Source organism: Nicotiana sylvestris, chromosome 8 (assembly GCF_000393655.2).
Source record: "Nicotiana sylvestris chromosome 8, ASM39365v2, whole genome shotgun sequence".
Taxonomy (NCBI): domain Eukaryota; kingdom Viridiplantae; phylum Streptophyta; class Magnoliopsida; order Solanales; family Solanaceae; genus Nicotiana; species Nicotiana sylvestris.
Genome location: NC_091064.1, coordinates 105,131,324 through 105,203,412, shown reverse-complemented (window position 1 = coordinate 105,203,412; position 72,089 = coordinate 105,131,324). Strand labels below are relative to the sequence as shown.

General features: G+C 39.5%; 1 protein-coding gene, 1 long non-coding RNA gene and 1 other non-coding gene across 3 annotated transcripts; 1 reads left to right on the top strand and 2 right to left on the bottom strand.

Moving 5' to 3' along the window:
- Positions 1-35,761: 35,761 nt before the first annotated feature.
- Positions 35,762-36,247, bottom strand: LOC138875481 (uncharacterized). The gene has a single exon (XM_070154310.1). It carries the CDS (start codon positions 36,245-36,247, stop codon positions 35,762-35,764), a length of 486 nt encoding a protein of 161 aa, XP_070010411.1.
- A 3,361-nt stretch (positions 36,248-39,608) lies between these two features.
- Positions 39,609-40,317, top strand: LOC104240588 (uncharacterized). Its single transcript, XR_011401592.1, has 2 exons — positions 39,609-39,911; positions 40,010-40,317. It is a non-coding gene; the product is annotated as an uncharacterized lncRNA (long non-coding RNA).
- An 8,496-nt stretch (positions 40,318-48,813) lies between these two features.
- Positions 48,814-48,920, bottom strand: LOC138876632 (small nucleolar RNA R71). Its single transcript, XR_011401975.1, has one exon. It is a non-coding gene; the product is annotated as a small nucleolar RNA R71 (small nucleolar RNA).
- Between the last annotated feature and the right edge of the window lie 23,169 nt (positions 48,921-72,089).

Genomic DNA, 72,089 nt, shown 5'->3' with positions numbered 1-72,089 from the left:
CTGAAATCTGTCCAAATTAAAGGAAATTGGGTGTCTAGTGGACCTTAGTCGAAGTGTTCTCAGTTGAGAACACTCGATTAAGGTCCGTTCGACCTCAATTAAAGGTCCGAGTCAGAGTCCAAGTCAGGGTCGTCCAGTTTCTGAGTTCTTAAGGTATTTTCCCTTTTCCTGTTTGTTTCCATTTTTGTGTTTATTTGTTCAGTTTTATTTGTTCAGTTTAGTTTTATTGGTTTTTCAATTTCTTTTGTCGACTGATTCTGCCCATCTTCAATGACTCTTTATTTGGTCAAACTTTTTCTGGTCATGGTTAATGAATGTGATAAAACTATATAGTCGATTTGAATAAGTGTCGTCGATTAGTTAAGTTTTATTATGAATCCCTGTCTCCATCAATACAATTCGAATCACCTGTGTCCATGTTCAATTCTTATTTGGTAGTGATTGTATGTGTTGTAATTCGTGTAGTCGATTGAATAAGTGTCGTCGATTAGTTTTTACATGCTTCAATTCCGATTAAATAACCTGATAATAATGTGATTCGTACTGCTTCAATTCTGACTGAATCATGGTTCTTCTGTTGATGCCATTTGATCTGATTTAAATGCTAGTTTGAACGGTCATTTGAATTCGAATTGAATTGGTTATAGCTGATGGATTAGGTACAAATTGAAAGGGAGTGGGTAGGACAGTAATTTCAGGACTTTAGGGGGTAATTTGGGAATTGAAAACAGAAAGAAATGGGTAGTTTGAGTGTTCTGTCCACTAAGTATTAGAGTACCATTAAACTAATAAATTATTTAGTATTAGTGGGGAACAAAACATAAAAGCATGGGGGATTAATTGAATATTATGGGCTGCCCATACCTTTGGGCACAAAACACTTGATAATGGGCTGTAAGGGAATATCATGGGCAGGGTCAGTTGGTTATAAATAGAGTCACTTAGGAAAGAGTTGGGGGATGTTTTTTTTACACCGGAGAATAGGATAATTTCTGAAAATCTGGGGAGAAACCTTAGATTGGAAAAAATCTGGAGAGAGTTTCGTTTTTTGAATCATTTTCTGAGAACTGGAACTCAAAGAAAGATTTGAGGATCAGTTGTCTTGAGAGCTTTTAAAACTGAATTCTTCTACACTTTAGAACCTTAAGAGCTTGAGAGAGTGCTTTAGACAATCAGCTCACGCTGTTACATTAATTGCAAGAGCAGAAATAGTTCAAATCTCTCTGTTCCTATTCTGTACTTGGGTGTTCAAGACACTTGAAGGAATTTGGTGATTTATTTGAGGGTTGCTGGGTATTATCTGATTGTTGAAAGGTGTTCTATTACTGTCTAGTCTAATTCCTAGTAGATTCAGTGTTTTGGGTTAAGCTTCTTTCTTCCTGGGCTTTGATTGTGGTTTGGTCTTGAGCTTGGCCTTGTTTGTTGTTGCTGCTGTTGTATTGCTGTGGCTGATCTCTTCTTCTTCTTCTTCTTCCATTGTAACTGATTTCCAGGTACACAACTGTAACTCTGGCATTTGTAAGCTGAAAACATGGAGTTCGAATATACGTGAAGAGTTGAAATTTTGTTTTGGTTTCTATATGACTGATGTATTTAAATTAGTCAGTCACTGCTGTTAGTATATAGATCCCTGTTGGTATGTAGTAAGTGGGCTAAAATGGAGTTGTACGAGAATTTTTTTAATATAGTTCATACTGAAACATGTTAGCATATGGTAACTGATCCTTGTAGTTAAAAATGAGCTTGATGGACTGTTAAATTAATTGGGACTGTGACTGTTAGATTACTGGATCATTGGATTCTGTTCGACTAAGTCTGAATGTCAGTTTTTATGCCAATGGCTAATTCTGGAAAGTACCACATCAATTAAAAGGAAAAGGAAAGTGTAGAATGTAAATAGTATCAGAATTCGGTTAAAGCGCCGATTGTAGGCATTAGCTATAGCTAGTTTAGTGCGTGTGTTCAGTTTAAACATTTAAAGCTAGAAATAACTGGAATTAGCATTCTGTTTTGGAACCTGTGATATTGTGTTTGCATTAAGGGCCGTTGTTCAAATTGGTAATAGTAGGCATGTAAATGTCGAACTAGATGTTAGGATGGCAGTGGTATAAGACGTTGGCTGGTCCATTAGTTAAAAACAAAGTTGGGGTGTCAATTGCATGTTTTAGAAATATAAATCATTTTGCGAGTTGTTTACCTGCTTTCAGTGCATTATTGACTCGTTTTAATTACAATAGGTAATGAATTAGTGAATTGGTATTAAACTAATGGCTTAGAAACGTCATTCAGGATCGTTTAAGTTAATATGAGCAATCTGGGCCATACCATGGCCCAATTGTATGGATCATTCGAATTTGGTAACAAGCCCATTCCCCCTTAGGCCTCTAACATGCTTGCTAGCCCGATGCTTTGATCAAAGGCCCCAAAATTGGGCATTTTTAAACACACAGGTTTATTTTAATATAGTAATTCATAAATTAACTAAGTTTTTTTATTATTAGAGACAATGATATTAAATAGAAAATCATAGTCGCTTTTAGGTTTACCTTTTAAATAATAAATGAGACGAGCCTCGATAAATAGAACACATAAGTCGCGGGGCCCTCTTCAAATGTATAATTGAAATACTTAGATTTCGGGGCGAGCCATTTAGTGAATTTCATGGTCTTCCCCAAAATAATCACGCGTTAGCCTCTTTAGGCGCACATTTTAATAACATTACCTCCTTAAACCCGGGTGCACATTTATGTGACCCAAATCCAAATTTCAATGAAGTCGAAATATGTCGACAATCACGGGTACATTGATTGTGACGTGATTCGAGATGCATTTCCATGACGTTGCAATTCCTTTTTTTAATAATGAATGAGACGAGCCCCGACAAACGAAATACATAAGCTGCGGGGCCCTCTATAAGTATTTGTAAAAGTCCTTAGACTTCGGGATGGGTCGTTTAGCAAAGGTTCACGGCCTTCCCCAAAATGACGATACGCTAGTCGCTTTAGGCGCGCCTTTAATAATTTACTTTCTTAAACTCGGGTGTACATTTATGTGGCCCAAATCCGAATCTCAACGGAGTCAACATGTGTCGATAACCACGGGTACATTGATGTGACGTGGCTCGAGATACATTTTCGCAACGTTGCAATTCTCTGTTAAAATAATACTGATGATGATAAAAGCGGTTAAAAGTTAAAATTTGCACATAAGTTCATAATTGTATAAAAATCGGATAATTAAGCCGAATATGACAGTTGAGCGACCGTGCTAGAACCACGGAACTCGGGAATGCCTAACACCTTCTCCCGGGTTAACATAATTCCTTATCCAGATTTCTGGTGCGCAGACTGTTAAACAGAGTTAATCTTTTCCTCGATTCGGGATTAAACCGGTGACTTGGGACACCACAAATCTCCCAAGTGGCAACTCTGAATCTTTAAATAAAATCCCGTTTCGATTGTACTTTAATTGGAAAAACTCCCTTTACGCCCCTTTGTGGGGTACAGCCGAAAAAGGAGGTGTGACAGCTCTGGCGACTCTGCTGGGGATCAGCCCAGAACCTCTGGTTCAGGGTTTAGAATTCAAGCTTAGATAAATTGTTGTATTTGGTTTTATCTGATTTTTGTTACATGTTTGAGCCTAATGTGCTAAATGCTGCTTTTACCGCTTTGATATTATCTGAACTGTATATAAACTGTGCCGAAACCCTTCTCCTCTTACCTTCGGGGATGAGCTCGCTGGTCGAGACTCCCTATTCTATTAGTGTCATACCTTGAAATAAGAAAGAGGACATACAAGTTACAAAGCCGGACGATCCCGCGGGTCCCCAGTACGTAGCCCCCTCCTCGACTCGAGTTGTCTGCTCGGGTACACAGTCTAGAACAAATACCCAGGTTATAAACCTAGAATAACTCAGCTTCATGCCGGATCCCTAGTAGGAACGTTCGTTTGCATCACGTGCATTTAACTTTGGAGGCTCAACACAGAGGTTGGGTCTGTCTAGGACAGGTGTATCAAAAATGAAAAGACCATCCTGATGCATCCTACTTGCTACTTGTGCATTCATTTGCTTCGGACTTGCATGCTGACCGACTTTTGAATATTTTTATGAGGGTTAAAGAGAGTTAATCGCTTATTTTGGAAAAAACCAATGTCCAAATAGTGTCGAAACTCTGCCGAATTTTTGAGAAAATGAAGAAAAAAGGGAAAATATATATATATATATATATATAAAATATATAGTTTTATCTACCAATGAAAAGAGTCTGGTTTTCAAAAAGAATTTTGTTTTATCGACCCGAACTACGCCAGTTTGATTCTCACCGGGTGTGAGATACATAGGCAACCCTCATCGGGTCCAACTTCCCCGTTTTGCAAATACCCAGAAAATGTCAAAAATTTTAAGTTTCGTCATAAATAAGTCGGGTGACGCCGTTTTTGGCAGGAATAGCCGAATGTTCTCGAAAGGGACGCCGGAAGGCTGACTTTGCATAAACGGCCACTTTTAGTCATTTTTGGATTTTTGACCGGTTGACTCACCCAGCTTTAAAATCTTCGTTCCCGAAGTGCTGAAAAGCCGTGTGCGGAGCCGGATCTTTCTTTTAATCTGTGAAAAATTAAAAAAAAAATATAGCCAATTGGTTGAGTCAAATAAATTTTATTTTTTGCTCAAATCACCTTAAATAAATGTGCAGGATGAACACGATGCAAAATGAACCTTTTTCAATAATGACTAAAATCCCTTTCAAGTTGCGACTATGGTGGGATGATTTAGGTGGTGAAGGGCAAGATGAGGTCAAGAAATATCTAAAAGGTCTTACGGGTTTATTAGAAATCCAACCTCGAGGGGATATCATAAGAGCTTTGGTCACCTGCTGGGACCCGACACACAATGTCTTCCACTTCTCCGATTTTGAACTCACCCCGACTTTGGAGGAAATAGCAGGGTACGTCGGAAATGCTGAAGTTCCGTTGAGGAAAAAATACCTGGTTGCTCCAAGAGCTGTCACTGTGCATCAGTTTTTAGATTCGTTAAAGATACCCAGGACGGTCCATAACCCAGATTTGGCCGCAGGGTTTTGTAATCCGCGCTTCATATACGACAGATACGGTCATGTTGGAGGATTCAACAACCCGGGTAACAAGTTATGCAGCAAAAGTAACCGTCAGAAATGGGATGAGCATAGACGAGTGGCTTTTATGATAACCTTTTTGGGCCTTTTGGTATTTCCAAGGAAGGACGGAAACATTGATCTGAAAATAGCCGGGGTCGTTAGTACCTTGCTCATTCAAGCCGAAAGCACTCTTTCGCCTATGATAGTATCTAATATCTTCCGAGCTTTCACAGCCTGCAAAGCCAGAGGGAACTTTTTCGAGGGGTGTAACTTGTTGCTACAAATATGGATAACTGAGCATCTCTTCCACCGTTCCCAGCTCTTGAGTTATGGTTCCTCGAAGAAAACTTGCATAGAAGAGTTCTACACAAGAATCAAGGAGGTCAGTCTACCCGAGGGAGTTACGGCATGGACATCATTCTTTCGGACCCTCACCGCCAGCCAAATACAGTGGACACTAGGATGGTTGCCCGTTGACGAGGTCATCCATATGCCGGCAGCTAGAACCCACTTTCTATTGATGAGGCTTAAGAGCATTCAACCTTACGTGCCATATCAGGTTTTGAGACAACTCGGGAGATGCCAAACAGTGCCACAGGAGGAAGATCTTAGTGCTCAAGTAATTGAGATTAGCCCTGACGGACAGTTCCCTGAAGCAAGAGTCCGTCAAATATGGAGTGAATGCCAATATTTAAAAGCGGATACTTACGTGCGGGATCGGGCCAAAAGCGAAGTGGCACCAGGATACCTTGCTTGGTACAGGAGAGAACTTGAGCATGAAAGGCCGGCTAAAAAACCCCATCTCCAGGAGTTCGTCAAGGCATCGCAAGAACAGTGGGATTGGTTGGTTAAAGAAGAGAGTTACAGGGCAGAAATAGGCCAGCTAAAGCAACAGATTAAAAACCTGGGATTTGAAAATAGTTTGCAAGTTGACGCCGATCAGGGAGAAAAGAAAAAATTGGCCCAAGAAAATGAGGCGCTGAAAGCCCAAATCTGACAAATGAGGATAGACGCTAACAACCAACAAAGAAGTCGATCGGATGAACGATTAATAAAAGGGTTGAAAAAAGAAATCAGTGAATGTCGAAATGATTTGAAGCAATCCGAGGGTACCATAGCACAACTCCAAGCGCAATGGGCAAGAAGAACCAAAGAGCGCACACAGTACTTACAGCAGGCGAGGAAGGATTATGAAAAGATCATTGCCGGTCTAAAAAGAGAGGTAACCACCCTAGAGAGCAAGGCGGCTAAACAAGCCAAGGCTTTTGAAACCGAAAGTAAACACTGCTATAATCTAATGGCCTCGATGGAAGATGAAATACAGCAGTTACAGAAACAACATCTGCATGACTCTCGGGTTTTGAAGGTTAGAGGGGATCAGGTAGAACGCCTACTCTTGGAGAAAGACTGAACCAGGGACAAGATTCTGACTATTGCTCACGCCATTACCAGGAAATGCCGGGTGTGTGAAAACATGACCCGCACTACTTTCTTCTTGGCGGTGATGATATTTGTGAAGCAAATCATGCATGAATTGGAACAGCTGGAAAGGAACCTCACACCTAAACCCGTGGCGAGGCCGAATGACGCCCCGCGGGCACCCAAATTTAAAACTTTAATATGTTCATAGTTTGAATCTGCATTTTTCTTTCTTTCCTAGAGCCTGTTGTCTGTTAAAGTCTGTCTTTCTTTCGCGTCAGAGTCTGTCAGTAGTTATCGAGTTCGTACTTGGTTTGGTTTCGAGTCTGTTATTTTCCTTTCCAAAAAGCGTCTGGTTTGTAATAGAATATTTATTAATGAAAAATCGAAAATTTCCAAATTTTTTTTGCTTTTCGCACTTGTAGGGCAGAACTACGCCCGGTCTGATTCATGCGGGGACATGATACGTAGGCAATCTCTATAGGATTCGACCACCACTAAAAAAGAAAAAAGAAGGGAAAATGAAAATAAATAAAGAAGGATAGAATAAAGGAAGCTTAAAAAAGGGGCACAATTATGAGAGGCTGGAATGACGCATGCAACCGAAGCAAATGCATGATAGAAATGGTTAATTACCTAGATGCATTGCATCCCAACGTGTAATCGCATATGTGTTAAACTCTGAAAACTAACAAGTTTGTTGATTTCAAGAGAATTGAAGCAGTTAGTTTATTTAGAGGATACTGGCACATTACCATTACCAAACCAGATCGAAGGGACCAATACCAGATAACATGTCTATTCCAGATGTCGATACTAGTGTTGAAGTAGAAGAGTTGGACCTCTACAAAATGAAAGAGGAGATGCTCAAGCTCAAGCAACAGATGGCCGAAATGTACCAGGCCTGGTCTAAGGGGCAATCACCGCCGGCTTACCCTGCCAACCCGACTCTTACCCCACCATTAGCTCAGTCTCAGGATCCTCCCGCCACCGATCCAGGTTTTCCCATTTATCAGCACTACCATGGCACTACTTCTCATACGCCATAAGCTCCACCACCAAAATCAGTCCTATACCCTCCTCAGCCAATCACCCTTGTCTTTGTAACATCTCCACCAATTGCACTTCATAAATCCCCGAGTGAACCTTTGTTCCAAGCACAGGACAACCAGTATTATCCCCCAGAGCTTACCTTCAAAGCGCCTGGAGCTTACCTACATGATCCACATTCTGACCTACCGGAGAAAGCAGAAAAATCGGCCAGAAATCCTGAACAGGAAGAGATGTTCAGAAAAATGAAAAGCATAGAGCAATCCTTCAGGGATATGAGAGGGCTAGGAGGTCAGGTAAGCGTGGCTTACAAATATCTGTGTTTATTCCCGAATGTACAACTACTGGCAGGGTTCAAAATGCCCAAGTTCGACTTGTACAACGGACACGACGATCCGGTGGCTCATCTGAGAGGTTTTTGTAGCAAGATGAGGGGAGCGGGCGGAAGAGATGAATTACTGATGGCATATTTCAACCAAAGTATGAGTGGATCAGTGCTAGAATGGTACACCAGGCAAGAGCATAACAGGTGGTACACATGGGACGATTTGGCCCAAGCATTCGCTTGTCACTTTCAATATAATCTTGAGATCATTTCGGACCGACTGTCCCTGACCAAACTGGAAAAGAAGCACAGTGAAAGCTTTAGAGAATATGGTTTCCGGTGGAGGGAGCAAGCAGCAAGGGTAGATCCCCCAATGAAAGAGAGCGAGATGGTCGATTACTTTTTGCAGGCTCTGGAGCCGACTTACTTTGGTCATTTGGTGTCCGCAATTGGCAAATCTTTTAATGAGGTTGTGAAAATGGGAGGCATGGTCGAGGAGGGGCTTAAGTCCAACAAAATTATGAGCTATTCAGCGATCAAGGCAACCACTCAGGCCATTCAAAGCGGCACTGGGGTGTACTTGGGAAGAAGAAGAAAGAAGATGTCACGACTGTTGAGTCCGGAGACTAGTTCGGATCTAGAGGCCCGTCACCCTACTATAGCCAATCACGACCCTACCACCAAAATTACCCCCACACTTCATATATCCCTCCACAGCACTACTATCTACCGCCAGATTCCCATTTTTCCGTCCATCATGCACAAGCCTATACCCAAACCCCAACACATGCACAATGGCGTACGCCGGCTCCACAAAATCCATACCTAGCTCCACAAAACACATATCCACCTCTAAGGGCCTACAGAAATCCCCCCGGGACAAGTTTTCGACGAAACCCAGCCCTCAAGAATGAGAGGTCACAGAAGCAAAAGACTTTCACTCTACTGGGGGAATCATATACCAGTATTTTCCACAGATTGAGGCAGTTGGGCATGTTAAGTCCAGTTGAGCCCAAAATTCCAAATCCTCCTCCTAGAAATCTTGACCATTCGGTGAGTTGTGAGTACTATTCAGGGGCCCCAAGGCATGATACAGAGAAATGTTGGAAGCTGAAAACAGTTGTGCAAGAGCTTATCGATACTCATCAGATCGAGGTTCAAGCACCAGAAGCACCAAATATTAATCAGAATCCACTACCAACTCACCATGAGACACACATGATTGAGTTGATACACAAAGAGGGGGAGCCCAGGAAGCCCTCACAGATGGTAATGATGATCTGTTCCAGCAAAACCAGCTCAAAGGAAAAAGTAACGAGTGGGAAGTCCGCGGTCCAGTTGAAAGGGGTAGATGATAAGCCAGCTGTGGTAGCTGAGAGGGGGTCATCAAGCAGTGTTGCAGTGAAACCAGAGAAAGCTAAAGTGGTAGTATCAGGGGTTGCAAGTAAACCTGTTGTGGTTGTGAAGGGTGCTCGCACATAGCCTGTCATTATAAAACCGGTAACTCAGCTTCCAGTGATCAACAACAAAGTTGTTCCTTGGAATTATGAACGAGCGACAGTGATATACAAAGGGAAAGAAGTCAAAGGAGAAGTGTGTGAAGCCCAAGGTCTAACTCGTTCGGGGAGGTGTTTTGCTCCCGCAGAGTTAAGAAGGGCCAATCCAATAGCAACAAAGAATCCAGTTACCGAGGAAGAGGCGGAAGAATTCTTAAAGAAAATGAAGGCACAAGATTACTCCATTGCGGAGCAGTTGAGAAAGACCCCGGCACAGATCTCATTGTTATCCTTGTTGATCCATTCAGATGAGCATCGGCAGGTATTGATGAAAATTCTGAACGAAGCCCACGTCCCGGATAAGATCTCTGTGAACTATCTGGAGAAAGTAGCAAACAAGATTTTTGAGGTCAACAGGGTCACTTTTTCAGACGATGAGTTGCCCGTGGAAGGTACAGAACATAATAGGGCCCTCTATTTGACTGTGAAGTGTGAAGACTCGGTAGTCACTCGAGTACTGATTGATAATGGTTCCAGTGCAAATATCTGTCCATTGACCACCTTGAACAAATTGAAGGTCGATGGTGACAGAATTCACAAGAACAACATCTATGTTCGAGGGTTTGATGGTGGTGGTACAGACACAGTGGGTGACATCGTACTTGAATTAACAATTGGTCCGGTCGAGTTCACCATGGAGTTTCAAGTGCTGGACGTGGCAGTGTCATATAATCTTCTGTTGGGGCGACCCTGGATCCACGCCGCCAAAGCAGTGCCTTCTACATTACATCAGATGATCAAGTTCGAGTGGGATAGGCAAGAGATCGTAGTACATGGGGAAGATAATACAAGTGCCGTAAGTGATGCCATCGCACCCTTCATAGAGACTAATGATGACAAGGGGCCGTAGGTCTACCAAGTTTTTGATACGGTTTCAGTGGACAAAATTCCCGAGGGTGAAAGTATCCCACTTCCCAAAATAGCAGCTGCAACTGTCATGGTAGCCTCGGAGATGTTGAAAAACGGGTTTGTGCCAGGCAAAGGTTTAGGGGCTGATCTTCAGGGTATTGTTCAACTGGTTTCTTTGTCCAAAAATCTGGATACCTTTGGGCTAGGGTTCAAGCCTACCGTGACGGATGTGAGACGGGCCCGCAAGTTGAAGAAAAGAGTCTGGGTCCTTCCCAAGCCAATCCCACGCCTATCCAGATCTTTTGTCAGGCCAAGCATCAAAAAGCAATTGCTGTCCAAGATTACATGGCCATTGATTGGTGCAGATGGAGATTTAAATGAAGGCTTTGAGAGACTGTTTACCAAAATCAACATGGTAGAAGTTGGGGAGGGGTCCAGCAAGGCGGATGTGCAGTTTGTGGGGCCAAAGGAAAAAATCAACAATTGGATGACTACTCCTTTTCCCATTTGGAGGGAGTCTTGGTAGTTGGATCTGATTTTCCTTCCCGTTTTCTGGATTATTCCAGGGTTGTAGTCCAGATTTCTTTCATTTTGTTGTGTTCATCGAAGTGTGAAACCTTGTTATCCCGTAATTCAATAAAATAAAAAGTTTCTTCTTCATTCCTTATTTCATTTTAATTTTGTTTTCTTCTTTTCTTTTTCTGTACAGTTCTCTTTATACTGGTCTTAATGACATGGCGTGCATAAGGAATTCTCAGCCCAGTCTTAAAAATCTATCTGATTCCGAAATGATAGTTCAAGAAGTAAATTGCGATTACGAATCAGAATATGATGATGAGGATGAAGCGTTCGAAGAAATTAGTAAGGAGTTAATTTACTTCGAAGAAAAACCCAAACCCAATTTGAATGACACAGAAGCCGTCAATTTAGGGGATACAGACAACACCGAGAGACTAAAATAAGTGTCCACCTCGAACCAAAAATCCGGGAGGAGTTAATCAAAACACTCATTGAGTACAAAGATGTTTTTGCGTGGTCATATGACGACATGCCAGGGTTAAGCACTGATTTAGTGGTCCACAAATTGCCCACTGATCCAGCATTCCCTCCCGTCAAGCAAAAGTTGAGGAAATTCAAAACTGATATGAGTGTGAAGATTAAAGAAGAGGTTACCAAACAGTTGGATGCAAAGGTTATCCGGGTCACCCGATATCCTGTTTGGTTGGCTAATGTTGTGCCTGTGCCGAAGAAGGATGGAAAGATCAGAGTATGCGTCGATTACCGCAATCTCAACAAAACAAGTCCGAAGGATAACTTCCCACTACCCAACATCCACATTTTGATCGATAATTGTGCTAAATGTGAGATCGAATCTTTTGTGGATTGCTATGCGGGTATCATCAGATTCTAATGGATGAAGAGGATGCATAGAAGACGACATTCATCACACCTTGGGGAACTTATTGCTAACGGGTAATGCTATTTGGTTTAAAGAATGCTGGGGCAACTTATATGAGGGAAATGACTACGGTGTTTCATGATATGATACACAAGGAGATTGAGGTATATGTAGATGATGTGATCATAAAATCAAAGCATCAGGCCAACCATGTCAGGGATTTGAGGAAATTCTTCTAGAGGCTTCGCAGGTACAACCTCAAGCTCAACCCCGCCAAGTGTGCATTTGGTGTTCCATCCGGAAAACTGTTGGGATTCATAGTCAGTCGGTGAGACATCGAGTTGGACCCATCAAAGATCAAAGCCATACAAGATTTTCCCCCTCCGAGGAACAAGACGGAAGTGATGAGTCTGTTAGGAAGGTTGAACTACATCAACAGGTTTATTGCTCATCTCACGACAACTTGTGAGCCTATTTTCAAGTTTTTGAGGAAGGACGCTGCGATCAAGTGGACTGATGAGTGTCAAGGAGCGTTCGATAAGATAAAGGGTTACTTGACAAACCCACCTGTGTTGGTTCCGGCAGAACCAGAGAGACCTTTGATTCTTTACTTGACAGTCTTGGAAAATTCATTTGGATGTGTACTAGGGTAGCATGACGTCACCGGCAAGAAGGAGCAGGCCATCTATTATCTTAGCAAGAAGTTCATAGCTTATGAGGTTAAGTACACTCACCTGGAAAGGACATGTTGTGCCTTAACTTGGGTGGCACAGAAGTTGAAACATTATTTGTCATCCTACACTACCTACCTTATTTCACGCTTGGATCCATTGAAGTATATCTTCCAAAAGCCTATGCCGACAGGAAGACTTGCAAAATGGCAGATTTTGCTCACAGAGTTTGACATAATCTATGTGACTCGGACTGCGATGAAAGCACAGGCATTGGCCGATCATTTGGCCGAGAACCCGGTCGATGAAGAGTATGAGCCACACCCCTGTTCATCGTCTCCTTCAGAGACCAAGCCAAACAACCCTCCAAACCCTAGCCGCCTTGAAACCCCTTCGCCTGAAATCCAGTAGCAATGACGCCGATGACTTTGAAACTAACACCCCTAGGGCACCTAACCATCCTCTCCACGAATCCCTTAACCGTTTTGCTCGAATCAGACTGTAGCTTCTCGAATCTTCAATCTAAGATTCGAGCAAACTTGAAACCCACCCCAACTAGTCCCAAACTCACACCAAGACACCCTCTGACCACCCTCGTTACAGATCTGTTAACCGCTTGCATCGAATCAACCTCCAGCTTCTCGAATCTTCAATCGAAGATTCGAGCCGGACCTAGATCTACCCCAACCAGTCCCAAACTCATACCGGACATGTGCCTGACCTCCCTCATGCCCAAAACACACTTGGTTTGGTTCGAATCTGACCAGAACCGTTCAAACCCCAAATCGAACCCCCCAAGAACCCTAGAAAACCAAAGGCTGAAATCTGTCCAAATTAAAGGAAATTGGGTATCTAGTGGACCTTAGTCGAAGTGTTCTCAGTTGAGAACACTCGATTAAGGTCCGTTTGACCTCAATTAAAGGTCCGAGTCAGAGTCCAAGTCAGGGTCGTCCAGTTTCTGAGTTCTTAAGGTATTTTCCCTTTTCCTGTTTGTTTCCATTTTTGTGTTTATTTGTTCAGTTTTATTTGTTCAGTTTAGTTTTATTGGTTTTTCAATTTCTTTTGTCGACTGATTCTGCCCATCTTCAATGACTCTTTATTTGGTCAAACTTTTTCTGGTCATGGTTAATGAATGTGATAAAACTATATAGTCGATTTGAATAAGTGTCGTCGATTAGTTAAGTTTTATTATGAATCCCTGTCTCCATCAATACAATTCGAATCACCTGTGTGCATGTTCAATTCTTATTTGGTAGTGATTGTATGTGTTGTAATTCGTGTAGTCGATTGAATAAGTGTCGTCGATTAGTTTTTACATGCTTCAATTCCGATTAAATAACCTGATAATAATGTGATTCGTACTGCTTCAATTCTGACTGAATCATGGTTCTTCTGTTGATGCCATTTGATCTGATTTAAATGCTAGTTTGAACGGTCATTTGAATTCGAATTGAATTGGTTATAGCTGATGGATTAGGTACAAATTGAAAGGGAGTGGGTAGGACAGTAATTTCAGGACTTTAGGGGGTAATTTGGGAATTGAAAACAGAAAGAAATGGGTAGTTTGAGTGTTCTGTCCACTAAGTATTAGAGTACCATTAAACTAATAAATTATTTAGTATTAGTGGGGAACAAAACATAAAAGCATGGGGGATTAATTGAATATTATGGGCTGCCCATACCTTTGGGCACAAAACACTTGATAATGGGCTGTAAGGGAATATCATGGACAGGGTCAGTTGGTTATAAATAGAGTCACTTAGGAAAGAGTTGGGGGATGTTTTTTTTACACCGGAGAATAGAATAATTTCTGAAAATCTGGGGAGAAACCTTAGATTGGAAAAAATCTGGAGAGAGTTTCGTTTTTTGAATCATTTTCTGAGAACTGGAACTCAAAGAAAGATTTGAGGATCAGTTGTCTTGAGAGCTTTTAAAACTGAATTCTTCTACACTTTAGAACCTTAAGAGCTTGAGAGAGTGCTTTAGACAATCAGCTCACGCTGTTACATTAATTGCAAGAGCAGAAATAGTTCAAATCTCTCTGTTCCTATTCTGTACTTGGGTGTTCAAGACACTTGAAGGAATTTGGTGATTTATTTGAGGGTTGCTGGGTATTATCTGATTGTTGAAAGGTGTTCTATTACTGTCTAGTCTAATTCCTAGTAGATTCAGTGTTTTGGGTTAAGCTTCTTTCTTCCTGGGCTTTGATTGTGGTTTGGTCTTGAGCTTGGCCTTGTTTGTTGTTGCTGCTGTTGTATTGCTGTGGCTGATCTCTTCTTCTTCTTCTTCCATTGTAACTGATTTCCAGGTACACAACTGTAACTCTGGCATTTGTAAGCTGAAAACATGGAGTTCGAATATACGTGAAGAGTTGAAATTTTGTTTTGGTTTCTATATGACTAATGTATTTAAATTAGTCAGTCACTGCTGTTAGTATATAGATCCCTGTTGGTATGTAGTAAGTGGACTAAAATGGAGTTGTACGAGAATTTTTTTAATATAGTTCATACTGAAACATGTTAGCATATGGTAACTGATCCTTGTAGTTAAAAATGAGCTTGATGGACTGTTAAATTAATTGGGACTGTGACTGTTAGATTACTGGATCATTGGATTCTGTTCGACTAAGTCTGAATGTCAGTTTTTATGCCAATGGCTAATTCTGGAAAGTACCACATCAATTAAAAGGAAAAGGAAAGTGTAGAATGTAAATAGTATCAGAATTCGGTTAAAGCGCCGATTGTAGGCATTAGCTATAGCTAGTTTAGTGCGTGTGTTCAGTTTAAACATTTAAAGCTAGAAATAACTGGAATTAGCATTCTGTTTTGGAACCTGTGATATTGTGTTTGCATTAAGGGCCGTTGTTCAAATTGGTAATAGTAGGCATGTAAATGTCGAACTAGATGTTAGGATGGCAGTGGTATAAGACGTTGGCTGGTCCATTAGTTAAAAACAAAGTTGGGGTGTCAATTGCATGTTTTAGAAATATAAATCATTTTGCGAGTTGTTTACCTGCTTTCAGTGCATTATTGACTCGTTTTAATTACAATAGGTAATGAATTAGTGAATTGGTATTAAACTAATGGCTTAGAAACGTCATTCAGGATCGTTTAAGTTAATATGAGCAATCTGGGCCATACCATGGCCCAATTGTATGGATCATTCGAATTTGGTAACAAGCCCATTCCCCCTTAGGCCTCTAACATGCTTGCTAGCCCGATGCTTTGATCAAAGGCCCCAAAATTGGGCATTTTTAAACACGCAGGTTTATTTTAATATAGTAATTCATAAATTAACTAAGTTTTTTTATTATTAGAGACAATGATATTAAATAGAAAATCATAGTCGCTTTTAGGTTTACCTTTTAAATAATAAATGAGACGAGCCTCGATAAATAGAACACATAAGTCGCGGGGCCCTCTTCAAATGTATAATTGAAATACTTAGATTTCGGGGCGAGCCATTTAGTGAATTTCATGGTCTTCCCCAAAATAATCACGCGTTAGCCTCTTTAGGCGCACATTTTAATAACATTACCTCCTTAAACCCGGGTGCACATTTATGTGACCCAAATCCAAATTTCAATGAAGTCGAAATATGTCGACAATCACGGGTACATTGATTGTGACGTGATTCGAGATGCATTTCCATGACGTTGCAATTCTTTTTTTTAATAATGAATGAGACGAGCCCCGACAAACGAAATACATAAGCTGCGGGGCCCTCTATAAGTATTTGTAAAAGTCCTTAGACTTCGGGATGGGTCGTTTAGCAAAGGTTCACGGCCTTCCCCAAAATGACGATACGCTAGTCGCTTTAGGCGCGCCTTTAATAATTTACTTTCTTAAACTCGGGTGTACATTTATGTGGCCCAAATCCGAATCTCAACGGAGTCAACATGTGTCGATAACCACGGGTACATTGATGTGACGTGGCTCGAGATACATTTTCGCAACGTTGCAATTCTCTGTTAAAATAATACTGATGATGATAAAAGCGGTTAAAAGTTAAAATTTGCACATAAGTTCATAATTGTATAAAAATCGGATAATTAAGCCGAATATGACAGTTGAGCGACCGTGCTAGAACCACGGAACTCGGGAATGCCTAACACCTTCTCCCGGGTTAACATAATTCCTTATCCAGATTTCTGGTGCGCAGACTGTTAAACAGAGTTAATCTTTTCCTCGATTCGGGATTAAACCGGTGACTTGGGACACCACAAATCTCCCAAGTGGCAACTCTGAATCTTTAAATAAAATCCCGTTTCGATTGTACTTTAATTGGAAAAACTCCCTTTACGCCCCTTTGTGGGGTACAGCCGAAAAAGGAGGTGTGACAGCTCTGGCGACTCTGCTGGGGATCAGCCCAGAACCTCTGGTTCAGGGTTTAGAATTCAAGCTTAGATAAATTGTTGTATTTGGTTTTATCTGATTTTTGTTACATGTTTGAGCCTAATGTGCTAAATGCTGCTTTTACCGCTTTGATATTATCTGAACTGTATATAAACTGTGCCGAAACCCTTCTCCTCTTACCTTCGGGGATGAGCTCGCTGGTCGAGACTCCCTATTCTATTAGTGTCATACCTTGAAATAAGAAAGAGGACAGACAAGTTACAAAGCCGGACGATCCCGCGGGTCCCCAGTACGTAGCCCCCTCCTCGACTCGAGTTGTCTGCTCGGGTACACAGTCTAGAACAAATACCCAGGTTATAAACCTAGAATAACTCAGCTTCATGCCGGATCCCTAGTAGGAACGTTCGTTTGCATCACGTGCATTTAACTTTGGAGGCTCAACACAGAGGTTGGGTCTGTCTAGGACAGGTGTATCAAAAATGAAAAGACCATCCTGATGCATCCTACTTGCTACTTGTGCATTCATTTGCTTCGGACTTGCATGCTGACCGACTTTTGAATATTTTTATGAGGGTTAAAGAGAGTTAATCGCTTATTTTGGAAAAAACCAATGTCCAAATAGTGTCGAAACTCTGCCGAATTTTTGAGAAAATGAAGAAAAAAGGGAAAATATATATATATATATATATATAAAATATATAGTTTTATCTACCAATGAAAAGAGTCTGGTTTTCAAAAAGAATTTTGTTTTATCGACCCGAACTACGCCAGTTTGATTCTCACCGGGTGTGAGATACATAGGCAACCCTCATCGGGTCCAACTTCCCCGTTTTGCAAATACCCAGAAAATGTCAAAAATTTTAAGTTTCGTCATAAATAAGTCGGGTGACGCCGTTTTTGGCAGGAATAGCCGAATGTTCTCGAAAGGGACGCCGGAAGGCTGACTTTGCATAAACGGCCACTTTTAGTCATTTTTGGATTTTTGACCGGTTGACTCACCCAGCTTTAAAATCTTCGTTCCCGAAGTGCTGAAAAGCCGTGTGCGGAGCCGGATCTTTCTTTTAATCTGTGAAAAATTAAAAAAAAAATATAGCCAATTGGTTGAGTCAAATAAATTTTATTTTTTGCTCAAATCACCTTAAATAAATGTGCAGGATGAACACGATGCAAAATGAACCTTTTTCAATAATGACTAAAATCCCTTTCAAGTTGCGACTATGGTGGGATGATTTAGGTGGTGAAGGGCAAGATGAGGTCAAGAAATATCTAAAAGGTCTTACGGGTTTATTAGAAATCCAACCTCGAGGGGATATCATAAGAGCTTTGGTCACCTGCTGGGACCCGACACACAATGTCTTCCACTTCTCCGATTTTGAACTCACCCCGACTTTGGAGGAAATAGCAGGGTACGTCGGAAATGCTGAAGTTCCGTTGAGGAAAAAATACCTGGTTGCTCCAAGAGCTGTCACTGTGCATCAGTTTTTAGATTCGTTAAAGATACCCAGGACGGTCCATAACCCAGATTTGGCCGCAGGGTTTTGTAATCCGCGCTTCATATATGACAGATACGGTCATGTTGGAGGATTCAACAACCCGGGTAACAAGTTATGCAGCAAAAGTAACCGTCAGAAATGGGATGAGCATAGACGAGTGGCTTTTATGATAACCTTTTTGGGCCTTTTGGTATTTCCAAGGAAGGACGGAAACATTGATCTGAAAATAGCCGGGGTCGTTAGTACCTTGCTCATTCAAGCCGAAAGCACTCTTTCGCCTATGATAATATCTAATATCTTCCGAGCTTTCACAGCCTGCAAAGCCAGAGGGAACTTTTTCGAGGGGTGTAACTTGTTGCTACAAATATGGATAACTGAGCATCTCTTCCACCGTTCCCAGCTCTTGAGTTATGGTTCCTCGAAGAAAACTTGCATAGAAGAGTTCTACACAAGAATCAAGGAGGTCAGTCTACTCGAGGGAGTTACGGCATGGACATCATTCTTTCGGACCCTCACCGCTAGCCAAATACAGTGGACACTAGGATGGTTGCCCGTTGACGAGGTCATCCATATGCCGGCAGCTAGAACCCACTTTCTATTGATGAGGCTTAAGAGCATTCAGCCTTACGTGCCATATCAGGTTTTGAGACAACTCGGGAGATGCCAAACAGTGCCACAGGAGGAAGATCTTAGTGCTCAAGTAATTGAGATTAGCCCTGACGGACAGTTCCCTGAAGCAAGAGTCCGTCAAATATGGAGTGAATGCCAATATTTAAAAGCGGATACTTACGTGCGGGATCGGGCCAAAAGCGAAGTGGCACCAGGATACCTTGCTTGGTACAGGAGAGAACTTGAGCATGAAAGGCCGGCTAAAAAACCCCATCTCCAGGAGTTCGTCAAGGCATCGCAAGAACAGTGGGATTGGTTGGTTAAAGAAGAGAGTTACAGGGCAGAAATAGGCCAGCTAAAGCAACAGATTAAAAACCTGGGATTTGAAAATAGTCTGCAAGTTGACGCCGATCAGGGAGAAAAGAAAAAATTGGCCCAAGAAAATGAGGCGCTGAAAGCCCAAATCTGACAAATGAGGATAGACGCTAACAACCAACAAAGAAGTCGATCGGATGAACGATTAATAAAAGGGTTGAAAAAAGAAATCAGTGAATGTCGAAATGATTTGAAGCAATCCGAGGGTACCATAGCACAACTCCAGGCGCAATGGGCAAGAAGAACCAAAGAGCGCACACAGTAATTACAGCAGGCGAGGAAGGATTATGAAAAGATCATTGCCGGTCTAAAAAGAGAGGTAACCACCCTAGAGAGCAAGGCGGCTAAACAAGCCAAGGCTTTTGAAACCGAAAGTAAACACTGCTATAATCTAATGGCCTCGATGGAAGATGAAATACAGCAGTTACAGAAACAACATCTGCATGACTCTCGGGTTTTGAAGGTTAGAGGGGATCAGGTAGAACGCCTACTCTTGGAGAAAGACTGAACCAGGGACAAGATTTTGACTATTGCTCATGCCATTACCAGGAAATGCCGGGTGTGTGAAAACATGACCCGCACTACTTTCTTCTTGGCGGTGATGATATTTGTGAAGCAAATCATGCATGAATTGGAACAGCTGGAAAGGAACCTCACACCTAAACCCGTGGCGAGGCCGAATGACGCCCCGCGGGCACCCAAATTTAAAACTTTAATGTGTTCATAGTTTGAATCTGCATTTTTCTTTCTTTCCTAGAGCCTGTTGTCTGTTAAAGTCTGTCTTTCTTTCGCGTCAGAGTCTGTCAATAGTTATCGAGTTCGTACTTGGTTTGGTTTCGAGTCTGTTATTTTCCTTTCCAAAAAGCGTCTGGTTTGTAATAGAATATTTATTAATGAAAAATCGAAAATTTCCAATTTTTTTTGCTTTTCGCACTTGTAGGGCAGAACTACGCCCGGTCTGATTCATGCGGGGACATGATACGTAGGCAATCTCTATAGGATTCGACCACCACTAAAAAAGAAAAAAGAAGGGAAAATGAAAATGAATAAAGAAGGATAGAATAAAGGAAGCTTAAAAAAGGGGAACAATTATGAGAGGCTGGAATGACGCATGCAACCGAAGCAAATGCATGATAGAAATGGTTAATTAACTAGATGCATTGCATCCCAACATGTAATCGCATATGTGTTAAACTCTGAAAACTAACAAGTTTGTTGATTTCCAGAGAATTCAAGCAGTTAGTTTATTTAGAGGATACTGGCACATTACCATTACCAAACCAGATCGAAGGGACCAATACCGGATAACATGTCTATTCCAGATGTCGATACTAGTGTTGAAGTAGAAGAGTTGGACGTCTACAAAATGAAAGAGGAGATGCTCAAGCTCAAGCAACAGATGGCCGAAATGTACCAGGCCTGGTCTAAGGGGCAATCACCGCCGGCTTACCCTGCCAACCCGACTCTTACCCCACCATTAGCTCAGTCTCAGGATCCTCCCGCCACCGATCCAGGTTTTCCCATTTATCAGCACTACCATGGCACTACTTCTCATACGCCATAAGCTCCACCACCAAAATCAGTCCTATACCCTCCTCAGCCAATCACCCTTGTCTTTGTGACATCTCCACCAATTGCACTCCATAAATCCCCGAGTGAACCTTTGTTCCAAGCACAGGACAACCAGTATTATCCCCCAGAGCTTACCTTCAAAGCGCCTGGAGCTTACCTACATGATCCACATTCTGGCCTACCGGAGAAAGCAGAAAAATCGGCCAGAAATCCTGAACAGGAAGAGATGTTCAGAAAAATGAAAAGCATAGAGCAATCCTTCAGGGATATGAGAGGGCTAGGAGGTCAGGTAAGCGTGGCTTACAAATATCTATGTTTATTCTCGAATGTACAACTACTCGCAGGGTTCAAAATGCCCAAGTTCGACTTGTACAACGGACACGACGATCCGGTGGCTCATCTGAGAGGTTTTTGTAGCAAGATGAGGGGAGCGGGCGGAAGAGATGAATTACTGATGGCATATTTCAAACAAAGTATGAGTGGATCAGTGCTAGAATGGTACACCAGGCAAGAGCATAACAAGTGGTACACATGGGACGATTTGGCCCAAGCATTCGCTTGTCACTTTCAATATAATCTTGAGATCATTTCGGACCGACTGTCCCTGACCAAACTGGAAAAGAAGCACAGTGAAAGCTTTAGAGAATATGGTTTCCGGTGGAGAGAGCAAGCAGCAAGGGTAGATCCCCCAATGAAAGAGAGCGAGATGGTCGATTACTTTTTGCAGGCTCTGGAGCCGACTTACTTTGGTCATTTGGTGTCCGAAATTGGCAAATCTTTTAATGAGGTTGTGAAAATGGGAGGCATGGTCGAGGAGGGGCTTAAGTCCAACAAAATCATGAGCTATTCAGCGATCAAGGCAACCACTCAGGCCATTCAAAGCGGCACTGGGGTGTACTTGGGAAGAAGAAGAAAGAAGATGTCACGACTGTTGAGTCCGGAGACTAGTTCGGATCTAGAGGCCCGTCACCCTACTATAGCCAATCACGACCCTACCACCAAAATTACCCCCACACTTCATATATCCCTCCACAGCACTACTATCTACCGCCAGATTCCCATTTTTCCGTCCATCATGCACAAGCCTATACCCCAACCCCAACACATGCACAATGGCGTACGCCGGCTCCACAAAATCCATACCTAGCTCCACAAAACACATATCCACCCCTAAGGGCCTACAGAAATCCCCCCGGGACAAGTTTTCGACCAAACCCAGCCCTCAAGAATGAGAGGTCACAGAAGCAAAAGACTTTCACTCCACTGGGGGAATCATATACCAGTATTTTCCACAGATTGAGGCAGTTGGGCATGTTAAGTCCAGTTGAGCCCAAAATTCCAAATCCTCCTCCTAGAAATATTGACCATTCGGTGAGTTGTGAGTACTATTCAGGGGCCCCAGGGCATGATACAGAGAAATGTTGGAAGCTGAAAACAGTTGTGCAAGAGCTTATCGATACTCATCAGATCGAGGTTCAAGCACCAGAAGCACCAAATATTAATCAGAATCCACTACCAACTCACCATGAGACACACATGATTGAGTTGATACACAAAGAGGGGGAGCCCAGGAAGCCCTCACAGACGGTAATGATGATCTGTTCCAGCAAAACCAGCTCAAAGGAAAAAGTAACGAGTGGGAAGTCCGCGGTCCAGTTGAAAGGGGTAGATGATAAGCCAGCTGTGGTAGCTGAGAGGGGGTCATCAAGCAGTGTTGCAGTGAAACCAGAGAAAGCTAAAGTGGTAGTATCAGGGGTTACAAGTAAACCTGTTGTGGTTGTGAAGGGTGCTCGCACATAGCCTGTCATTATAAAACCGGTAACTCAGCTTCCAGTGATCAACAACAAAGTTGTTCCTTGGAATTATGAATGAGCGACGGTGATATACAAAGGGAAAGAAGTCAAAGGAGAAGTGTGTGAAGCCCAAGGTCTAACTCGTTCGGGGAGGTGTTTTGCTCCCGCAGAGTTAAGAAGGGCCAATCCAATAGCAACAAAGAATCCAGTTACCGAGGAAGAGGCGGAAGAATTCTTAAAGAAAATGAAGGCACAAGATTACTCCATTGCGGAGCAGTTGAGAAAGACCCCGGCACAGATCTCATTGTTATCCTTGTTGATCCATTCAGATGAGCATCGGCAGGTATTGATGAAAATTCTGAACGAAGCCCACGTCCCGGATAAGATCTCTGTGAACCATCTGGAGAAAGTAGCAAACAAGATTTTTGAGGTCAACAGGGTCACTTTTTCAGACGATGAGTTGCCCGTGGAAGGTACAGAACATAATAGGGCCCTCTATTTGACTGTGAAGTGTGAAGACTCGGTAGTCACTCGAGTACTGATTGATAATGGTTCCAGTGCAAATATCTGTCCATTGACCACCTTGAACAAATTGAAGGTCGATGGTGACAAAATTCACAAGAACAACATCTATGTTCGAGGGTTTGATGGTGGTGGTACAGACACAGTGGGTGACATCGTACTTGAATTAACAATTGGTCCGGTCGAGTTCACCATGGAGTTTCAAGTGCTGGACGTGGCAGTGTCATATAATCTTCTGTTGGGGCGACCCTGGATCCACGCCGCCAAAGCAGTGCCTTCTACATTACATCAGATGATCAAGTTCGAGTGGGATAGGCAAGAGATCGTAGTACATGGGGAAGACAATACAAGTGCCGTAAGTGATGCCATCGCACCCTTCATAGAGACTGACGATGACAAGGGGCCGTAGGTCTACCAAGTTTTCGATACGGTTTCAGTGGACAAAATTCCCGAGGGTGAAAGTATCCCACTTCCCAAAATAGCAGCTGCAACTGTCATGGTAGCCTCGGAGATGTTGAAAAACGGGTTTGTGCCAGGCAAAGGTTTAGGGGCTGATCTTTAGGGTATTGTTCAACCGGTTTCTTTGCCCAAAAATCTGGATACCTTTGGGCTAGGGTTCAAGCCTACCGTGACGGATGTGAGACGGGCCCGCAAGTTGAAGAAAAGAGTCTGGGTCCTTCCCAAGCCAATCCCACGCCTATCCAGATCTTTTGTCAGGCCAAGAATCAAAAAGCAATTGCTGTCCAAGATTACAGGGCCATTGATTGGTGCAGATGGAGATTTAAATGAAGGCTTTGAGAGATTGTTTACCAAAATCAACATGGTAGAAGTTGGGGAGGGGTCCAGCAAGGCGGATGTGCAGTTTGTGGGGCCAAAGGAAAAAATCAACAATTGGATGACTACTCCTTTTCCCATTTGGAGGGAGTCTTGGTAGTTGGATCTGATTTTCCTTTCCGTTTTCTGGATTATTCCAGGGTTGTAGTCCAGATTTCTTTCATTTTGTTGTGTTCATCGAAGTGTGAAACCTTGTTATCCCGTAATTCAATAAAATAAAAAGTTTCTTCTTCATTCCTTATTTCATTTTAATTTTGTTTTCTTCTTTTCTTTTTCTATACAGTTCTCTTTATACTGGTCTTAATGACATGGCGTGCATAAGGAATTCTAAGCCCAGTCTTAAAAATCTATCTGATTCCGAAATGATAGTTCAAGAAGTAAATTGCGATTACGAATCAGAATATGATGATGAGGATGAAGCGTTCGAAGAAATTAGTAAGGAGTTAATTTACTTCGAAGAAAAACCCAAACCCAATTTGAATGACACAGAAGCCGTCAATTTAGGGGACACAGACAACACCGAGAGACTAAAATAAGTGTCCACCTCGAACCAAAAATCCGGGAGGAGTTAATCAAAACACTCATTGAGTACAAAGATGTTTTTGCGTAGTCATATGACGACATGCCAGGGTTAAGCACTGATTTAGTGGTCCACAAATTGCCCACTGATCCAGCATTCCCTCCCGTCAAGCAAAAGTTGAGGAAATTCAAAACTGATATGAGTGTGAAGATTAAAGAAGAGGTTACCAAACAGTTGGATGCAAAGGTTATCCGGGTCACCCGATATCCTGTTTGGTTGACTAATGTTGTGCCTGTGCCGAAGAAGGATGGAAAGATCAGAGTATGCGTCGATTACCGCAATCTCAACAAAGCAAGTCCGAAGGATAACTTCCCACTACCCAACATCCACATTTTGATCAATAATTGTGCTAAGTGTGAGATCGAATCTTTTGTGGATTGCTATGCGGGTATCATCAGATTCTAATGGATGAAGAGGATGCAGAGAAGACGACATTCATCACACCTTGGGGAACTTATTGCTAACGGGTAATGCTATTTGGTTTAAAGAATGCTGGGGCAACTTATATGAGGGAAATGACTACGGTGTTTCATGATATGATACACACGGAGATTGAGGTATATGTAGATGATGTGATCATAAAATCAAAGCATCAGGCCGACCACGTCAGGGATTTGAGGAAATTCTTCTAGAGGCTTCGCAGGTACAACCTCAAGCTCAACCCCGCCAAGTGTGCATTTGGTGTTCCATCCGGAAAACTGTTGGGATTCATAGTCAGTCGGTGAGACATCGAGTTGGACCCATCAAAGATCAAAGCCATACAAGATTTTCCCCCTCCGAGGAACAAGACGGAAGTGATGAGTCTGTTAGGAAGGTTGAACTACATCAACAGGTTTATTGCTCATCTCACGACAACTTGTGAGCCTATTTTCAAGTTTTTGAGGAAGGACGCTGCGATCAAGTGGACTGATGAGTGTCAAGGAGCGTTCGATAAGATAAAGGGTTACTTGACAAACCCACCTGTGTTGGTTCCGGCAGAACCAGGGAGACCTTTGATTCTTTACTTGACAGTCTTGGAAAATTCATTTGGATGTGTACTAGGGTAGCATGACGTCACCGGCAAGAAGGAGCAGGCCATCTATTATCTTAGCAAGAAGTTCATAGCTTATGAGGTTAATTACACTCACCTGGAAAGGACATGTTGTGCCTTAACTTGGGTGGCACAGAAGTTGAAACATTATTTGTCATCCTACACTATCTACCTTATTTCACGCTTGGATCCATTGAAGTATATCTTCCAAAAGCCTATGCCGACAGGAAGACTTGCAAAATGGCAGATTTTGCTCACAGAGTTTGACATAATCTATGTGACTTGGACTGCGATGAAAGCACAGGCATTGGCCGATCATTTGGCCGAGAACCCGGTCGATGAAGAGTATGAGCCACTAAGGACTTATTTACCTGACGAAGAGGTGATGCGTATTGATGAACTAGAACATGCTTAAAAACCAAGATGTAAACTTTTCTTTGATGGGGCTGCTAATATGAAAGGAGTCAGAATAGGAGCTGTGCTTATTTCTGAAATAGGGCATCACTATCCTGTTACGGCTCAGCTTCGTTTTTATTGTACCAACAATATGGCTGAGTACGAAGCATGCATTTTGGGTTTACGATTAGCTGCGGACATGGATGTCCAGGACGTCTTGGTCTTGGGAGACTCGGACCTCCTGGTTGATCAGATTCAGGGTGAATGGGAAATAAGGGATTTGAAGCTCATACCATATCGACAATGCTTGCTTGATCTGAGTAAACGATTTCGATCAGTGGAGTTCAGACACATCCCAAGAGTTCATAATGAAGTCGCCGATGCTCTGGCCACTTTAGCATCGATGTTGCACCATCCAGACAAAGCTTATGTCAATCCTTTGCATATTCAAGTCCGAGATCAGCATGCTTATTGTAACATGATTGAATAAGAACTGGATGGCGAACCATGGTTTCACGATATCAAGGAAAACATCAGAATGGGGATATACCCTGTGCAAGCCACGGGGGATCAAAAGAGAACAATGCGACGGTTGGTAAGTGGATTTTTCTTGAGTGGAGGAGTTCTGTATAAGAGAACACCAGACCTGGGACTGTTAAGATGCATAGACGCTAGACAGGCTATGGCTGTCATGTCCGAAGTACATTCAGGAGTCTGCGGACCACATAAGAGTGGATATGTGTTGGCAAAGAAAATTCTCCGAGCAGGTTATTATTGGCTCACCATGGAGCGAGATTGTATCAGTTTTGTGCGCAAATGTCATCAGTGGCAGATACACGGAGATCTGATTCATTCTCCACCATTAGAATTACATACAATGTCAGCACCATGGCCATTTGTCGTCTGGGGCATGGATATCATTGGACCAATTGAGCCAGCAGCATCCAACGGCCATAGGTTCATTCTGGTGACCATCGATTATTTCACTAAGTGGGTTGAAGCTAAGACTTTCAAGTCGATAACCAAGAAGGCAGTGGTAGATTTTGTTCACGCCCATATCATCTGTAGATTTGGAATCCCGAAGGTGATCATCACAGATAATGGTGCTAATCTTAACAGCAATTTGATGAAAGAGGTATGTCAGCAGTTTAAGATTACACACCGCAATTCCACCCCATATCGTCCCAAGGCGAATGGAGCGGTTGAGGCAGCTAACAAAAACATAAAGAAGATACTTCGGAAGATGGTAGAAGGTTCGAGACAATGGCATGAAAAGCTACCATTTGCATTGTTGGGATATCACACTACTGTTCGCACTTCGGTAGGTGCAACTCCTTATTTGTTGGTATACGGAACTGAAGCAGTGATACTGGCAGAAGTTGAAATCTCGTACCTTCGGATTGTCGCTGAGGCTGGGATTGATGACGATGAATGGGTCAAAGCCCGATTGGAGCAGTTGAGCTTGATTGATGAAAAAAGATTGGCAGCAGTATGCCATGGCCAACTATATCAAAGGAGAATGGCAAGAGCCTACAACAAGAAGGTGCGCCCCAGGAAATTTGAAGTAGGGCAGCAGGTGTTGAAACGAATCCTGCCACATCAGGCCGAAGCAAAAGGCAAGTTCGCCCCGAATTGGCAAAGGCCATTCATTGTAACCAGAGTGTTGTCCAATGGCGCTTTATGTTTAACAGATATCAAAGGGAAATGCATCGACATGGCTATCAATTCGGACACAGTTAAGAGATATTATGTATGATTTCTTTTGATTGTAATTGATGTTTGTTTGTACTTGGCATTTATCGGAGAATGAAATGACGGAGGCAATTCTTTCTTCTATCCAAACACTTTAACCTTTGCTTCCCCTTTTGAGCCTTATTTATTCTTTCATACCCCTCTTTTGGAATCAGTAATGAAAATGAAAGAAAAGAGAAGACGAAATAATGATAATAAAGACAAAAGAAAAGTCACAAGAAAAACAAAGAAATTGGGAACTACGCTTGACCTGATTCCTCAAAAAGGATACGTAGGCGCCTCACGGCTCGGTCATAGTGTAACAAAAAAATAAAATCCCCAAGCAAGAAAAACTGGGGCAGAAGTTTGTGTTTGTAATTTTGGAAAGAAAGTTTGATTCCAAGAGTTGTACTGTTTTACCCATCAAAATTATTTTGAACTCTTGATACCCCTTTTCTTTAGCCATACACGAAAACCCATATTGATGTCCAAAAAAGACCTCCCGATCAGTATCCGAGAAGTGCCAAGTCATGCAAATGGAAGTCGGGGATAACACCCCGATCCCCAGCAGAGAAGAGGATCATGAACTGGAAATGAATTGATAGCCGAAAAGAATCCCCAGCAGAGAGAGTCATATCGGAAGCACTCCAATCCCCAGCTGAAAAATAAAATAAAATGAGAGAGTCTTATCGGTGAAAACCTTCACAAGCACCGTAAGGCGACGGAAGATGAGAGAAATAAAATGAGAGAGTCTTATCGGTGAAAACCTTCACAGGCATCATAAGACGACGGGAGTTGAGAGAAACGAGTGAGTCTTATTAGTGAAAACCTCTCGAAGGGCACTATGAGGCGACAAGACAAGATTGGCGGAAAGGATCCGCATTTGGCAAAGAGTTGAGTGTTTGTTTATCCCCAGCGAGATGAGGCCGTCCGAAATATTGATTGATACAAATAGACTAGGTCGATTAATCCGGAATGCATGACATGATCGTTGGGATCGGTTATATCATTCAGATAAGTTCTTTTATTTCCTTTTCCCCAACATTTGTTCAGAAAGATTTCCTCTTTTTCTATCTTTAGAAATCATTACTTTTTCATTTCTTGGTCTAAAGACTTTATCCCCCCAGCAGTTTGTTTTTGAAAAGGATTTTCAGAGCTTACTACCAGTTGCCAAAGCGGTGCAAACCAAAATGTGAATAGGACAGGACAAAGATAAGGCGACACAACAAAAGAAGTTTTCGCAAGACCAAATGATGAAGGGGTATAGATTCCGAGAGGACCTAATTTCCAGGGGAAGTGGGAGAAAAACAGAAAAACAACGGTTGAAGCGTTATGGATCGAATTCCAAGAGGATCCCCAGCAAATTTGCGAGATGCAGGAACAACTCCGACAGATTATCGACCAAGTTCCGCGATGATTGGACAACACAGGGCGGGGAAGGAAGAGAAAAGAAAAACCATCCCCGGCAGGAATATCATCCCCGACAAGTTTTATAATAAAACGCAAAGCAGGGAAAGGAAAAGGGAAAACCATCCCCAGTAGGAGTATCACGACCACTCACCACATTTTAAACTAACAAATTTTTCTTTGATTTGAAGCAGGGAAAGGAAATATTATTGACAGCAGGAAGACATGGCCGCAAAGAAGATTATCAAACTGGGGCAGAAAATTTTCTCTCATGGCAAAATTTTTCTTGAAATCAGATACCCACTTGGGGAAAATGGAAGATAACACAAGTTTTGAAGGAAGTGGAATCCCCAGCAGTATACGGGAGAAGGCAATACAAATTTTAAAGAAAGCAATCTTGGAAGAAGCAAGATAACCCGAGTTTTAAGGGTAGTGGTCTTTGAATCAGTGCCATACCCACCATTGTTAAAAGGAGGAAAGTAACTAGTCTTAAAGAAGGAAGATAATTCCCCAGCAGTGTTATCCCCGACAGGTTTCAGAGAAGTGAAAACACCAGTTTGAGGGAAGTAGTTCCAGTGAAAAAAGGCACCAGCTTTAAAGGAAGTAGTCTGTGAAGAAGGAAAATAACATAGTTGTGAGTAAAACACCGGGGTTATCCCCAACAGTTTTCGGAGGAATAAGACACCAGTTTTGAGGGAATGGAGGTGTTATATTTTGAAGAGTTAGTTGAAGTCAGGAGCCCGCCTGGAGAATGGAGGTGTTATATTTTGAAGAGTTAGTTGAAGTCAGGAGCCCGCCTGGAGAATGGAGGTGTTATATTTTGAAGAGTTAGTTGAAGTCAGGAGCCCGCCTGGAGAATGGAGGTGTTATATTTTGAAGAGTTAGTTGAAGTCAGGAGCCCGCCTGGAGAATGGAGGTGTTATATTTTGAAGAGTTAGTTGAAGTCAGGAGCCCGCCTGGAGAATGGAGGTGTTATATTTTGAAGAGTTAGTTGAAGTCAGGAGCCCGCCTGGAGAATGGAGGTGTTATATTTTGAAGAAGTAGTTGAAGTCAGGAGCCCGCCTGGAGAATGGAGGTGTTATATTTTGAAGAGTTAGTTGAAGTCAGGAGCCCGCCTGGAGAATGAAGGTGTTATATTTTGAAGAAGTAGTTGAAGTCAGGAGCCCGCCTGGAGAATGGAGGTGTTATATTTTGAAGAGTTGGTTGAAGTCAGGAGCCCGCCTGGAGAATGGAGGTGTTATATTTTGAAGAAGTAGTTGAAGTCAGGATCTCGCCTGGAGAATGGAGGTGTTATATTTTAAGAAGTAATTGGTGTTGAAGTCAGTAAAGCAGAGGAATACAACCGAAATCCCCAGCGGGAAACAACAAAAATCCCCGGCAGAGGAAGGCAGTTCAAGATTTGAAGGAAAAATAATGCGAAGCTCACAAGAAGGAAATAAGCAGCTCGAGATCAGCAATCAAGGGAGAATACAAGTCAAATCGGAAGTAAAAAAATACCAGAGGAAACACAAGGCAACAAGGCAGCAACAGTCACATGACCAAGTTTGAGAATAAATCTTTGTAATTCATAGATCATAGCTTAGTATAACTTCTTTATCTTTCATCAAGGTGTAATAAGGAGGTCAGTAAGCGGTAACATCAGCAACAACATCAGTAACAACAAAAGGCAGTCCCATGGTAGTCCCAGCTACCGAAACTTCCCGAACTACATTCACCTGATTCTCTTTTAGCCAGGGATATGTAGGAAACCTTTGAAGCAGAGGTTCGGTCAAATCTTTCAAAATGCTTCACACGGAGTAGCCGAGTGGGCAAAAATCGCTCGTATCCGCTCACTTTATCTTTGCACGGAAACTCTTTATGTTTCCGGATAAAGAGGGGCAGTTGTGAGCACGTGATTTTTGCCCTATGAGAACTACTCCCAAAAATTCAAAACAAAATGGTTTTGTGTTGTTTGCAATTTATTTGTGTTTTTGTCTGCGCATGTTTGTTTCTACTTTAAATGAGAAAAATACAAAAATATGTGTTGCATGTGCATTTAGGATTTAATTATGCATTTTGGAATTAATTAAACCACGTCCTATTTTAAAGAATGAAAATCACAAAAAATATGAATTCCGGTAGTTTGTCATTTTATTGTTTAAATTGTGCGATTTTATTTTTGATCTTGTGTGTTAATTGTTGTTAAGGGTTAATTAATATCTTTTTAAATAATCTTGGTTTTTCAATTCAATTTAGGAATTTTGAATTAAAAAGAAAATAGAAGAAAAAGAAGAAAAACAAGAGAAAATCGGACCGGGCCAATTGTAAAAGAGAGTCCAGGCCCAGTCCAAACACCCTCTTGCCCGGTCCAACCCAACCATCCTTGAGGGAGGATGGAACGACGCCGTTTTGGCATGAAAAATCTGGGCCGTTGATCTCACTTGATCGAATGGTTCAGTCAATCCCTAGATATGTCCAAACGACGTCGTATATAGCCGATAGATCCAGGCCACCCATTTCATTTGATCCAACGCTTCAGAACAATCCCCACAACCCGACCCACTTGCCCCCGGATTGACCCCTCCCCAGCACTACCCTAAAATGACACCGTCTCTTTTAAATGAACTGATCCAGGCCATTGATCGTGCCTGATCCAACGGCCAAGGCCAGACCACCCCCTCCGTATATAAACCCAACCTCTCAACTCACACCCCCCTAAGCCACATCCCTGTTCATCATCTCCTTCAGAGACCAAGCCAAACAACCCTCCAAACCCTAGCCGCCTTGAAACCCCTTCGCCTGAAAGTCGGCGGCAACGACGCCGATGACTTTGAAACTATCACCCCTAGGGAACCTAACCATCCTCTCCACGAATCCCTTAACCGTTTTACTCGAATCAGACTGTAGCTTCTCGAATCTTCAATCGAAGATTCGAGCAAACTTGAAACCCACCCCAACCAGTCCCAAACTCACACCAAGGCACCCCCTTGACCACCCTCGTTACGGATCTGTTAACCGCTTGCCTCGAATCAACCTCCAGCTTCTCGAATCTTCAATCGAAGATTCGAGCCGGACCTAGATCTACCCCAACCAGTCCCAAACTCATACCGGACATGTCCCTGACCTCCCTCATGCCCAAAACACACTTGGTTTGGTTCGAATCTGACCAGAACCGTTCAAACCCCAAATCGAACCCCCCAAGAACCCTAGAAAACCAAAGGCTAAAATCTGTCCAAATTAAAGGAAATTGGGTGTCTAGTGGACCTTAGTCGAAGTGTTCTCAGTTGAGAACACTCGATTAAGGTCCGTTCGACCTCAATTAAAGGTCCGAGTCAGAGTCCAAGTCAGGGTCGTCCGGTTTCTGAGTTCTTAAGGTATTTTCCCTTTTCCTGTTTGTTTCCATTTTGTGTTTATTTGTTCAGTTTTATTTGTTCAGTTTAGTTTTATTGATTTTTCAATTTCTTTTGTCGACTGATTCTGCCCATCTTCAATGACCCTTTATTTGGTCAAACTTTTTCTGCTCATGGTTAATGAATGTGATAAAACTATATAGTCGATTTGAATAAGTGTCATCGATTAGTTAAGTTTTATTATGAATCCCGGTCTCCATCAATACGATTGGAATCACCTGTGTGCATGTTCGATTCTTATTTGCTAGTGAATGTATGTGTTGTAATTCGTGTAGTCGATTGAATAAGTGTCGTCGATTAGTTTTTACATGCTTCAATTCCGATTAAATAACCTGATAATAATGTGATTCGTACTACTTCAATTCTGACTGAATCGTGGTTCTTGTGTTGATGCCATTTGATCTGATTTAAATGCTAGTTTGAAGGGTCATTTGAATTCGAATTGAATTGGTTATAGCTGATGGATTAGGTACAAATTGAAAGGGAGTGGGTATGACAGTAATTTCAGAACTTTAGGGGGTAATTTGGGAATTGAAAACAGAAAGAAATGGGTAGTTTGAGTGTTCTGTCCACTAAGTATTAGAGTACCATTACAATAATAAATTATTTAGTATTAGTGGGGAACAAAACATAAAAGCATGGGGGATTAATTGAATATTATGGGCTGCCCATACCTTTGCGCACAGGACACTTGATAATGGGCTGTAAGGGAATATCATGGACAGGGTCAGTTGGTTATAAATAGAGTCACTTAGGACAGAGTTGGGGGAGGTTTTTTTTTACACCGGAGAATAGGATAATTTCTGAAAATCTGGGGAGAAACCTTAGATTGGAAAAAATCTGGAGAGAGTTTCCTTTTTTGAATCATTTTCTAAGAACTGGAACTCATAGAAAAATTTGAGGATCAGCTGTCTTGAGAGCTTTTAAAACTGAATTCTTCTACACTTTAGAACCTTAAGAGCTTGAAAGAGTGCTTTAGACAATCAGCTCACACTGTTACATTAATTGCAAGAGCAGAAATAGTTCAAATCTCTCTGTTCCTGTTCTGTACTTGGGTGTTCAAGACACTTGAAGGAATTTGGTGATTTATTTGAGGGTTGCTAGGTATTATCTGATTGTTGAAAGGTGTTCTATTTCTGTCTAGTCTAATTCCTAGTAGATTCAATGTTTTGGGTTAAGCTTCTTTCTTCCTGGGCTTTGACTGTGGTTTGGTCTTGAGCTTGGCCTTGTTTGTTGCTGCTGCTGTTGTATTGCTGTGGCTGATCTCTTCTTCTTCTTCCATTGTAACTGATTTCCAGGTACACAACTGTAACTCTGGCATTTGTAAGCTGAAAACATGGAGTTCGAATATACGTGAAGAGTTGAAATTTTGTTTTGGTTTCTATATGACTGATGTATTTAAATTATTCAGTCACTGCTGTTAGTATATAGATCCCTGTTGGTATGTAGTAAGTGGACTGAAATGGAGTTGTACGAGAATTTATTTAATATAGTTCATACTGAAACATGTTAGCATATGGTAACTGATCCTTATAGTTAAAAATGAGCTTGATGGACTGTTAAATTAATTGGGATTGTGACTGTTAGATTACTGGATCATTGGATTCTGTTCGACTAAGTCTGAATGTCAGTTTTTATGCCAATGACTAATTCTGGAATGTACCACATCAATTAAAAGGAAAAGGAAAGTGTAGAATGCAAATAGTATCAGAATTTGTTTAAAGCGTCGATTGTAGGCATTAGCTATAGCTAGTTTAGTGTGTGTGTTCAGTTTAAACATTTAAAGCTAGAAATAACTGGAATTAGCATTCTGTTTTGGAACCTGTGATATTGTGTTTGCATTAAGGGCCGTTTTTCAAATTGGTAATAGTAGGCATGTAAATGTCAAACTAGATGTTAGGATGGCAGTGGTATAAGACGTTGACTGGTCCGTTAGTTAAAAACAGAGTTGGGGTGTCAATTGCATGTTTTAGAAATATAAATCATTTTGCGAGTTGTTTACCTGCTTTCAGTGCATTATTAACTCGTTTTAATTACAATAGGTAATGAATTAGTGAATTGGTATTAAACTAATGGCTTAGAAACGTCATTCAGGATCGTTTAAGTTAATATGAGCAATTTGGGCCATACCATGGCCCAATTGTATGGATCATTTGAATTTGGTAACAAGCCCATTCCCCCTTAGTCCTCTAACATGCTTGCTAGCCCGATGCTTTGATCAAAGGCCCCAAAATTGGGCATTTTTAAACACGCATGTTTATTTTAATATAGTAATTCATACATTAACTAAGTTTTTTTTTATTATTATTAGAGACAATGATATTAAATAGAAAATCATAGTCGCTTTTAGGTTTACCTTTTAAATAATAAATGAGACGAGCCTCGATAAATAGAACACATAAGTCGCGGGGCCCTCTTCAAATGTATAATTGAAATACTTAGATTTCGGGGCGAGCCGTTTAGTGAATTTCACGGTCTTCCCCAAAATAATCACGCGTTAGCCTCTTTAGGCGTGCATTTTAATAACATTACCTCCTTAAACCCGGGTGCACATTTATGTGACCCAAATCCAAATCTCAACGAAGTCGAAATATGCCGACAATCACAGGTACATTGATTGTGACGTGATTCGAGATGCATTTCCATGACGTTGCAATTTTTTTTTTAATAATGAATGAGATGAGCCTCGACAAACGAAATACATAAGCTGCGGGGCCCTCTGTAAGTATTTGTAAAAGTCCTTAGACTTCGGGATGGGTCGTTTAGCAAAGGTTCACGGCCTTCCCCAAAATGACGATACGCTAGTCGCTTTAGGCGCGCCTTTAATAATTTACTTTCTTAAACTCGGGTGTATATTTATGTGACCCAAATCCGAATCTCAACGGAGTCAAAATGTGTTGATAACCACGGGTACATTGATGTGACGTGGCTCGAGATACGTTTTCACAACGTTGCAATTCTCTGTTAAAATAATACTGATGATGATAAAAGCGGTTAAAAGTTAAAATTTGCACATAGGTTCATAATTGTATAAAAATCGGATAATTAAGCCGAATATGACAGTTGAGCGACCGTGCTAGAACCACGGAACTCAGGAATGCCTAACACCTTCTTCCGGGTTAACAGAATTTCTTATCCGGATTTCTGGTGCGCGGACTGTTAAACAGAGTTAATCTTTTCCTCGATTTGGGATTAAACCGGTGACTTGGGATACCATAAATCTCCCAAGTGGCGATTCTGAATCTTTAAATAAAATCCCGTTTCGATTGTCCTTTAATTGAAAAAACTCCCTTTACGCCCCTTTGCGGGGTGCAGCCGAAAAAGGAGGTATGACAGTAATATCCAAGGATCCTTGGACTACATCATTAATCTCCTTTTGGATTTGATACAACTTTGCACCATTCGTTTGGTCATATCGATCCTCCAATTCTCTCCATAATTTGACATATTCAACACTATCAGAAATTTTCTTTGACAGGGAATTGATAATCCAGGAAGTTACCATATCGTCACTTCTTTCCCATTGACAAAATTGTGGAGAATTAGGAGGAGGCTTCCTACAGTCTCCATTCACGAACCCTAATTTATGTTTGACTGACAGGGCTCTCAATACACTCCTTCTCCATGACCTATACCCAATTCTATCAAAAGGAACTGGTACTAGAGTCACTCCGGGACTATCCGAAGGATGAATGTATAGAGGACTGCTTACATCGATAATAGGTTGATCGTTTCTGCTCGTACTGGATGTGAGTTCTTCGGTCTGATCGATAGCCATGAGAAAAGATCTAGATGATGGAATTGATTTATTTCCTAAGCAACTCGTTGAATAAACTGTTCAATCGTGCAAAATGCTTTCACTTCGCACAAATTCTGCAGCTTGAAATCGCAAAAACGAAACCTAGCAGATGACAGAGAGAAGGAGGTCTTAAGAAAGAGAAATTCCGACAGATCTCCGGTGAGGATGTCACGCCGGCTCTGATACCATATTGAGCTTCTTACTCTGAGCTAAGATGAAGCTCTTACAAGAGCTTCAATGGAGGATCTAGAATGTTCGAAAGGGAGAAGAAAATGTCTGGGAGGAGAGCAGAGGAAAATAAAGATGTGAAAAATGACTCTCATCTTATTTCCACTATTACAACATCTATGTATATGTACACGTACTGTTGCCAGCTATATAATTAACTTAGCTAACTAATAGCTAATAGCTAATTTGACAGTACTGTATCTAACTACTAACCAATATCTAACAATAACTAAAGATCTAGAGATTAACTATTAACTAAACATATCTCAGTAGTGTCAATCGACACCCCTTGAACAAAGGTGACAACGCCACTATTCATTAGAGGGGGGACATATCGAAGAAGCTTCATATCATTTTTTGTTATAGTTCTCAAATAAAAATTCAAAAGAAAATGAGTGTTGTGTCAATAAAGTAAAATTTTCATCATCTATTAAATATTTAAAATTTGACTATACAGGTTTAAATTTGCATCTTTTTTGAGAAACTCGTAAGAATGTTTAATGTAAAAGAGCATGTTTATAGTGTAACGATTTACATCTTCATTCCAGTTCTTTTAGGGGAAACAAACATTCTAAACTTTTTGCATAGAAGAGGAAAGAAATATATGAAAATAAATGATTTGGAAACATCAGTATTTTTGAACTGACCTTTTGAAAGGAGCAAGAAAGCGAATAAAAGGACCAATTTAAATGAAAACATATTCATCTTTTCGAGATGATACTTGCTTGGTGACAATATGATAAGCTGTTATTCCATCATCAGAAGAACCTTTGTATTTTTTTTTATAGAGAATTGAAGACAATAACTTATGGAAGGATAATAAATGTCAAATCCAGTGCAATGATCTCCACAAAGCAATCTTTAAACACTTTACCTTTTACTATATGTTACTACTAGAATGGACATACGAAATAAACATTTGGTGATAATATGAAAAAATTTCCTATCTCGACGTGCATTACATTAGCGATGTGTCAGATCCCCCAAAGTCTGTTTATATCTTTCTATACAAAGTGGGAACTGGACTTGATAAGAGGTTTACGCATAATAAGGTTTCCTTTTCTAGGAAAATCTCTTTTTTATATACCTATATGTCCTGTTCAATATTACTACTCTTTGCTTATCATAGAATTAGCTTTAGAATAAGTTGCACGTGTATACCGTGTCAGTCAATTAAAATTTTTGTACGAAAAAAAAGGATTAATATAAAATAGTAAGGTTTGTCAAAGAAGATGCAACACTCATTTATTACATTGATGTAATAGTTAAACATAAAATAATTGAATTATCTTTTGAACTTGTAAAGATGAACATGCGCATTTGTCCATGTTAGTTAATATAAAATTTGTATAGGAAGATATAAAATTTTAGGTGATCCCATTTTCTAAGCTCCTTTTTTGAGTTAAAAATCAATTAGCTATTGTTATTCTAACTATTTTGTTATCCAATAATACACAAAGTTATATTGCAACGCATATTCAATATAATGATTTTTTCTTCAACTTTTTATATTACTGCCCAATTTAAAAGAAAATAAGAATTAACTGAAGTAAGTGGGAACATTTAAACAAATCTTTCATAAGTAACTTTACAATTAATCGCAGTTGACTGCAAAATACATGATAGCCTATATTTAAGAATGTTTGATGACTTACAGATCTTATGGTGATTTGAGTTAAAATTAAATATACTTCTAAAGGTAAAAAATTCAGTTAATTATCTCGGAGATATTTTATTATGATACAAACGCACACACATTGCAGCATATGTACACAATACACTACAATAAACATATTGACAACAAAATATACATTGTATTTGACATCTCAGGTTCAATTTTTCATATGTTTTAGACCTCTATCCTTTTGTAACTATAGCAAATTCCTTATAAACTTAGTATGCTATATAAACCAAACATATGTATACACCACCAAATAATAAAACCTAATGACAACAAAAACATCGAGCAAAAAAAGTGCAGATAACAAACAAATATCAAATACAACACCTTTACCTTGATTCTAATTTTTTAAAAACTTTGTGCGAGGCATCTTGTTTCTTTGGGACATAGGATAAATAAACTAATTTTATTACCAATTACTATTTTCATAAATTGATAAATACAAGATGTTTTACCAACTAATTATTTTCAACTCATAACTAATCAATTTTCTTTAAAAAAATAACTTGCTGATTAAGACTGAAGCAAAAAAGCGCTACGTACTCACAACTATATTGAAAATCACCATCGGGATTTTTAAACATTACAATAAAGCATAAAAACCCAGCTGAAATTATTTTTGAACAAACTGAAAAAAAAAATCAAATATCGCATTTAAAAAGAAAGCAAAATAATATCTTACCAAAACTAAATACATGTCATGATTTCCTGCAGCATGGGAATTACTCTCATAATTTTCTAGCTCTTGGGCTCAGTACTTTTCTTGGTTCTCTAAATCTTCAAAACCTTCTTCGCAATCTTTTGTTCCTCTACTAAAAAGACTTTCATGATCACGTATTTGACGAAGACATCAAGTAATTATATATAGCTATTTAAAGTTAGAAACAAGATCTTGAAATTTATAATAAACCGTGTTTGCATGAAAGCATGCGGCAGAAAGAGCGCCAAGGTGACAAATTATAAGTACTATAAATCGAAGAAGCTAGCTAATCACAATTTACTTGGCATGCAAGATGTGATAAGGCCATTACATGCTCTAATACTCCAATACTAAGTGCTTGTCAAACTCCTTCAACTTGGTCTACGGGTAGATTTCTTCTAAAATTATTGCAAAATAAACTATAATTAGTAGATAAAATAATATTTCCAATAAAAGGTCATTTTGTAATTTAACAACAAACATGAAATAAGAAATCTATTTCTAGCTAAATAATCAGCAATATCCCAGACAATTAGAAAATCAATATGATTGCATAGTCCGTCTCTCTCTTGTTGGCAAATCTCACTCAGCTTCAGAAAGTAGAATCATATACTAGGGCTTCAGCTTCTGTATCAGCACTCGGAGTTGAAGTTGAAAAAATGGCCGACGAAGCAAATAGAGCGGCTTTTATTGAAATTCAAGGTCGCATGATTGAGACTACCGGGAAATTGAAGCAGGTTCAAACGCAGATGGGAACTAAAGAAACAGAAAAGAAGCGCGCTTTTTTGACATTGGAGGAACTGAAGCAGCTCTCTGATGATACTAATACATACAAAGCCATAGGAAGAACGTTTATCTTAGAGCCAAAGACTGTTAATGGATGAGCAAGACCAAAAACTCAAGGATAGTGAAACCGCAATTGCATCTTTGCAGACTTCTAAAGAGTATCTAGAAAAGCATCTGGCGGAGGTGGAGAATAACCTTAGGGAGCTCTTACAACAAGATCCTGGTCTTGCTCGTCAGATTATGACTATGTCTGTAGCATAGATTTTGTGCTTCTGAGGTTCCTTTCTTACTCTTTCCTTGAAAAAAAAGGAGTTTCTCAAAACTCTATTGGGACTTGCAATTCTAGGTAATGAAAAAACGTTGCGTACTGGCTGTATGAGGAAATTATCCACCGATTTCGGCCGCTTCAACTGTTGCTGCTGGGGTAGTCGTAAAGCTTACTACTTCTATTGGACCTGGAGTTAGTCGAGTGACTGCTTTAGGTCAAGTTGTAATTCATGAGATATGTTGTGTATTAGCTAGCTTTACAATTTTGTACACCTGAAATAAGTAAGCTAGATTGAGAAAGAAATGTCTAAACATTGATTGTAAGGAGAAAAAAGGCCTTGGATTTGCAGAAAAATTTAGGGCACTGGTTTTGAATTATATTCTGAATACTGCTCAGACCTACTGCAGTACAAAACAAATATATGATTGCATACAATTTAGCTCAGAAGTCAACTCAAAAATAAATTTGCACCTCTACTCCAGTCTAAAAATAATGCAACATCAATTATTAACGAATTTGACTAACTCGAGAATCCGATTCTCTTCTACAAAGTAATTATCGACGCATCATAAAATTTTTAAAAGATTTTAGTTACTTGATAATACGGTCCCAACGACTGAAATAAGAAACTAAATAGGGGGAAAAATTTTACCTCTCGGAGTTTCGGTGAAAAAATATTTATATCTATCTATCTATCTATATTATTATAAAAGCATGAATAATTTAGATTAAATGTTGAACAACTAAAATATCCTTGAAATATTGATCGACTTTTATAACCTTAATAATTTGTATAATTTAAGGATATAATTATAAATTACCTGAGACTATTTTTCTTTCCATTTAAACTACGCATACATTAATGCTACATAGTTCACTTTGGGTCAAATTCTAGACGCCTATTTTTGGCCGATCTACTTTTTGGCCGATTTGGTTCTACATAGCTCAACTTTTTTTTTAAGCCTTTTCCTTTTTTTACACCAATTTTTCTTTATTTAATTTTTTCCCATAGGATTCAGTTTACTCACCGCCAATATTTTTTTTGTAGCCTTTTCCTTTTTTGACAATAATATTTTTTCTTATTTAATCTTCTCCCATAGAATTTAGCTTAATTGCACGAATCCATGTAGGAAAAGAATAAGCTAATTATTCCTATAAAAGATGACATTGCTTCACATTGTTCTCTAAAGATTTTGGTGTGGAACGAAGCAATTTTCTTCAAAAGTATTATTAGTTCTCTCTATTGTTTCTGTTTTTCGTAATTGAGTAAGTTCCCATTTTTAGTAATTGAGTAATGCATGTCTATGAATTAGAGAGAAAAACAATGACATCTTAACTTTTATTGTTATTGTTTTTTGTGTTGTACTTCTTTGTTTTTCGGCGTAGTTTTTAGTTTTACATATCAAAGTCTTTTACATTGACGTAGTATTATATTTAAATTGTATATCTTTAAAGATTAATGGTTTGTGTTATTTCAACTAATGTTAGTGTAACAATATTAATTTTCAGCTATTACATAATATTTTGCAGTTTTTACTTATATATTGCAGGTATTTCGCGCATTGTAATGGAATCGGATTTGGAAAAATAATGTGTCATAATAAATAACCTTAAACTTTATGATGTTGAATGGGTAATTAAGGTATTGGTTATTCGAAGAGGACCAATAATAAAATATAAGAACGACAAAGGAGAGGGTTTGCGTTGGCATTTAACATTTGTTGACGAAGAGGTAGACTTCTTTTGTATATTTATTTTGATATAATTTATTACTTATTTGTGTTATTTTAATTAATCTAAAATTATTTTTATATTATTTTATAGGGGACAAAAATCCAGGCAGTACTATTCAATAAAATGTTGAAGACCATTACTTATTAAATTTTAACCAGCAAGCATGGAAGTTTGGAGAATAAGTTTTTTTTTTTCTTGGTCAACCGTAACTCTTCATCCTATTATTTATTGTGTGCTCTTGTTACTTTATCTTGATAAATCCTTTTTTTACTATAACTCTTAATCCTAATGATAGTTATGTCCCCTTTATTTATAAAGTTTGCAGCCTATCGTCCATCAAATATTTGGGTTATAAACTCCAGAAATATCTTTGTAACTATAAGACAACTTCATATCCATACTCTTTAACTGTCAACGATGTCGTGCATAAAGATTCAACTACAGAAAAAGGTAACCGAATCTCTATAAAATTAATTAAACAAACAAAACTTGATTCGCTAACCACCACCAATATATGACTATTATTGATTCATAAGGCTTTTTTCTTTTTTAAATTACTTTGGAACTTAATTATCTGTTGAGAAAAAGAAAAAAAAATGCTTTGTAGTATGACATTCCATAATTAGAAAATCATTTAGAAATATAGAGCGACAGCAATAAATATCTAATAAATTTCATTTAATATTTTATTTTTGAAGGTTTGAAAAATATTTAATTCATTTAAATTTAATAGGTCTACATGGAAGTAAATTTATCATTGTTATACAAAATTTAAATCAATTGACAAGGATATACGTGCAACACACGTACATAGATATTAGTATTATTATAAAAGCACGAATGTTAAGAAGCTAAATGTTAAGAGACAAAAATATCCCAAAAAATTGATCGACCGTTTTGCCCTTTAAAGTTAACTAGTAGTCGTACCCGCGCGATGCGCGGTCAATATTAAAAAAATATTAATTAAATTAAATTATGATCAGGCTTGTTTGATCCTGTTAGATCGTATTGCTTTAATAAAATTCAATTGTCATCTTGTTTGTCAATACGATATACCCAATAATGAAATCTCTATTAAATCATACGTACTTATATAGTCAGTGAATAACTTTTTTGTTCTAATTTTCTTTATTATATTAAACAATATTTAGTATTCGCTTTCTTTTTGTAATATATGAGAAGATATATAATTTATTACTATTGATTTTTTTTATTTTAAATTTTATTCTGTTGTTCTTAATAATATTATCTAAATTTTAGTGAATAAAATCTATGTTAAACTAACGGGACTTATACAGGCAGCGCATCGAATAACGTTTTTTTATGTATTTTCTTTATTATATATTTCAATATTTAATACTATTACTTTGTTAATAGAAAGTTTCATTAGCATATTACGTTATTTAATATTTTTCTCTGAAGTTTTTTTTATTACTTTATTTTTATTTTTGTATTTTTAAATAATTTTAAAACTCCAACTTAAAACTACTCCCCAATTTGAATTGGTAATTTATTATTTTTTTAATTTTGTTTTTTATATTAAAATTATATTAAAACTCCAACTTGAACTACTCCCCAATTTGAATGGGTTGTTTTTTTCTCTTTTTTTCGTTTTTTATAGCTTTTTTATTTTAAAATAATTTAAAAACTCCAACTTGAAACTACTCCCACCCAATTTGAACGGGTAGTTACTTTTTTATATATTTATATTTTCATTTTCTAATTATAGTTAATTATAAGATATATATTTTTATTTTAAAATTATTTTAAAACTCCAACTTGAAACTACTCCCCGATTTGAATGGGTAGTTTTTCTTCTTCTTTTTTTTTTATAGATTTTTTTTTGCTTTTTTATTTTAAAATAATTTAAAAACTCCAACTTGAAACTACTCCCACCCAATTTGAATGGGTAATTTTTTTTTATATTTATATTTTCGTTTTTTATATAGTTAATTATAAGATATCTATATTTATTAATTCAAATAAAGTAATCAATTAATATATATGAATATATTCATATATATGGTAGTTTTATATTTTTTTATTATTTTCGTTTTTTTATATATTTAAATTCAAAAAGAATAACCAATAATTAATTATTAACTAAATAATAAATTTAGTAACTAATTATGTCATGTGACTTTTTTTTAGGCTGCCACTTGGCTCAAAGAAAGGGATTTTTCCTCTCCTTTTAGTAATATATAGATAATAATATATAGATTCTGTTGTTCTTAATAATATTATCTAATTTTAGTGAATAAAATCTTTGTTAAACTAACGGGACTTATACAGGCAGCGCATCGAATAACTTTTTTGTTATGTATTTTTCATTATTATATTTTCAAATATTTAATGCTACTACATTGTTAATAGAAAGTTTCATTACCATATTACGTTATTTAATATTTTTCTCTGAAGTTTTTTTTATTTCTTTATTTTTGTTTTTTTATTTTCAAATAATTTTAAAACTCCAACTTAAAACTACTCCCCAATTTGAATTGATAATTTATTTTTTTTTAATTTCATTTTTTATTTTAAATCTCACATTTGAAACTACTCCCGATTTGGATGGGTAGGTTTTCTTCTCTTTTTTTCGTTTTTTATAGCTTTTTTTGTTTTTGCTTTTTAAAAATAATAATTTAAAAGCTCCAACTTGAAAATACTCCCACCCAATTTGAATGGGTAGTTATTTTTTTATATATTTATATTTTCGTTTTTTACATTATAGTTAATTATAAGATATCTATATTTATTAATTTAAATAATGTAACCACTATATATATATATATATATACACACACACACACACACACATATGTATATATATGGTAGTTTTGTATTTTTTTTATTTTCGTTTTTTATATATATTTAAATTCAAAAATAATAACCAATAGCTAATTATTAATTAAAAATAACTACCAATTTGAATGAGTAGTTATTTTTTTATATATTTATATTTTCGTTTTTATATTATAGTTAATTATAAGATATCTATATTTATTAATTTAAATAAAGTAATATATATATACACACACACACACACACACACACACACACATATATATATGGTAGTTTTGTATTTTTTTTATTTTTGTTTTTTATATATATTTAAATTCAAAAATAATAACCAGTAACTAATTATTAATTAAAAATAACTACCAATTTGAATGGGTACTTATTTTCTTATATATTTATATTTTTGTTTTTTTATTATAATTAATTATAAGATATATATATTTATTAATTCAATTAAAGTAACCATATATATATATATATATTTATTAATTCAATTAAAGTAACCAATATATATATATATATATGGTAGTTTTGTATTTTTTAATTTTCGTTTTTATATATATTTAAATTCAAAAATAATAACCAATAACTAATTATTAATTAAAAATAACTACCAATTTGAATGGGTAGTTATTTTCTTATATATTTATATTTTCGTTTTTTTATTATAGTTAATTATAAGATATTTTTTTATTTTAATTATTTTAAAACTCCAACTTGAAACTATTCCCCGATTTGAATGGGTAGTTTTTCTTCTGTTTTTTTCCATTTTTTATAGCTTTATTTTTTTTAATTATAAGATATCTATATTTATTAATTCAATTAAAGTAACCAATATATATATATATATATATATATATATATATATATATATATATATATATATATATATATATGTATATGATAGTTTTGTATTTTTTAATTTTCGTTTTTTATATATATTTAAATTCAAAAATAATAACCAATAACTAATTATTAATTAAAAATAACTACCAATTTGAATGGGTAGTTATTTTCTTATATATTTATATTTTCGTTTTTTTATTATAGTTAATTATAAGATATATTTTTTTATTTTAATTATTTTAAAACTCCAACTTGAAACTATTCCCCGATTTGAATGGGTAGTTTTTCTTATGTTTTTTTCCGTTTTTTATAGCTTTATTTTTTTTTGCTTTTTGATTTTAAAATAATTTAAAAATTCCAACTTGAAACTACTCCCACCCAATTTGAATGGGTAGTTATTTTTTTATATATATATTGTTTTATTTTTTTATTATAGTTAATTATTAATATAGATATAGATAAGAAATCTATATTTATTAATTAAATTAAAGTAACCAATTATATATATATATATATATATATAACCAATTATATATATATATATATATATACATACATATATATGGTAGTTTTTTTAATTATTTTTATTTTTAGATATATTTAAATTAAAAAGAATAACCAATAACTAATTTAATAACTAATTATGCCATGTGTCATTCTATTGTTCTGCCATTTGACTTCATGAGGTGTTTTTGTCTTCTGCTTTAATTATAGATAGATATTTCCTTTATGTAGCAATTAAATAATGAGTATAAATATAATTTTGGGTTAGGACTAAGTAACATTTTTCTGTTGGGACTCAATCCATTCTAAAATATACAATATTCCTTCAAAGAAACAACTTCATAATTGATTAAAATTATAATAACTACTTGTATGAGGAAAGTTGGCGAAGAAAAGTTCCACAAGCACGTAAAAGACTTCTCATATTATATATACAAGCACTGCCTAATTATACATGGGATTATATGTAGAATTGTAGGAGTTTTAGAACTTTATATTTCTTATTTGATAAAGTTATAAATTCAACTAAAAAGTATTTACCAAGAACTAAACCTATCTTTAAAGTTAAGTTAGTCAAGGACTCCTTCGTACTCATTTAATCAGACAATTTGATTTGGCTTAATCATCTATATAATGTTGTACTTTTTTTATATTTAAAATGTGGCATGATAAATTCACTTCAATAAAACGTAATTATAAAAATTAAGATCAAAACACCACAAGAACGTAACTACGTTAAATTTAATCTTCTGTCGTTATTGTTCATTTATTAAGGTTAGCCTTTCTTTCGATCTTCTTATTTTTTAGCAATCACGATGGATATATATGCTTTTCAAGTATGTATTTATCCTCAAAATTCAACTTTCACCACACACAAAAAAAATGAAGAAAATCCTCTTAAATTCATCCAAAAATAATTGCACGTATGCTTGTGTATAATGATGTTAGGCTAGAAACCCGTGTTTTAGCAGTGATATTACATTCCAATGATTGCATTTTTATGTGCGTTTGAGCTCAAATGATAGTGAATTACACTTAGTACGTGTTTTATGCCTTGCAGGAAGCGATCCGGAGCTCAAAAGTTAATTTGGAGCTAAATTGATCGATTTGGAGCTTTGAAATCTGAGTAAAAGCCTAATGCATTAAGCCGGGATTGTGTTTGGAGGTCGTGTACCAAGTCTGGATGTTAAAAGAGGACGAAAAAAAATTCACTCTGAGAAAATTGCACTGCTGCGCGGCACAGCAGTGTAAAATTGAGATTGACTCGAAAATATGAGGCTGCAGATAAAATGCACTACCGCGCCGCATAGTGCGGCGCAGCCTGCGGCGCGGCTGTGCGAATTTTACAGAGTTAGTCCTAATTCGCGCAGGAAAGGGTTTTTTCGTCTGGGCCCGACCCTACTTGGTATAAATACATGTAAAAACGCTATTTTGAAGACTTTTGACATATCTTAGACCTACAGAGGCTATTGCGAAAGGGAGAAAACGTTTGGAGCAATTTCCGGAGGAGATTGGCATCAAATTCTTCATTCCTTCATCTTTGCCTTTTAATTTAATTATGCAATTTATTTGGAAAATTATGAACACGATTATGAGTAGCTAAATATTTAGTCTAGGGTTTTGATGGAACCTATTGAAGGATGAACTTCTTGTTATGTTAATATAGTTTACCTGGTTTAATCTCTATTTGTTCAACTGTGTTCTTGTTGTAGTTAATTGATAGGATCCTCAATTAGCTGTGCCTTTTTAGTGTGCATAACTCGGAAGAGAGTGCATATTTAGGTAGTTGTTAAACAACATCACTCCCAAAGTATAAGAGGGATCTATAACTGCGGGTTTAAAGATGTGATTAGGGATAACGAAGCCTTGAGTACAATCTAAAGTGAGCTGTAATAAACAAAATCAGCTAGCGTAACTCGGGAGAGTGCGTCTAGTAAATTATCGTGATTACTCGGGGAGAGATTTACGGTAATAAGAGTGCTCATGATTGATAGAGATGATTAGGTGAATCTATGTGAAACATAACCGGAAGGGATTCCATCAATAGGGGAAATCACTACCTTTAGATCCTGCTCTTAATTGTTTACAACTTAATCATAGTTAGTCTTTACTTACATAATTGTAGTTCGTCACAGTTAGTAAAAATATCCTCAATTGTTGTTCAAAACGTCTGGGAAGTTGATTACGTAGAATTTAGTGAGTCTGATAAGAGTAATTGGTAGGTTAATTCCTTGTGGGTTCGACTCTGGGCGAAATACTCAGATTATATTTGCAACATCCGCATGTTCTTTTTATAAGGCATAGTTGGGCGTGATCAAATTTTGGCGCCGTTGCCGGGGGATTAACGGTGTTATTAATTGTAATTGAAAGAAGTACAAAAATTCTTATTGTAGTCATTTTTCTCTATACCCAATTTTTACATTGAAATTTTAACATTTGTTGACTTGGTTGCACAGGTGCATGCCGAGAAACTCATCGAGATCTGCTGAAGTATTTGAAGCATTATCAGATCCCGAGAAAGTTTTCAAGGCCTTGAATCGGTCCAACCGGAAAAACAAACAGTAACCAACAACTGCACAATTCGAAATAGTCATGGGAGATCACGAGGAAAACCCAACGGTACCAATAGTGCCAGAGGCTGCTCTCTATGACTGGGCACAACCCACAACTAAAAATCTATCCACAACGATTGTAGTCCCGCAGATACAGGCTGAGTCATTCCAAATCACGAATAACATGCTGCACTTGTTGCAGAACAAGGGACTATTTCGGGGTCGTAAGTCGAAGATCCTCAGCAGCACTTGAAGAATTTCCTATCTATCTGCAAAACCCAAATGCAGCCCAACGTAACTCCTGAAGCAATCAAGCTATTATTGTTTCCATTCTCAGTGACAGGAGCTTCCCAGACTTGGCTAAACTCACTTCCCATAAATTCTATAACAACTTGGGATGAGTTAGTCAAACAATTCCATAACAAGTTCCACCCACCCAACAAAACTGCTCAACAAATTGATGAAATTTTGAGCTTTAAACAGAAACCAATGGATACACTGCATGAGACGTGGGAGCGTTTTAAAGGAATATTGGTTATATGTCCGCACCATGGTATTCCAAACCAGATGTTGGGGCAGCGGTTTTATATGGGATTGTCAGATATCATGAAGAATATTGTGGATGCCTCAGCTGGTGGGGCATTTTTGAGCAAAACATGGAGATATGACCAGAGTCTGCTTGACAAGATGACACAGAATTCAGGATGGTCAACCAGGAATGTACCGATCACTCCAGTGGTTCACTTAGTGCCCTTAGAACCATCCTACTCTATGACTGAAAATATGGCCACCTTATTGACACAGATGAGTATACTCACCAAAAAGGTGGAAGAGTCAGGGCAGAAGTAGCTGTCACACCTCCTTTTTACTATACACCCGAAGGGTGTAAGGGAATTTTTTCCAATTAAAGGACAATAGAAACAAGATTATATTATTAAAGATTCAGAGTCGCCACTTGAGATAATTATGGTGTCCCAAGTCACCGGTTTAAAATCCCGAATTGAGGAAAAAAATGACTCTGTTTAACAGTCCGCGAACCAGAAATTCGGGTAAGGAATTCTGTTAACCCGGGAGAAGGTCTTAGGCATTCCCGAGTTCCGTGGTTCTAGCACGGTCGCTCAACTGTTATAATTGGCTTAATTATCTGATTTTAGTACATTTTGAACCTATGTGCAATTTTTAACCTTTTCCGCTTTTATTTAATTTTAGGAATATTGCATCGTTATTAAAACACGTCTTTAACCACGTCACATAAATGCGCTCGCGGTCTTCGACATATTTTAACATTGTTGAGATTTGGATTTGGGTCACATAAATGCACACCCGAATTTTAGGAAGATGAATTATTAAAGTAACGCGCCTAAAACAACTACACATTTTTAACTTTGCGGGGGCCACGGAAATTTACTAAATGGCACGCCTCGAGTTCTAAGATTTTTAAAAGAAACAATTAAATGAGAGCCACGCATTTGAGGTTTTATTTGGCGCGGCGCACCTCAATTCTATTTTTAAAGGATATTTAAACTAAAAGCTAGGAGGGCCATAAACTACTTGTGTCACTAATATGGCTCACCCCAATACTTAACAGAGCTTAATTAAGGAAATAGAAAACCTGACAGTTCACGAAGGATTTTATTGAAGTTCAAACTAGAAGAAAGTGAGTCCAACTATTGTTTCAATCCAAGGTCCAAGGCAGCCAAGTATCACGTTACAAACGTGAGGCCTAAATATATTAAAGGATTCAAGTTCTTCCAATTTTAATACAAATCCAAATACTGTATTTCAAAACCCAACTATTGGCCCAACTTTTAAAATTATTATACGTAGCACACTTATTACCCACAAAAATGCAAATCCGCTGTAAGTATACTCTTATCTTTTGAATACATTAACAATCAGCACTGACTACATTAACAGCCCAAAGTCTAGCATTAATCATTTTGAGATAATAACTAAATTCATGCCTCAACTAATTGTAAAAGTTAACATATGTCATTATGCTACCAGCTATTTAGTAAATTCAAATTGAGATGAAAAATGCTCCAAACATTATCCGAACCCCTGAAGCCCATGTACAGATTCACTTGGATCTTAATAAATTACCTAAGATCCTCAATAACATGGATTTATTTTAACAAATGAGTGGAGAAAAATGACAGAAAAATTAATCTAGCTTCATTGAACATTCATATTTGCTAAGGAAAATTCTAAAGATAACCTCTGTTGATTCTAACACAGCACTCTTAATACAACTTCTCAGAGATGTATCCAAACCATACTGAATCAACAAGTACCAGGCAAAATCCAATTGCAAATATTGTGACATTTTTACAAGTTAACAGCACAGTCCTACTTATACATGCCAAAATAGAATGGAACTTCCAGTTTCATCCTAGTCGAGTAATGTCTTAGCTTTAGAACAAGCAGATGCTACAAATGGTTATACTTAGGTAATTAAACTAGCATGGGCAGTAAATCAAAACACAATAAGATGATATAGCTAATAAAAAACAAGGGATCAACCCTTTACAATTTCATAACTCGAATTACATGAGTCAAACCAAGCTTAGCCCAAAACTCCATTTCTATTCATAGTGTGAAGAGATGTACCTGGGGATCAATGAAATAAGAAAAATGAAGAATCAGCAGTGATAGCATCAGGCAATCAGCAGCAGTTTTCAACCAGTTTCAAACCCAGAAAAATGAAATAACAGCCCAGGAAAACAGTTTCAATCCAAGCAAATGAACCAGAAGACCTTAACCCGACTTGACTTCAACTCATTTCAACTATCAGCTATCCAGAAATTGTTTCAGCCTTAAGGAAACTTCGGAAATCACCAGTAACTCAATGAAACAGTGTTATTCCTTAGAATTCTCCGAATGTTCTCCTTTTCTCTTAGGTCTGTATGTGTGTGTGTGTGTACACTATCTTTTTTTTTTCCAGAGTATCAGACTGCGGTGTATATGAACTCAGTGCCTATCTCCCTGTCTTTCAGAATGTTCTCCCTTTTCTTCTGATTTTCTGCCCCCTTAAATGGGCATCTAATTAGTGCATTTTCCACTACAACTTATCTTTTCCATTTTTTAATCCCACTTAACTTAGTGCTTTTAATTTAATTTAGTAGTGCCCTTTCTAAACCTTATCACTTATTAGCAGCCACCTAATTCAATTATTAAGGTTCCCTTAGGTTAGACTACCCAAATTACCCCCATGACCCTGTTATTATTTCAGAAAATTACAATGGGTCAAGTTGACCCAAGCAGGTGAACAAATTCTTTGGGCCTTCGTGAAACTGGGTCAGAAATGAATCCCCAAATCAAGTTAACCAATCGATCCATGATACAACAGAATAGAAAACCAATTTTAATGGTTTCAAACCAAAACCTAATTAAATTACTGACTTTAAAGCTAAACTAATGAACTAGAATTAACTAAAATATCAAGTCGAGACAAGACTAATTAACAATAAGATAAAAAAAATCAGAAATTCAAAAATCATGAATGACAATTAAGCAAGGTGAACAAATAATCTAACAAAATCAGAGAGTAATGTTCTAAAAACTACAAGACGAAACTGAAAGGCCAAAGAAACAATTACAAATGCAGAACTAATCGTAAAAAAAAAAACTAGGTTCAGAAACTAAAACCAATCAACAATACTAAAAAAAAATATAAGAAAAGGGGTGAACAGATGGTAAAAGCAAACACATACAACAAAAGAGAATGAATACTTACCAATATTAGTTTGAAACCAAACGCCGGATGTCCTGATTTCACGAAACTAATGATGACCACTTGTTCTTTGTTAAGAACAAACGAAAACCATCAATTTCGCATGAATCAGCTTTCTAAATCACAAAATGGAAACTTGGATCATGCATGCCATGGATTTAAAGGAAATTAACTTTGGGGTTTAGGGATTTGAACTTTAGATCTAAAATTCGAGAGGTTTGGGCAATATTCGAGGGAAAGTAGTTATGGATTTGAAAAGAGGGGGTCGTGGTGGTTCTGGGGTGTAATTTTGGAAGGGATTGGACCACCGAAACCGCCATGAGGCGATTTCCGGTGGGTGGAGGACGGTGGTGTGAGGTGGCGTTTCATTGGGTCTCTGAAGAGATGGGGGGAATGAAATGGGAAGGGCCGGGTTTGGGGGGGTTTGATATATTAAAATGTTTGATTTAATTAGGGCCATTGGATGATTGGAATCCAACGGCTTTGATTAAATCATAAATGGAAATAGGGTCATTTTGGTTTCAACTGGGGCGGTCCAGATGTGGGAACGGGTCGGTTTGTGAGGAAGGCTTTGGAACGTTCGATCAGGCTGGTTCAACGGTCCAGATTGAAACGCCTGAAACGGTGTCGTTTGGTTGAGGCTGGAGACGGACCAGGTATTTGCCTGGTTTTGGGTTGGACTGGGGTAAAAAATTGGTTTGGGCTTGGGGATTAAATTGAATTGGCCCAATTCCGTTTTCCTTCTCTTTTATTTAATGCTTTTCCTTTTCTTTTCTTCCTTTTTCTTTCAAAATTTGAAATTAAAATCCTAATTAAATTATAAAAACCAAACTAGCTTAAAATACTAATTATCTCTAAATAATAATTATCACACATTATTAATACCAAATTAAAAGAAAATCGCAAAATTTTGACATTAAACACTAAAATGCAAAAAATACGTTATTGTTTTGTGAATTTTTCATTTTTGTAAAACAACATTTTACTAAATTAACCAAAAATGTAAAATCAAATCCTAAGTGAAGATGCTATAATTTTTGTTTGTATTTTTAATGCATTAATAAAATTAAATATGCACACAAAAATACCCAAACAATCCAAAAAATCGCACAGTAATTCCTAGAATAACACATAATTAAAGAAAAGATCTAATTTTGGGAATTTCTTTTGGAGTAATTCGTGTGAGGCAAAAACGTGCTCACAGCTGCCCCTCTTTGCTCGAAAACATGAAGAGTTTTCGTGCAAAGATAAAGTGAGCGGGAACGAGCGATTTTTGCCCGTTTGAATACTCCGTGGGAAGCATATTTTTGAAATATTTGACCGAACCTCTGCTTCAAAGGTTTCATACATATCCTTGGCTATAAAGGAATCATGCCAATATAGTTCGGGAAGTTTTGGTAGCTGGGACTACCATGAAGCTGTGATTTCATTGTTACTGCTGTTGTTGCTGCTGATACTACTTACTGACCTTCTTATTACACCATGACAAAATGAAGAAGCTAGACTAAGCTATAATCTATGCTTTACAAAGATTTATTTTCACACTTGATCTTGTGACTGCTGTTGTCTCGTTGATTTGTATTTCCCTCAGAAGTTCCTTTATGGTTGACTTGAATTGTATTTTCTGAGATGCTTTCCCTTTCCTCCAGGCGGGTACCTGATTGCTGAACCTTTTAAATGTCTTCCTTTGGCTATTGTTTCCTTTCCTCTGTTCTCCAGGCGGGCTCCTGATTACTGAAACTTGAATGTATTCCCTTGTTCTCCAGGTGGGCTCCTGACTGCTGAAACATGAATGTATCCCCTTGTTCTCCAGGTGGGCTCCTGACCGCTGAAACTTGAATGTATTCCCTTGTTCTCCAGTGGGCTCCTGATTGCTGAACTCGAAATGTATTCCCTTGTTTTCCAGATGGGCTCCTGACTGCTGAAACTTGAATGTATTCTCTTGTTCTCCAGGTGGGCTCCTGATTGCTGAAACTTGAATTGTTGTTCCTTGTTTTCCAGGTGGACGCCTGATTGCTGATATTTCAACCGCTGTTCCTTGTTCTCCAGGTGGACGCCTGGTTATTGAATCTTCAACTGCTTTTCCTTGTTCTTCAGGTGGACGCCTGATTGCTGATATTTCAACCGTTGTTCCTTGTTCTCTATGCTTTGATCATATATTGTTACAAAATAGTCCTAAAAGGCTCACAAGTTGTGCTTGATTGCAGGTTTGAGCGACAAAGTGATGAAATGTCAAAGATCGGCTCAAAAAGGAGTGAAACCTGCTCAAGTATCAAAGACCAAGAAATCTAAGGAAAAAGGCCCAGTGCGGACCACACAAAGTTGAATGCGGCCGCACTAGGTAGTTCAGAGAGTTGGTAAACTAGGCTAGAAGAAGCGCGACTGTGGTACACATCTCGCGGTCCGTGGCCGCACTACTCCTTTGTGCGGTCCGCGGTCATGAGTGTCAGAGAGATGAAAGTAACCAAAGCCAATGCCATGCGGTCCGCGGTCGTGATTGCACAGACCGCGCTAGCTCCCTCCGCGGCCGCGGTCCATTCTACGAGGTCCGCGGAGTCCAAGTTCAGGGAAGCAGAAGTGAGCCCAGTGCGGCCGCGGTCCATTTAATGCGGCCCGCACTGACCCCATATGGGTATTTTTATCCAATTTTTCCTGCCTTGTATAAAGGGAACATTTTACCATTTTTTAGGTTATCAGATACATCACACAATAGCTGCGCTTCTGAGACCGAATTTTGTAGCCATTTTTGGCACTTTTGCTTTACATTTATGATAGATTCTTGTAGTTTAATTTTAACAATTAATAAATATGCTTAGTTCTTCATCTATTTCTTCAATTTCTTTATCTAGCATGAGTAGCTAAACCCATTAGCTAGGGTTGTAGATCAACCCTAGTGTGGGTAATTGATGGGTGTTGCCATCTAGTGTTAGATTGACTATGGGTGTTTGCTATTTGGGTTGGTTTTATGTTTTAATCTAGATTTGGTGGTTGCAAACACTGATTTAAGCTTTGTGGGTTTAACTATTCTTGAGAAAGAGAGTCTATGACCCCAAAATTTACCCAACAAGGAATTGGGATGGACTCATGAGAAATGATAGTCCCAATTAACGGGTTAAACCTCGAGAGAGTAATTACCTTACTTGAACCCTAGTTGCTTGGTCTAATTTGCATGCTGCCCATTTGGTCTCGAGAGAGTCAATAGGGTAAAATCACTCTCTCTACCGAAAGGTGTAAGAGTGGGTAAAATTGTGCTACGGTTATAGCATAAGCCCCAATTATGTCAATCAAACCTTAGTAACATCTACCTGTCAATTAACCACCTAGGTAGTGTCACGACCCTAGTGCCCTTCTTCCCATTAGATACAACTTAGCAATATTCTCGTAGCATAATTTAGTGTTAATCAATAGTTTTATAAAAATAGTTATAATTTGAAAACCCAAAAATGTTTGAAGTGACATTAGGAGTACAAACACATCTCTAGGATAGACAGACAATCCAACCCCACTACTAGATCCCTAAGGAAATCGATCCCGACCCTCATATCGAGTAAAAGCTATTGCAACCCGCTCTTCCTACTTTAGTGTAGCGTTGAGTTGGCAGCAATCACTTTTTGGCGCCGTTGCCGGGGAGCTTACGGTGTTGACTATCTGTTTATTTAGTTTTGTGTTTTGCTTCTCTTTCCTTCTTGTTTACTAATTTTGTTTGTGTCGATCAATCAGGTACAAATGGCTCTTAATGCAAATGACCCTCTCGGCAATGTGATAGCGGGGGAGGAGGTAGAGGATCTAGAACAAGATGAGGTCTTACCTCAAGTTCCACGGAGAGGCCGAAATGCCAATGTAAATGCAAATGAGAATAACAATATTCCAGACCCTCCTCCGGCACCGCCAGGAGTGGCTCCTAGAGTTTTACCAAATCAAGGATACGCCAGTGCTATTGTTCCTCCCCGAATCCAGGCGGGGAACATTCAAATCACAAATGTTATGTTGACCTTGCTCGAGCAAAGAGGGTATTTCACGGCCGCCTCCGATCAAAATGCCTACAAGCACTTGAATGGGTTCGTGGATACATGCTGGGGTAGCAAGCAGACAAACATGTCCGAGGATGCATTGAGATTGAGGATTTTCCCGTTCTCTCTTCGGGCTAAAGCATTGGATTGGTTAGAAAGGCTCCCCAATCATTCTATTACAATATGGGATGAATTGGCGGACAAATTTATTGCCAAATGCTTTTCTCCAAGTCATATGGCGGCTCTTCGGGATGAAATTCTAGCCTTCCAGCAAGAGCCAAGGGAACTTTTGCACGAGATATGGGAAAGATATAGAACAATGGTGAAAGAGTGCCCTAATAACGACATGACCGAGGCTATGATTCAACAAACCTTTTATCGGGGCATCAACACCACGAATCAATGCATTGTGAACCAATTGGCCGTAGGGAACTTTATGAAACTTTCTTACCAAGAGGCATGTGATGTACTTAATGAAATGGCCGGCACTTCTTCGGCATGGCAAAGCCGAGCAAATGTGCCCCAAGGTGACCCCACGGTTATCCATTTGCACAAGGAATTGCACGATCATGGCCAAGATATTGCCGAGCTTACAACAACTATGAATCAATTGGAAAAGGCGCAATTTCAACAAGTCCAAAACCCGCACCAAGTCAATGCAATGGAAGGTGTTTCTATGTTGAAAAGGAGGCAAAGAGGGCAACAACCTCAAGGTAATTGTGAACCATATGACAACAACAATGATGGTGGTGGTTATTCAAATGAGTGCTATAATGATCAAAGCGAAGACGTCCAATATGTCAATAACTACCAAGGGAATAGAGGCAACAATGGAATCCTCAAGGAAATTGGGGCAATCAACAACAAGGCGGAGGTAATTGGAATAACAACAATCAACAACAAGGTGGTGGCAATTGGAATAATAACAACCAAACAAAAATTGGGGTAATCAAAGCAACCAAGGGAATTGAAATGGTAATAACAATAATTGGGGCAACAACAACAATCAAGGAGGGTGGAATAGTAGCGAGAACCAAGGCAACCGGGGGCAAGGCTTTCAAAGGCCCCCATGTACCAACAACCGAACAATCCACCCCCTTTCCTTCTCAAGGTCCGAGTTCTTCTGGGAGTGATATGGGGAGAATTGAAAGCATGTTCGAGCAAATGATGAAAAAGAACCAAGATTCCGATGCCCAACTGGCTTCTCATAACACATCTATCCGGAACTTGGAGGTGCAATTAGGCCAAATCTCTCAAGCGTTGAATACTCGTCCCAAGGGTGCGCTACCAAGTGATACGGTAGTGAACCCGAAGGGTGAGAATAATAATCATGTGATGGCGGTTACAACAAGAAGTGGGAGAGTCGATGATGTGAATGCCTTAAAGCAAAAACAAGTTATGGATGAAGATGTTGAGTTGCGGGATGATGATGTACCTTTGATTGTTGATGATGTAGTTAATCAAAATGTGAACAGTGATGTGCAGATTGATATTGATGATGAAGCCAAGGTAGAGACTCAAGATGTCGTGAACCCATCTAGGGAACACATGATTGACATGCCCGAGTCGGTTGTACAAAAGGCGAAGGCACCTTTGCCTAGGCCACCTCCACCTAATCCTCAACGGTTAGCAAAGCAAAAGAGTGACACTCAATTCAAAAAGTTCATTGACATGATGAAGAGCCTCACAATCAATGTGCCTTTGGTGGAGGCACTTGAGCAAATGCCGGGGTATGCGAAGTTCATGAAAGATTTGGTAACAAAGAAGAGGTCGATGAAGTGTGAAACAATTAAAATGACTCATCAAGTGAGTGCCATAGTGCATTCAATGGCACCCAAGCTTGAGGACCCCGGAGCTTTCACTATCCCTTGTACTATCGGAAGTGCGGATTTTGCCAAGGCCCTTTGTGACTTGGGGGTAGCATAAATTTGATGTCGTACTCGGTCTTCAAGACTTTGGGAATTGGACAACCTCGACCTACCTCAATGAGACTTCAAATGGTGGATCAATCGATGAAGCGACCTTTGGGCATAATTGATGATGTACTTGTCCGAGTGGATAAGTTTATATTGCCGGCCGACTTTGTCATATTGGATTGTGAGGTGGACTTTGAAGTGCCGATTATTCTTGGTAGACCTTTCCTAGCTACGGGGAAGACATTGATTGATGTTGAAGCGAGTGAGTTAACTTTTCGAGTGGGGGATGAGAAGGTGGTATTCCATGTTTGCAAATCAATGAGACAAACCAATAGCACGGAAGTGTGTTCATTTGTGGACATTGTCACAGCTGTGATAGTGGATGACACAAGTTCCATGATCCATGTTGAAGATCCCCTTGAGGCTGTGCTTCTTATTATGGATGTCAATGATGATGCTAGTAGAGTGGAGTGCGTGAATGCATTGCATGGTATGGGTTCATATTCATATGAGCCTAGGAGGCTATCTTTGGATCTTGAAAACCGCAAAACTCCACCAACAAAGTCATCGATTGAGGAGCCACCGGTGTTGGAGTTGAAGCCACTTCCTCCACAACTCAGGTATGAATTCTTGGGTTCAAATTCTACTTTACCTGTTATTCTTTCTTCTTGCCTTACTAACATGCAGGTTGAGGCCACCTTAGCGGTTCTTCAAAAGAGGAAAAGGGCAATTGGATGGACTCTAGCTGATATTCGGGGAATAAGCCCCGCATTTTGCATGCACAAAATCATCTTGGAGGAGGATTCAAAGCCTTCCTTGGAGCATCAAAGAAGACTAAATGAGGCGATGCACGAGGTGGTGGAGAAAGAGGTTATCAAGTGGTTAGATGCTGGGGTGGTTTATCCTATTTCTGACAGTTTGTGGACTTCTCCGGTACAATGTGTGCCGAAGAAGGGTGGTATGACCATGGTGACCAATGACAATAATGAGCTCATTCCCACTAGAACGGTCATCGGGTGGAGAGTTTGTATGGATTACCGGAAGTTGAACAAGGTGACTAGAAAAGATCATTCCCATTTCCATTCCTTGACCAAATGCTTGATCGTCTTGCGGGCTGGGCTTTCTATTGCTTTCTGGATGGTTACTCGGGGTACAATCAAATCCTAATTGCCCCGGAGGACCAAGAGAAGACCACCTTTACATGTCCTTATGGCAAATTCGCTTTCTCTAGAATGCCATTTGGATTGTGTAATGCTCCGGCGACCTTCTAACGTTGCATGATGGCTATTTTCACCGACATGGTGGAGGATATCTTGGAGGTCTTCATGGATGATTTTAGCGTGGTTGGGGATTATTTTAAGGAGTTCTTGGTAAACTTGGATAGAGTGTTGGCCCGATGTGAAGACACCAACCTTGTTCTCAATTGGGAAAAGTGTCATTTTATGGTAGAAGAAGGTATAGTGTTGGGTCACAAGATCTTGAAGCAAGGAATTGAAGTTGATAAGGCCAAGATTGAGGTTATTTCGAGGCTCCCTCCCCCTACTTCTATCAAAGGGGTGAGGAGTTTCCTTGGGCACGCGGGTTTTTACCGGAGGTTCATAAAGGATTTTTCTAAAGTGGTACATCTGTTGTGCAAGTTGCTAGAGAAAGATGCAAAGTTCTTGTTCGATGAGAGTTGTATGCAAGCATTCGAGCTTCTTAAGCTCAAGTTGACTTCTACCCCCATCATTACCGCACCAAATTGGAGCTTGCCTTTTGAGCTCATATGTGATGCTAGTGACGTTGCGGTTGGGGCTGTTTTGGGCCAAAGAATCAATAAGATGTTTCATCGGTGTACTACGCAAGCAAAACCATGAATGAGGCTCAAAGAAACTATACAGTCACCGAGAAAGAATTGTTGGCTATTGTGTTTGCTATGGAAAAGTTTTGACCTTACCTTAGGGGGGCCAAAGTTATAGTGCACACCGATCACGCCTCCCTTAGGTATTTGATGACCAAGAAAGACTCCAAAGCGAGATTGATGAGATGGGTGTTACTTCTTCAAGAGTTTGATATAGAAATTGTTGACCGGAAGGGCAGTGAGAATCAAGTGGCGAACCACTTGTCCCATTTGGAGGAGGAGGGGAGGCCTTGTGAAGGCCTTGAGATCAATGATTCATTTCCCAACGAACAACTCCTTGCAGTGTCAACGAAGGATATGCCATGGTTTGCCGATGTTTCCAATTACCTTGTGACCGGAATAATCCTGTGTGAGCTCTCTTCTAACCAAAGGAAGAAGCTCAAGCGGGATAGTTAGGATTTCTATTGGGATGAGCCATACTTGTTCAAGATTTGCATGGATGGTGTGATTCATAGATGTGTCCCGGAGGAAGAACAATTGAGTATCCTAGAGGCTTGCCATTCTTCACCCTATGGTGGCCATCATGGCGGGGAGAGAATGGCTTCTAAAGTGCTTAGTTGCGGATATTATTGGACCACCTTGTTCAAAGATGCGGGCGATTTGGTGAAGAGATGTGATGAGTGCCAAAGAGCCGGCGGAATTTCTAAAAGGAATGAGATGCCCCTCAATACAATTCTCGAAGTGGATATTTTTTATGTTTGGGGCATCGATTTCATGGGTCCTTTTGTGAGCTCTTGTGGGAACACTTACATTCTTGTGGTGGTGGACTATGCCTCAAAATAGGTTGAAGCCGTGGATTTGCCCAACAATAAAGCCCGGAGTGTTGTGGCATTTTTGAAAAAGAGTATCTTCACAAGGTTTGGCACTCCTCGTGCTATCATTAGTGATGGGGGGTCTCACTTTTGCAACAAGGCTTTCGACACTTTGCTTTCTAAGTACGGTGTCAATCATAAGGTTTCAACCCCCTATCATCCTCAAGCTAGTGGCCAAGTGGAAGTCTCCAACAGAGAAATTAAGAGTATCTTGTCTAAAACTGTCAATGCTAATAAGACCGATTGGTCAAAAAAGTTGGATGACGCTCTTTGGGCTTATCGGACGGCTTACAAAACTCTGATTGGTATGTCACCGTATCGGTTGATGTTTGGGAAAGCTTGTCATCTTCCGGTGGAATTAGAGCACAAGTCCATGTGGGCTTTGAGGAATTCGAACTTACAATGGGATGTTGCAGCAAATCTGCGGGTTGAACAACTTAATGAGCTTGATGAGTTTAGATTCCATGCCTACTCCAGCTCGTCCTTGTACAAGGACAAAATGAAGTACCTTCACTACAAATATGCTCGGGGCAAGGAGTTCAAGGTTGGAGATATGATTCTCTTGTTCAATTCCCGGTTACGTCTGTTTCTGGGTAAGCTCAAGTCAAAGTGGAGTGGGCCATTTAAAGTTGTGTTCGTGACCCCATTTGGTGCTCTTGATCTAAGGAACAAGAATAGTGTATTCAGAGTCAATGGACATCGGGCCAAGCATTATCTTGGGAAATTTGATGATAGCCACGTGGTGGCACTTCTCCATCTAAAGTGATGTGCTGGTAACATGATTCGTGTCGCGATGTTAAATCAGGCGCTGCTTGGGAGACAACCCATGTCTTTTTCTTTTTGTTGTTTTCTGTGTTTTTCTTGGTAGCATAGGTTTGATTTTTGAGCTAACTGATTGTGAGATGTTGCAGGGATTGAGTTGATGCAGTGCAAAATAATTTGGAAAAAGGAAGTTGAATAGTCTCTGAAGGTTGCCAGTGCGGCTGCATTGCACTTTGTGCGGTCCGCACTGGTGATAGTGAAAAGTGGTGCTCTCTGAAGTTTGCCACCGCGGCCGCTTGCCATTTAGTGCGGTCCGCGGTGGACCTCCGCGGCCGCGGTCTGTTTTGTGCAGTCCGCGGAGGTTGCCTACTCAAGCTTCATTTGAATAAACCCAGCGCGGTCCGCGGTCAGTTTTGTGCGGCCGTGCTGGTAGTTAAGGCTGGGTCCCACTGTCTTTCTATAAATAGATCCCACGGGTCACTATTTACCTTTTTCGAACTTTTAATACTCAGAGACATAAAAGTATTGTTCATAACCTCTCTTGACCGTGATTCTTGCTTAAGATTGACTAATTAAATTTCATCTTCTCATCTGGTAATGTTTAACTCAGTCCTTGTGCATTTACTTGATTTATTTTATTTTATTTTATTTTATTACCATTAGCTTAAAACTTCTTTTTCTTCTCGTTAGTTTCTTCTTCTTTATTTAGTTATTAGCTTAGGGTAGTTTTAAAAACTGAGTTTATGTGCGGGATATGCATAATGGTTGGGCAAGTGAGTAGAGACAAAGTAGGTGAACAAATTTGAACAATTGTGCAAGAAAATGAAACCCTAACTTAGTGCCTGTGCAAAATACTCTCCGCGGCCCGTGGTGCCCTGACGCGGTCCGCATTTTCATTTTGCGCGGACCGCGGTGCCCGAGTGACTGAAATTGAACCTATGCCCATCGCAGCCGCATTGTACTTTATGCGGTCCGCACTGGCCCACCGCGGCCGCGGTGCTACTTTGTGCGGTCCACGATGGTTGGATTTAGAGAGGTGGTGTTATAGACCTTACCTCAATGCGGACCGTGATTGCTTTTATGCGGTCCATGGTGCCCTCAATGCGGCCGCGCTACCTTTTATGCAGGCCACGGTGGGGAGATTTAGAGAGATGTTTTCCAGGGCCTTGTCCCAATGTGGACCGCGGTCGCCTTTGCGCGGTCCGTGGTGTCCCCAGTGCGACTGCACCCTGTTTATACAGGCCGCGGTGTTCTGTTCTGTACTGTCTCTGCAACATGTAATCTGCTGTCTGCAATTCACTTTCAACCCTTGTTTCACTGCCTGTGCTGGTACTAACCATGTTAGATGTGTATGCTTGCAGATAATGGTCAAACAACGAGGTGGAGGTGCCAAACAACCCGAGCGAGGTAATTCCTCCCGGAGAGGGAAGCAAAGGATGGTAAAACTCACTCCCCATGCTAGAAAAAACATAAAATAAATGAGGAAAACAATCAAAGCGGCTGATAGAGCCATTGACAACTCAGGGAGTGAGTACGAGCTCTCCCGGGAGATCTCTTCAGATTCAGTCCCTCTTTACATCCCGTATCCGGAGAACGCCATACATAAAGACACTCCTCCATCTTCCCTCGATGCTCGAGCTTCAATCAACATTTCTTCTGGGCCATCTGAGGGCTCAATGGCAGGTAGTAGGGATGAATACTCTACCTCTCCCATAGCGTCACTATCAAGAGAGGGTGTTAAGGGTAATGAGGGAGTTGGGGAGTTACCTGGGGGTGGTGTGACTCAAGTTGGGGGTGTTGATCAGACTAGGAATCCCGCTGTTTGGGAAGATAGATTCGTCAGCTAGGTGGCGTTCCACAAGTTTAGGGAATGGTGGCCGTCACGAAAGTTGATTCTTGAGAGGAGCTTCATTGACAGAGACCTTCTACCCCTACACCCCAATGTACATAGACAATTTCAGGCTCGAGTGGGTTGGGAGTTCTGTAAAGATAATTATGTGAAGGCGAATGAGCACATGATCAAGGAATTTTATAGCAATGTGGCCCACATCTTGAAGGGCACTAAGGTGACCAAAGTGCGAAACAAAAATGTGGTATTTACTGGGAAGGCACTAAATGAATACCTGGGGTTCAATGATGAAGATGAGTCCCTTTACAATGAAAAGTTGGCAATGGGCGAGGAGGTTGGTCCGTGGTTAGCTTCATACCTGGCAATCCTGGGTACGGTTCTAGAGTGGTTGCAAGCAGGGGCCAAAATAAATTGCAGAACCTTTAACTTTGAGGCTAGAGGGTGGTTGACTTTTGTGTGCAGTCGGCTCAACCCCACTACCCATGATCAGACTATTCCACTTCCCCGGGCTGTTCTTATTGCTTCTATTATGGCGGGATATCCTATCAACGTGGGCAATGTGATGTCCCACATCATTTCTGCAGTGGGGGTTGAGCATGACTGGAACTACCCTTTTCCCAGTACCCTCACTATGTATTTTCGGGACTTGGAGGTGGAGAAGAGACCTTTTAACGTCAATGTTAAACCTGTGGCTCCGTTTTCATGGTACAGTTTAAAGGGGTCAGACAACCCCAAGGACAAAAATTACAAGCCGCCTGCTTCTGCCCCAACCCGCCAGTCTGAAGAGCGGGTTGCGGTAAAGCCCTCCACTGAGTCTACTTCCACAGTTGCTGACATGCCTCTCAGACCTTCCACTACTGTTGGCCCCTCTACTTCAGCTGGCCCAGAGATTCCATCTTCCCGGGCCCATCCTATCACCGCCCACCAGCTGAGCCAGACACTTCATAGCTTGAACAACTGGATGGCGACTGCTTCATCCAAATTGTCCACCTTGACTTCTACCATTGCGGCTCAGTTGGCACTAGAGCCAGTGCATGTACCCCAGTCTATCGAGGATTCACTTAAGGAGATTCTTGCCAACCAGCAAAAGATCCTCGATTCTCAGGCTGCCTTGGCTAAGGCAGTGGATTCACATGGCAAGGCCCTGAAGGAGTTTGCCAGGGAGCACAAGAAGCTGCGCAAAACACGGGCTTCCAAGGAGTCTGTGAAGGTGCTGAGGGAGGATGTTGACAAATTGAAGGCAGACCAGCTACCTTTAGACTTGCTATTTGAGGATCCAACCCCAGTAGTAGCACCAGTAGCAGAGCCACAGCAGGAGCAGACTCAGAGGCTTCATAGGAAGAAGAGGAAGCTCCCTAGTGCAGACGAGGTGGTCATCCGGTTGGCAGACCCACAGGAGGTCCCCTCCAGTCAGCCACAGGTTGCTCCAGATATTCAGCCCATACAGGTCTAGGCCCCAGTCCCAGTAACTGAGCAGCAGGAGACTGAGAACCAGTCTGAGATTCCCGTACATACAAAGGACCCGGGGACCACTCATGTTCCCATGCATACAGGCGAGGCTTAGGGAGATCCTATATCCTTTCCTCTTGATTTTTGATGCTTATTTGTTTAGTTGGCATTAGGGACAATGCCAGCTTTTATTTGCAGGGGTGCGCCCTACTTTTTATCCAGATGATTGTATATATTAGTTGACTTAGTTTATGTTTCTGTTGATTTTTTTTATTTGGTCTGTATATAACTTTACATTTAGTTACTTTTATCACACTTTTTATCTTCTCTTTGTTCTGTATATAAAGTTACATTTTTGTATATATATTCATCCCCCGTTGTATATTCTAATCCTCTATTGTAAATATTCATTCTATTTTCTATTTTCGTACAAATTTTTTCATTTTTAGCTTAGTAGATAGGCTCACAACCTTTTTGTTTCGGTTTTCGTGCTTTAAGTAAGCCCTTGGTTTTCTTAATGCCACGGTTCTTTCCAAGGGTGGAGTATTGTGCGAACCAGGTGGCTCTTCCCGATGATGGATGGCGTGACAACCTTCTTAAGGGTTTGAGTCCATTTTTGATTTTTCTTTTGTTTTTAGTAGTTTATGGTTAAGGGTACCTCAAGCAAAGCTTCACTTGGGCCTAACACATTTGCCTTTGATCCCATGGTCAAAGACAAGTGGTCGTGTTTAGGATGGTGAAAGTAGTGACCTTGAGACTCTTGTTTTGACCAAACAAACATCATGTGGTCTTTCGGGACTATTGTGTACTCAATCGTATCAAGGTTGTTGTGGGCCCCCGAATCCATGTCTTTAGCAATCCTTGAGTGTGTGTGGTGAGAAATCGAATTGTGAGTCCAAGTCCCGAGTAGACCAGTCTAGAACTTTCTCTGAATGTTTGTTGAGGCGAAATTTTGAGTGAAATTCAAATTGAGAAGTGAATATAGGCTCTCCTTGATCCAAATAATTGTCGAACAACTCCATAGCCTACCAATGATATAATCCCTAACTAACCCTTTTGAGCCTTAAACCTTTTTCTTTCAAGAACCAATGCTACAAGCCTATACCCGTTCTAAATTATACCCTCTCTTGGCACCCAAATCGTCCCTTAAGTAATGGAAAAAATCTAAGTTTGGGGAGGGAGAGACAAGAAAGGAAACAAAGTGGTAAAATGTACAAAAGCAAAAAAGAAAAGGAAGGCAATGAAAAAGAAAGAAAAGAAAAAGACAAAAAGAAAGCCCAATGTGCAAAGAATAAAACTGGATTCAAGAAAAACAAAAGTGAAAAAGGTGTGGAAAAAGTAGGAAAAGGAGAAATGCTTTGAATTTCATAAGAAAGAGTGACAATGTGTCTCTCTAACCCCCTGAAAAGAAGTGAAATACTCAAGGAGTCAAAGAGAATTATGCCAAAATGAATCAAAAGAAGTGCTTAAGGGAAGATGGAACCCATATAGACCAACAACTTTTCCTACCCTGAACCAAAAGCCTTCACATTGACTCCACAAAAGCCCTATATGATCTTGAGTTGGATGACACTCGCATTAGTGGATACTTACATGAGGGTCAAGCATATGGTACTTAGAGCCGGACTTGTGACCTTTCCTTGAGAGAGACGAGTGAATTCCCATTAACCTTGGTTTGCATGCTTATACTCTAAAAGGTGAGGTTTGCTTAGGGAGAGTTGAGGATGTGTGAGTTTGGGTTCCACAACGACCAAAGTAATTGAGAGAGTTCTTTGATGTAATGAGTCAATTCTTGATGCTCTTGTGTCACACTTGATCCATAGTTTTTCAAAGTTTAAATTTTGTTAATGATATTGAGGGTAATTGTTAATCCCAATTGATGCTTGTTGAGGTTACTTTAGGATAGCTGGAACTACTTGGATTTTCCTTTAAGGGATGGGTCTTATTTTGTTTGCTTGAGGACAAGCAAAGGCTTAAGTTTCGGGGAGTTGATAAGTTAGGATTTTAGCATGTTTTATGCCCCTACTTGCCTATGCTTTGATCATATGTTGTTACAAAATAGTCCTAAAAGGCTCACAAGTTGTGTTTGATTGCAGGTTTGATCGACAAAGTGACGAAATGTCAAAGATCGGCTAAAAAAGGAGTGAAACCTGCTCAAGTATCAAAGACCAAGAAATCTAAGGAAAAAGGCCCAGTACGGACCGCGCAAAGTTGAATGCTGCCGCACTAGGTAGTTCAGAGAGTTGGTAAACCAGGCTAGAAGAAGCGCGGCCGCGGTACACATCTCGCGGTCCGCAGTGGAGGCTCCGCGGCCGTACTACTCCTTTGTGTGGTCCGCGGTCATGAGAGTCAGAGAGATGAAAGTAACCAAAGCCAATGCCATGCAGTCCGCGGTCGTGATTGCGCGGACCGCGTTAGCTCCCTCCGCGGCCGCGGTCCATTCTACGCGGTCCGCATAGTCCAAGTTTAGAGAAGCAGAAGTGAGCCCAGTGCGGCCGCGGTCCATTTAATGCGGCCCGCACTGACCCCGCCGGTGTATTTTTGTCCAGATTGTCCAGCCTAGTATAAATAGAACATTTTACCATTTTCTAGGTTATCAGATATATCACACAACAGCTGCGCTCGTGAGACCAAATTTTGTAGCCATTTTTGGCACTTTTGCTTTACATTTACGATAGATTCTTGTAGTTTAATTTTAGCAATTAATTAATATGCTTAGTTCTTCATCTATTTCTTCAATTTCTTTATCTAGCATGAGTAGCTGAACCCATTAGCTAGGGTTGTGGCTCAACCCTAGTGTGGGTAATTGATGGGTGTTGCCATCTAATGTTAGATTGACTATGGGTGTTTGCTATTTGGATTGATTTTATGTTTTAATCTATAATTGGTGATTGCAAACACTGATTTAAGCTTTGTGGGTTTAACTATTCTTGAGAAAGAGAGTCTATGACCCCAAAATTTACCCAACAAGGAATTGGGATGGACTCATGAGAAATGATATTCCCAATTAACGGGTTAAACCTCGAGAGAGTAATTACCCTACTTGAACCCTAGTTGCTTGGTCTAATTTGCCTACCCATTTGGTCTCGAGAGAGTCAACTGGGCAAAATCACTCTCTCTACCGAGAGGTGTGAGAGTGGGTAAAATTTGCAACGGTTATAGCATAAGCCCCAATTATGTCAATCGAACCTTAGTAACATCTACCCGTCAATTAGCCACCTAGGTAGTGTCACGACCCTAGTGTCCTTCTTCCCATTAGATACAACTTAGCAATATTCTCGTAGCATAATTTAGTGTTAATCAATAGTTTTATAAAAATAGTTATAATTTGAAAACCCAAAAATGTTTGAAGTGACATTAGGAGTACAAATCTCTAGGATAGACAGACAATCCAGCTCCACTACTAGCTCCCTGAGGAAATCGATCCCGACCCTCATATCGGGTAAAAGCTATTGCGACCCGCTCTTCTTACATTAGTGTAGCATCGAGTTGGCAGCGATCAAGCATCCCCGGATTTCGTGGTTCTAGCACAGTTGTTTAAACTATTAATAATTGGCCTATTACCTAATTTACTACACGTTTTAAACCTATTGTGTATTTTAACTTTATAACCGCTTTTAATTATTTAAACCGCTTTTAGGACTTGGGGAATTATTCTTTGAACAAGTTACGATTGTCGTACACTTACCATTTTGGAACACACCACAAACCACGCTAATACTTTTATGTGATCGCAGCAGACTCAACTTAAGGAAGAGTAGACGCTAATACTTTTACCCAATAGCGGTATCGGGGTCAATTTTCCACAGGGAGCTTCAATTTGGAGTTGAGTGTTTGTATGGTCTAGGACAATGTTTTAGCTCCTAATTGATCTTCTAACATTTTTGGTTCTCTTTTGATTATCAACTACAATATAGCAACTACAAATTTAAAGCTAAGTTAGGCTAAGATATTGATTCTAAGTTGTATGCAATATAGAGAAAGGCACTAGGGTCATGGCATGCATCTAGGTGGTCAACTAACAGGTAGAGATTCCTAATTCAAGAATGATGAATATGGGACTTATGCTATAACCGTTGCACTTTTGCATCCACTCTCACACCTCTCGGTAGAGAGATTGATTTTGCCCAATTGACTCTCTCGAGACCAATTGGGTAGGCCAATTTGCCCAAGCAACTTATGGTTCAAGTTGGGTAATTACTCTCTCGAGGTTTAACCCGTTAATTGGGACTACCATTCTCATGGGTCCATCCCAATTCCTTGTTGGAATTAATCTTGGGGTCATAGACTCTCTTTCTCAAGAAGAGTCAAGACTCACTAAGCTAGACTTAGTGTTTGCAACCACCAAATCTTAATGAAAACATAAGATTAATCCAAATAACAAATACCCAACATCATTCATGCACTAAACAATCACACCCATTAATTACCCACACTAGGGTTGAGCCACAACCCTAGCTAATGGGTTTAGCTAGCTATAATAGAAACAGAAATTGAAGAAATAGTAGATGAAATTGACATAATAATTAAATACAATGTTAATCTACTCAATTCCACGTTAATACTAGAAGAAATTGCCCAAAATAGGCTAAAAACATGAAATCTCGAGTTCAGCTGCTATCTGATACGAAACCAAAAACTGAAAAAACTCCATCTAAAAAGTAAAATGTTCTATTTATACTACACAGGAAAAATCGGACAAAAATACCCCTGAGGGTCTGGCGCGGACCGCGCACAAATAACGCGTGGCCGCATAGGGTTTTGGGTTTTCATATCTTGCTTCTGGCACTGGGGATGCGGACCGCATAGTTGTGACACGTGGCCGCGTGAACTTCATCCACGCGGACCGCACTGATTAGGTGTGCGGCCGCGTGGGCTTTTGCCTTGAATGATTGGGTCTCTGAAACTCTTAGGCGCGAACCGCGTAGAAAGGGGTGCGGACCGCGTGAAAAGGGGCGCGGATCGCGTGAAAAGAGGTGCGGACCGCGTGGAAAGGGGCGCGGACCGCGTGGAAAGGGGCGCGGACCGCGCTTCTTGACTTAAAAATGGAATGGCCTCTAAACTTTCCTGCGCGGCCGCGTGGCAAAATAGTGCGGACCGCGCAGGTTGACCTTGACAATGCCCAGCCTCTGAACTTTCCTGTGCGGCCGCGTGACAAAACAGTGCGAACCGCACAGGTCATTTTGTTCCCCATTTTAGTTGTCTTTTGACACTTGGCAGATTTCACTCTTTTTTCAGCCGATCTTTGGTATTTGTCATCTTGTCGTTCAAACCTGCAATCAAGCGCAACTTGTAAGCATTTTGGGGCAAATTTATAGCAGTTAATGCACAAAGCTTAGGTAAGAATGGGTATAAAACATGTAAAAAATCACAGTTATCAACTCCTCCAAACTTAACCCTTTGCTTGTCCTCAAGTAAATAAAATGAGACCTACCCCTCTATGGACAACACCCACGTAATTCCTGCTTATCCTAAAGTAACCTTAACAAGCATCAATTGGGACTAACAATTACCCTCAGTGCGAATGCATCATTAACACATTTAAACTTTGAAAGCTTGTGGGTCAAGTGTGACACAAGAGCATCAAGAGTTGACACATTTCATCAAGGAACCTTTCTCAATTTCTTTGGTCTTTGTGGAACCCAAACTAACACATCCTCGACTTTCCCTAAGTGAACCTCACCTTTTTAGAGTATTTGCACACAAATCGAGGTGAACGGACTTCTCTCTCATCTCTCACAAAGAGAAGGCCCTAAGTCCGGCTCTAAGTACCATATGCTTGCCCCTTATGTAAGTATCCACTAATGTAGGCTTCCCTTAACTCAAGATCATATAGGGCTTTTGAGGAGTCATTGTGAAGGCTTTGGGTAAAGGTAGGACATGTTTTTGTTCAAATGGGTTCAATCTTCCCCTAAACACTTCTTTGAATTTATTTTGGCACACTTTCTTGACTCAATTGAGTAATTCACTTCTTTCAAGGGGTTAGAGAGACACATTATCACTCTTTCTTTTGCAATTCAAACCCTTTCTCTCCTTTTTACCACTTTTCCACACCTTTTTCACTTTTTTGTTGTCCTTGGATTCCCTTTTTGGTTCTTATTCATTTTTGTTTTTCTTTTTGTCTTTTTCTCTTTTTCATCGCCTTGCTTTTCTTTTTCTTTTGCGCCTTTTTACCACATTGATGCCTTTCTTGTCTCTCCCCCCAAACTTAGACATTTTCCATTTACTCAAGGGATGATTTGGGTGCCAAGAGAGGGTCTCGTTAAGAACGGGTATAGGCTTGTAGCTTGGTTCATGAACGAAAAAGGTTTAAGGCTTAAAAGGGGTGAACTAGGGATTATTTCGTTGGTAGGTCAAGAAAATTGTTCAAGTTTTGCATTTTGGATCAAGGAGAGCCTATAATCACGTCTCAAGTCAAGTTCCACCTATGATTTCGCCTCAACAAACATTCAGGGCAAGTTCTAGACCATCGGCTCGGCACTTGGGCTCATGATTCGAATTCTCACTACACACACTCAAGGATTGCCAACGACGGAGTCGAGGGCCCACAACGACCTTAGATATGATTCAAGCGCACAATGGCCCAAAATGACCACACGATGATTGTTTGGTCAACACAAGAGTCTCAAGGCCACAACTTTCACCATCCTAAACACAACATAATGTCTTTGACCATAGGACCAAAGGTAAATGTGCTAGGCCCAAGTGAAGCTTTGCCTGAGGTACCCTTAACTGCAAAAACTTGAAAATCAAAAAGAAAAATAAAAAACGGACTCAAACCCTTAAGAAGGTTGTCACGCCATCTATCATTGGGAAGAGCCACCCGGTTCGCACAACATCTACCCTTGGAAAGAACCGTGGCATTAAGAAAACCAAAGGCTTATTGAAAATGCCAAAACAAAACAAAAAGGCTACGAGCCTAACAAAAAGGCTACAAGCCTAACTTTGCAACTAAAACGAAAAATTTTAACGAAAAATAGAAAAAATAGAAAACCAAAATGGAAACCAAATGAATATGTACAAAAGGGGAGTAGAATATACTACCAGGGGGAATGAATATATACATAGAGTTTAAGAGCATCTAGAATGAACAGTTATATACAAGCCATATACAACTACGAATGTGCTGAAAGTAAAAAAATATATACAGTAATCCAACAGTCAATCCAAATAGTAGGGCCACACCCCGACGAATAAAAGCTAGCATTGTCCCCAATGCTAACTATCAAAATAAGCACCAAAATGAAAAAAAGGATGTAGAAAGGCCCCTCAAGCCTCATCCGTCACCCTGTGCT

Bases quoted from the DNA above. Each gene is read 5' to 3' on its own strand.
- LOC138875481 (XM_070154310.1), bottom strand. From the start codon at position 36,247: ATGGCTATCGATCAGACCGAAGAACTCACATCCAGTACGAGCAGAAAC.